At 30.5% G+C, this 72,089-nt stretch overlaps 3 protein-coding genes across 3 annotated transcripts; 2 read left to right on the top strand and 1 right to left on the bottom strand.

Annotated features, from left to right (window-relative positions):
* The first annotated feature begins 26,243 nt into the window (after positions 1-26,243).
* LOC102626505 (aspartic proteinase 36) lies at positions 26,244-36,320 on the top strand. Its single transcript, XM_006480376.4, has 10 exons — positions 26,244-26,792; positions 28,278-28,407; positions 28,568-28,815; positions 31,041-31,268; positions 31,669-31,831; positions 31,940-32,013; positions 33,486-33,576; positions 34,259-34,334; positions 34,696-34,767; positions 36,060-36,320. Exons 1-10 carry the CDS (start codon positions 26,551-26,553, stop codon positions 36,215-36,217), a joined length of 1,482 nt encoding a protein of 493 aa, XP_006480439.1. The 5' UTR covers positions 26,244-26,550; the 3' UTR covers positions 36,218-36,320.
* Positions 36,321-37,163: 843 nt separating this feature from the next.
* Positions 37,164-40,219, bottom strand: LOC102626210 (uncharacterized). Its single transcript, XM_015531018.3, is given in 5 exon segments — positions 37,164-37,375; positions 38,047-38,397; positions 39,126-39,206; positions 39,578-39,801; positions 39,959-40,219. Coding segments are annotated over 5 exon segments (948 nt in total). The 5' UTR covers positions 40,149-40,219; the 3' UTR covers positions 37,164-37,273.
* An 18,320-nt stretch (positions 40,220-58,539) lies between these two features.
* On the top strand, positions 58,540-63,454 carry LOC102625631 (serine carboxypeptidase-like 20). Its single transcript, XM_006480452.3, has 13 exons — positions 58,540-58,740; positions 59,166-59,317; positions 59,815-59,891; positions 60,224-60,346; positions 60,511-60,613; positions 60,698-60,735; positions 61,079-61,180; positions 61,574-61,660; positions 61,794-62,114; positions 62,579-62,644; positions 62,778-62,899; positions 63,008-63,167; positions 63,299-63,454. The coding sequence occupies exons 1-13, from the start codon at positions 58,589-58,591 to the stop codon at positions 63,380-63,382; spliced, it is 1,587 nt and encodes a 528-aa protein (XP_006480515.1). The 5' UTR covers positions 58,540-58,588; the 3' UTR covers positions 63,383-63,454.
* Positions 63,455-72,089: the final 8,635 nt, after the last annotated feature.

Raw genomic sequence — 72,089 nt, forward strand, 5'->3', positions numbered from 1 at the left:
CTCATTCAATCTATATATAAAATAAATAAATTAAATTCAACAACACAATAAATTTAAATAACATCCAACATATCATAAATTCATAATTATATATTTATATATAATATATATTTTTAAAAAAAATTTATTAAAAAATCGGGTCCGGTCCGGGTTTCGGGTTTTTTGTGTTGAACCCAGACCCGGGCCTGGAAATGTCCGAGTTTGAGAATTTCAAACCCGGGTCCGGTTTTTATAAAACCCGGACCGGATTGGCCGAGTCCGGTCCGGGCGGACTTTTTTGACACCCCTAAATGACATAAAATTTGCATGTAGGCTAAAGTTCTAATTCAAGTATATTCACATATATCTTTATGATAAAACTATCAAACCATATTCCAATTCTTAATTCTTGTGGGTACATTAAGAAAATAGTTTGATATTTTATCCTAATTAAACATACAAATATAATATAAATTCATGTGGGAAAAATACATTATATTAAATTTGTTTAATCACAATTAATGTCATTATATTATATGTGATCTAAAAATACTTATTATATAATTTTGCATAATTAAGAATGTTGTGGCTACTTCTTAATTGATTAAAATCATATTACATCACTTGACATTTTATTTTATTTTTAAACATCATAATTATTCATTCAAAATATTGCATGCATCAGCAACTAAATCAAAATAATGCATACAAATTTTAGTATCACATTATTACAATGATATTTACATGTGGACAATATTACCAAAAGTCAAATCCAACAAAAACACCCTCAATTTATGTTCTGAAGACTTAAATTCACAAAGTTAAGCAGGCACATATGGCATGTCGTTTAACATTTACACACTCAGATGATATGTCGTACAGAAATAAACCACAGTCGTGTAAAAAACGGATGACATGTCATCTCATAAAACATTCTGACGACACGTAGGCTGTATATTTTAAAATTAAACAACATGACGTATTCATATATATGACTATACGACATGTCGTGTATGTTATCTGTGTTAAACGACATGTCATCCATATTCGTCTTCAACCTCTAACCGGTCTATTACTATTCACATTCCAACCCGAATGACCCGTTTTACAGACCCGACTTTATTTATGATTTACCAATACCAAATTAAATGTTTCAAATCATAGAACCTTTAGGAATCCATTTCCTAATGATTTACAACAGTTATAATCATAATAACATGTAAAAAATGACTCCTTAAATTTATAAAAAAAAATTGGGTATTTAGCATCATATATCACAATGAATAGAACACATCAAGAAATAGGCACACCACTGCTCTAAAACCAACTGTAAGCATACTTAAGTATGATTTCTAAATATAAGTATAACATATCTATAAAAATTAAGTACGGAAGTTTATAACCGAACCTCCAGTCATTCATTGATGTATCCTATGCGACTGTTTGCTTCTAACTTTTGATACTTCGGAAGCCTTTGTAATCAGTAGTAATAGTGTATTATATGTTTTTCTTTAATTACAAACCCTAGGGACCAAACAATCACAATATTTCGCTTTTATTTCGTCTTTCCATCAAAGATTAAGGGTGGAGAAGTTGCCATAACTACTGTCAGCTGTGAAAACATGACAGGACCATATGCTGAAAATATATTAAACAGCTACGTATTGAAGTGTTGAAAATATTGGACTATATGCTGGAAACATATTGATCGGCCACATGTTCAACATGCCTTTGTGTAGGCTCCCAATGAATAGCCCTTCGTTTCCTGCAGATGCAGAAACGAAGATATTCTTTTCAATGGCTGCAAATGTGGTTATACAATGGGATCTTCATACAAAGGCACCCCATCCGTGCCTCGGGCAATCCCTGTGGCATAGCCAAAGTATGAAGCACCTTCAACATAACTTCCAGCTGCTATGGACGAATTGTGAGTCCCATGTCCAACTGGGTCGCCCGCAGAATTCATGGCTATGGTGATATTGGGAAATTTGGCAAGCAGGCGTCTGTTGAAAATCTGAGCTCCAATAAGCTTCTTGTTGCATAATGAGGAGTTGAATTGGGTGCCTATCTCACATTCTCCTTTCCATCTTGATGGAATTTCTGTTGGGAAAATATGTTCTTTAAAAGCATGTGTGTTTATTTAATTGTAATAAATATTTTTTCTGATTAATAAAATTAATGAGGTATTTTATTCAAATATCTTAATTAAATTAATATTTTGATCAAAGTCCATTTAATCATATTATATGTATTTATGTGATCACCATGTGGATTCACAGAAGACATAAATATAAGTTATCTTATAATTAAATAAATTTAGTTCACAGTTAATAAATAAAGTTGGGCACTTTATTAGGTATAGACTGTAATGAATTCATTGAATGATTTGTCTTAATCATGTATGAATTTATTGATGTAGCACGACTACATTGAACAAAGTCACATATGAGATTTAATTAACCTTAAAATGACTGTTAGACTTATTAAATCTCATAGGTATTGATTTTACTGTAATCTTAATCTTGAGTAAGTTATGATTTCATGATTGTAATTGTTATTCCATTTGAGTTACCAATAGGCACAACACACAATTGTGACAAGATTACCCGGTATCTTAGTGGGAGCAATTATGAGTATTGGAGTTATAGATTAACAACATTGAATTTGTACAACACATCTCTTGATAGGTTTTCGGCACTTGATCATAGAATTCTCTTGCCAGAGTGTGTCAACATATTTAGTATGTTGAAAATGATCATTAGAGAAAACCAGTAAGTATCAAGAAACTAGATGTTATTAAATTGATTAGACAATTGAGATATCAATTTAATTAACAATGTGGTACAAAGGATTATGCAGTAAAGAAATCAATGTGGCTTAGAACGAATTATTATTCGAGCATACAATTATGAAAGTCAGTTCCAATCTTTTAGTGGAGTAGATTTGGAATTAAATAATTGAGCTAGTTTAATTACAGACCTAATTATTGTAGCCACTATTGTATGTTCCCAAATGATCCCCGGGTTAGCTCATTTAATTGACTGCACCACTACTGGATTAATAAGCAAGATAACTAGTTATTTGGGTCAAAAGCCTAAATATATCATTTAGTGGGAGACCCCATTTAATATGCTTGTGTGTAAGGGGCTTTATATTATTTTACAATATGGGCACCCTATAGAAAAAGCAAGTAACGTGACTTTTGATTTTCATTATTTGGAGTCTAGGATTTTCACTGAAGGGAGATATAAAAATGCTTATTTTCTCTAAAGAAAATAGAGAGAGCCTCCTTTTTATACAGATCAAAAAAAAATATTTTTCTCTCTATTGTTGAGAAAAAAAATTTCTCGTGCTAGTTGCTTTAGTAGTGATAAAGGCGTCCACACGTCAAGTGCAGATCAAACCTGAGTCATAACCTGTAAGATCATTGGTGACAGTTCGTGATCTAACAGGCGTGGTGGTGACGGATCGTGATCTAACAGGCGTAGTGGTGACGGATTGTGATCTGGGAGCCTAAATCACTTCAGCGGAAAAAGCCAAATCGGATTTCCAAGGTACGATTTCTAAATTACAAATTCTTATATATTGTATAAGAGCGATCCTAAAAATTTTTATAAAATTTTAAAAACTATATTTTTCTCCAACAATTTCATTCATCTCTCTGTCATCATAGCTTTCGCTTTCTGGCCACACCCCTGTATATAACCTGGAGATGAATGTGTGGTGTCTGGTTTGACAGGCAAGTATTCAAGGGAAGAAATATAACCTTGAGAGCTTTTCAAGGACTCAAGCTCTGCAGGAGTGAGACTCGCACTGAAGCCGTTACATGACTATAAGCGTAGGGTAATTTGGAAGAGGAAAATTTGTTAAGGCCAGAGACAGTTTGAAGGGCTGCAGAGCACCAGCGCTGTTGGCCTAGGAATTCTTCCGGCATAGCCGATAAGCCCATGTGGGCAGTGTAGCTATTGTGGTGTGCTGATGTGGCCCTGAAGTGTAAGATAGAGAAGCAGCAGGAAAGCCAACCATATAAGCCAGCAACATGAGATTGAGAAGCCATGTAGGAGAAATTAATTAGAGGTGTAATGATTTCTGAACAAAATTATCAATTAGGCTTATATGAGTTGAGAATTATGGGTACCTTAAGCATTCCACTCCATAATATCTCAACTTGTGCATCAAGTTTTACCATGGGCATATATAATTGTGACTATTTATCTAATAAGGGATGGTTATTGCCCATGTTTATCATCCTAACTTTTGTTTTTATATCAAATTGATTATGCTTCATGCATTAATGGCGACCCCCCCCCCCTAAATATGTGCACAATCTGATTGGTACTAGATGTAATTGGAACGAATATAAAGACTTTAAATGGAAATTAAAACCATTTGGTGAACATTTAATGTGTAAGTTTTTTTTTTCCACTTACGACAACCATGGAGACTTTGGAGTCTAATTATTTGGTTAGAGGTCGTTTTAACCTTTTGTCAAATTCAATTACATTGTTGTTTCAAAGATAGATTTCACTTTCGCAACTGCTAGAAAAAAAACGAAGAACACCAATTATAGCTTCAGGCCATGACATCTCTGAAGATATGATGGGGAAAAACAAAGAAAAAGTCATATGTATTTTGGATCAAATTTTCACATGATCAAACATACTTTATAACTTATGCGTCGTTAGATGGTCATATCTTGTTGATTTTCTTAGCATCTAATAGTACCTAGGCTGTAGAGTACAGTATTCGTGTGATACCTTAGTTGGACCCTATGATCAATAGACAATAATATGTGTGTGTGTGTGTGTGTGTATTAATTCTAAATAGATGAACATTTTGAAATTATACATCATAACCTCCCATTAAAAACAAATTAAAAACCTCAAGAGAAATAAGACCAAATTTTTTTGTAAACTTGTTTGTGGATTACTGGATTATTTAATAAGTAGCATTAATTCAACCTACGCTCACTTATCTCCCAAATTGAACCTAGAATTTATTTTTTAATCTCATATCTCACTTAGAATTCTTAAAATCTAATTTTTAACCCCTAATCCCCCAAATTGACCATAAAATTTAATTTTTAACCTCTTATCTCATTTAGAATTCGAACTGAGGTGGTCACCAAAATAAAATTATTTGAAAACTACTTTGACAAACCTCAAGAGATTAAAGCATGTTGTATGTTGTGAATATTTATTATAAAGAATATATATTTTGAATTCCACAACAATTTTTGACAAATCTAATTAAGTTTTTTTCGCTTTGTCTCTCTTTTTTTATTCAAACAATAATAAAAAAAATAGCGTGTAGGGTGGAATTGAAAACTGAAAAATCACTTTTCAGTTTCCAAAAATAAAAATGAGACATGTTTTTAACCCTCTAAATGGGCCAAAAATAATAGAAATCCATAAATGTTATAATTAGTAAAAAGCTCAATTTCTTTTGTTGGGCTATCCCCAGTTATTTGACTGTAAGTGGGCCTAATACAAGTTTCCATATGGGCTATTGGCTAATGGATAACTAGGCCGGATATCATTTACTTGAGCTACTTTCATTTCTTCCCCTATCCAATAGTGATATTTGATCTCTTAATTTCTTCCATTAACCTTTTTTGTTTTTAATAAAACTTGAAAAGTTCATTAACTAGAAACAGAATACAAAGAATCAGTTAACCAGGAAGGTGGAACATGAGTACATGTCTCCACTCTCCAGGGCTTGACAAAGAACCCCCTACCCTTGTAACAACATGGGCAGCAGTGTTTGCAGACCTTCGAACAAAAGAGAATTTAATATCTCCTATAGAATAAGCTAAAACTCTACAATCATCAAGAATTAGGTCATAACCATTAGGACAAGAATAGTTCTCTGTGAGAGCTTTAAAAACCTTAAAACAATCCATTTCAACAACAACGGAAGACAGCTGCCGCCGCTTAATCTAGCTTAGGATCTCACGCACACCAAGCACTTTAACATCCCTTGCACCAAAACTTACAATCACACATGCACCGCATGCTGCCACAAAAACCCTATCAAAATTTCGAATGACTCCTCTATAGCTGACTTTCCCCTTGACGCTTTTTCAAATAAGATTATCGTTTGTTCATAACACATTCATTGTAGCTCTTCAAAGAAAATTCTTCGCCTTATTAGGCACCTCCAAGTTCCAAAATTTCCTCCAAACACCAGATGTTGGGGCAATAGTACAATGATTAAGCATTTTATAACAGCTACGAACTGTGTATAAGCCATGACAGTCTGCCATCCAATACCACACATCTTTGTCCCTTCGAGTACTAAGAGGTATTTGTAGGATAAGATTCTTGTCTCGAGCATCAAACAAATCTACCATTGCATCATAGTCCCATCTACGTTGCCCAGGGACCATTAAACTACCAATTGGTGTTGTTGCTATCCGCTCATGTAAGTTGGTGGAAATAAAACCATTTTATGTATTTGGAAGCCAAGGATCTGGCCCAATAATAATGTTTTGACCACTGCCAACTTGGATCCAACCTTTACTTTTTAATTAATCATATTTGTAATTTTTTTTAAAATCACCAAGATGTGGGAGGTTAAAGGTTAGGCAGGACCCTACTTGTAATATAAATCAGTAAAGCAGCAAATACATAAAAAGAGGAACATAAACCAAACTACTAAAGTAAATATGAATACACAAGAATTAAAAATAAAGAATAAAATTATTAAAAGGAAGAAGAAAGCCTTTAATACTAGCGTCTCGCGTGAGGAACAACCTATCCACCTTCAATACTAATCATATTTGTGATTAATTTTCAGAATTATACTTTTTAAATAATAAAAAATAATTAAAAAACAAATATAACTCCAGAAAACCCTATCCACCTTCCACCACCATTGTCACAAACTCAGGCACTCAGCCACCATAGCACTAGCACTTGGTCACTGATTAACCGTACTAACAAATTTACCAATAATTTTCAACCAAAACCCCTTATTTATTTGAATTCATTTTAGTGACATTGTTATGGTAGCATCAAAATCAAAGTAATATCAAATGAAAAAAAAAGGCAAAGAATAATTTTCATATAGGAATAAAAAAATTATAAATTAATTAAAAATAATTAAAATGAATGATAAATAATGAAAATAGACTAGCAAAAAAGTGAAATATAAAAAATGATTGCTTGAGGTGGTGACAATGGTGGTGGAAGGTGCCTAGGGCTTCTGGAAACATTTTTATTTTTAATTAAATTGTTATCTTTTAATAAGGATGATTTTAGAAATAAGTGGAGTTAATTGTATAATAGGGGTGGTATGGTGAGAGAAATTGAAGGAGTCAACTATCATTACTCTTTTTTTCTGATTAAAATTTTATTCTAAATTCAAAATAATTTTTAAAATTTGAAATGTTCGCATCTTATTAATTTATGTTAAGTATGATTTTATTGAGATGTAGTTTGATTGGACATTAATGCACTTTGCACCTACAATCATTGGGTTCAAGTAAAATGTATAAGGAAAGACTTCACATCTGGTGAGTGAGATTTCTCGTGCACAATTTAAAGAAAAAAGGGTAATTTTTAAGGACCTCCCTTGAGGTTTGTTATGTTAACATTTAGATAGAATGTATCAATGCAATTACAAATCCCTCCCCTGCCGTTAGTATAAGAATAAGTATAACGTTAGTATAAAAGGGTAAACGTGTAAAAACATTCTTAAATTTCAAAATAATTTAAAGTGAAGCTCCATATCCAAGAAATCTTGATTGTTTCACTCTATTGCCTAGAGTTTGGCAATGACCAAAGGACCAAAGAAACTTAAATTACAACTAAATCAAACATCCACTTTATCTTCCTCTCTCGATAGGCAAAAGTCCAAACACTATTTTCATCTTTTTTTAGTAAAGCTGTGAAGAAACCAAAATTAGAAAAGATTTTAGCTTTACATTTTGGTGTTGGCTCAAGTCTTCCATGAAGGTGCGGCAGAGAAAAAGCTAAAGGTCGGGAAGAAACTTTAGAAGGAAGTCGCCTCTAGCGATAAGAAGAAGAAGTGCGCGTAGAAGAGCATCAAGTCGTACAAGATCTACATCTTCAAAGTCCTAAAACAAGTCCATCCCAATAGCGGAATCTCGAGCACGACCATGGGAATCATGAACAGTTTCGTCAACGATATTTTCAAGAAGCTGGCTTAGGAAGCTTCAAGGCTGGTGAGGTACAAGAAGAAGCCGACGATTACATCTCAGGAAATTCAAACTGTTGTTACACTTGTGCTTCTTGGTGAGCTGGCTAAGCATAGTGTTTTTTAGGGTACTAAGGCTGTTACTAAGTTTACTTCTTCTTTAATGAAGTTTGTTGCATCGATTGGTGGATTTAGGTGTTATGTGACTTGTTTAGTTAGTAGTTTAGCTTTTAGTTTTACTAGATGGAGATTTTTTTTTTCTCTTTTGGGTGGGCCTTTAGGGTTTGTTTGGATGTACTTGAAATTAGGATCTGAAGTAGGTTTTGTGCATGTTAATTATGTTAGAAAATGAAAATGAAATGTGATTTCAAAATTGACTTGTTGGTTCTTTACTGAATTATGATTGGTTATTGTGAAATTCTCTTAAGTGAAATGAACCAGTTTTAGAATTTTTTTTTTTAATATGCAATGTCAATTACTTTACATTAAGGGGTATTTCGGTCTTTTAAATCTTTTGTGATTCCAGCTAATGTCATTACCTATCGGCTATCAAATATTTCTTTAATGATTTATTATTTTGACAAGAAAGGTATTTTAGTAATTTAAATCATCCACTAACGATCAACTTAACTGGGAACTAATAGTAGGGGAGGTGTTTGTAATTACATTGATACATTTTATTTAAATGTTAATATAGCAAACTTTAGGGGAGGTCTTTAAAAATTACTCAAACAAAAAAATGTCATGAAAAAATATAAACAAAAAGTAAAAGCATAATTATGCAATGATCATGCGAAGCCACGTAGTACTAGTATTTCCAAAAATCTATGGGAAATATGTAAGGGCGTGCACTAGCATTTCGGTTGGTCTCAACTTTTACCTTCACAAATAAGTATATTACTGTGGTCAACGCTTAACAAAAATTTATAAATATATCTATGGATCACATATGATAAATAATGTACAAGTGTCAAAATAATCTTAAAAAATTAGGTCAATTCATATTAAAAGAATATTGTAATTTTTATAATGAACTGGTCGTAAGATTATACAAAAACCGTAAAAATCCAAATATCAATCATACAGTTATAATTGAAATTTTTTATGTTTATTATAACAAGTATATGGTGACGATTGGGCTATAGGGATGAAGATAGATTTTCGAGTGAAAAATATGAAGAAAGACATCACCCTTGGTGAGTGCGATTCTCATCCACAATCTTAAAAAAATGTCATAAAAAGATATAAATGAAAAGTAAAATCATAATTATGTAACGATAATGCCATGTTATATAGTACTAGGGATTTCCAAATATCTATGTGAAATATCTAAGGGTATGCACTAGAATTTCGTTGGTCTCAATTATTACCTTAGCAAATAACTAAACTAATGTGGTCAATGCTTAATAAAAATATAAAAATAAATCTATGGATCACATATGATAAATAACGTACAAGTGTCAAAATAATCTTTGAAAAATTAGGTCAATTCATATTAAAAGAATATTGTAATTTTTATAATGAACCGTTCATAAGATTTACAAAAGTTGTAAAAATCTAAATATCAATCATAGAGTTGTAATTGAAATTTTTTATGTTTATGACAACAAGTATATGGTGATGATTGGGCTATAGGGATGTAGATAGATTTTTCGTTTTTTCCCCAAGAGGTGGTGATGCCCCTATCTCCACAATATCAATGACCTAAAAATTAATGCCTCACCACAAGATTTCATGCAAAATAGATTAGACAACTTAATATTTACCATTGATATCATTATTTCATCATTTGATCATTATTAACTACTCTCATCATCAATAAATGAGATGAAAGAAAAAGATTGTCGTTCATTTGCTTCTATTTTGTGTGCAAGTTTCATCCTTTTTAACTAAAGCAGAAGGCTTCAATTGTGTCCTCAAATGAGATATTCCATTCCTCCATTGGGAGTGGGAGATGATGCATAGTTTATAGATTCACGTCATTCGTTTAACAATATATTGTTAGTATTTATTAATCTTTTCTCTAAAATATTTGTGATAAAAAGTGAAGATTGAGGAAAGTAGAGAAAAATTCCCTTCTGGGGTATTCCGAAGGTGTAACCTAGGCAACGAAAAAGGGGCATGACACACCATTTGGGAGGGGTAAAGAGCCTTAACTGTGACTACACCCCGAATCCGAATTAGTCGAGGCCCAATGCGGTCGCCGGAAATCGGGTGGTTTAAACCAAAAAAAAAAAAAAAAAAAAAGGGGCATGACACATGGATAAGAAAAATATATACCTTTCGTGCAAATCTATAACTTTAAGAAATTTTATCTGTCGAATTAGGTAACACCCACGATAACATTGTTTTTTTTTTTTTTTATCATAAAGAATTAGCATGACGTAATTACTAAAATAATTCAATATCATGTCATAAAATAATTATGGGTATCCAGAACTTAAAATTCAAATTAACAAAAATTATTAATTGTTACTGCTGTAATGTTGGATCAAGTAAGATTAACTTGTTAAATTCGGATAGGTAGATGGTAGATGGTAATTTCAATTGCCGCCCTTAATTTATCTTATTATCATTTCGTTTTCAATGAGACGAAGTCCAAAGTCCATGCATGACATATATATACATATATTGATATATACTATGAATTAGTCATTATCTATGTTTATTATTAATTAAATTACTTGGCTAAAGCTTTTGGAGTTTCCAAAACATGCATTCATTATACCACGTAGGAAGTGCTTGTGACGATAAAAATTAAGTGCTTTTGATAGTAAAGATGGCCTTCTTTCCGAAGTGTTTACATGTTTAATACCGTGCTACGTGTTCCATTTGGCGGAAATAAAAATATAAAATAATAATTAAACTTAGATGATTTTCTTAAAAAATTCTATAATACATCTGAGGTATTATGTCAGTCATACAACAAGTAACTGATATTATGACATATGTGCATTATTTTAAAAAATCATTATATAAACAGTAGTTATATTAAATCAAATTACACATATTATATATGTAATAGTTGGTTATTTCAGAGTTGAGATCTCCGGAATAAAAGAAAATAAATATTTCGTGCCTCATAAATAAAGCACTTATTTGGAATAAATTAATTTTAAAAATCATGTGCTTATTTAAAAAGACATGGCATATATAAGCTAAAGGTCAATCTAATAGAAGATTGATTGAATAGGAAGATTAATATCGGCCAACTTAAAGTGATATTTAATATCCTTGCGGTAATTTTATTAATAATTATTTTATAAAAAATAATTTACTAAATTAATCCTAAAATTAAAATAATAATATAAAAATTTGGTTAATTTTTTATGTTATTTTTAAGGCTAATTTGATGAATCACCATCTTTTTCGTTTTATTAATATCCCTAAGAATATCATTACAAGGGTATTATTGTAAAATTAAAGAAAAAAGTAAGGGGTAAGAGTATAATATATTTAGATATAATAATTAAATGTACACTTAACTTAAAATATTTTAACTAAACCAGTATTTACCCTTAATAATAATATGTCAATATCTATACTTGCATGTTAAACGAGCAACTATTTATCACAAATCAATATTCAATATTATGTGTTATGAAAAAAAAAAATCGTTTCCTTGATATCACAAACTATTAATTACGGGTGCTAAATTTTAAATCAATTGCATATGTTTGTGTGAATATGTGTAGATGAAGAAGTGAAAAATTACGTACATAACGTAATGTGACATCAAGAATCTCGCTCAAACCAGTACACATATATTTAATAAAATTAGTTTCTAACACTAATAAAGTACCAAAAGTAATTTTTCATAGACATTTAGGGTCAGTTTAGTAATATCAAACTTTTAAAATAATTGTTGTTAACTGTGCTATAAAAATAATCAGTTGTGAATAAAATCAGTTAAATGTTTGATTAAATTTATTTTTAAAAGTGTCGTGAGTTTAAAAATAATCGTATGCATTTGATAAATCGTATTGTTAAACCACTATAAAAATGTAAATAAATTAACTGGATATGTTGAATTAAATTTATTTACACATTTATAAACATGAGAATAAAATATTTTTATTACATTTATATAATAAATGATAACTAAAATAAGTTTACTTTTAATTTTTTACCTCATTATATATATATATGAAATTGTATTAACTATAAAAATAATTCTTAAAATAAGATTTTAGAAAAATACTCTTTCCCTACTTTTGAAAATATATTGTAAGATGAAGTGATTTTACCAAAAGTGATTTTCAAAAAATTTACCAAATATTGAATTAACTTTTAAGTTTTCAAAATAACTTTTGAGCCTTTTAAAAACAATCTCAAATAGACCTTGATTGTGGGAAATATTTGAGAAAAAATATATACTCTATTCATAAATTAAAATAAAATTTAAGGGATTGTAAAGAATTTGTCTAATGCCCGGTCTAGCTTCCTCCACCTCCTAGTTCTGCCACTATTTAGAGCATCTCTAAAAAGCTTTTTAAATAAAATTTTATTACTTATTTAAAGAGGCACATTAGCATTTAAAACTCTAAAAAAACACTACAATTAAATTCTTTAAATAAGAAATGATTCTCTTTCTTCAATTTTGTAGAGTTACTTTCTTCCTCTTCAATTCATATTTTATTACTTTTTATTAGGGGGAGAGAGAGAAGTGTTTTAATTACCATTTATTTTTCTTTTGAAAAAATATTTATTTGATTAAAATAATGTTAACTTATTTATATTTGAAGAATTTTTTTGGAAAATAACATATTTTTTCACCCTTTTATTTGTCATATAGGTAAACAAATAAATATTTAAAAAGTAAAATTTATAAAAACTTTTGGAGATGTCATTAGATATATATTTTTTGAATAGCTCCCAATTGCTCTCTCTTTCTCTCTCGCATTTAATTCTAAAATTTTGTACTTTCTGGGTTATAGAATAAAGAAAGGATAATATTGACATGTCTCAAAATATCAATTGAAAACATAGCTGATTATTTAAATATAGATAATTTTAGAAACATCCCATGTGAGAGATGATAAAAACTACCAGACAAATATTGGTGGTACCAAAGTTTCATTTGGAGTTGGGTTGTCTAATCTAATACATAAATTTCTATGAGGCTGAAATTTCTAGGTCTATTTCAATTAATTCTGAAGAGTTTTGTCTCTTAAATATTTTGTCTTGTTTTCTACATTCTGTTTTAAAAATGCAATAACTTTATACTTTTAAGATCTGAAAATTATTGATAGCCAATTTTAAAGAGTAGTAATATAACACTATGAGTTAAGTTTACATTGCCAGTATTATTGAATTTAAACGATAATATTTCTGTTGGAACGTACGAGACACTTGTTGCAATTTCCCAATATTTAATTACAAAGTTTTGAAGTAAAAATTTTCATATTCCTCTACAAATTAGTTGATGATTAATGATATGGATATTAAATCATTTAACTTCTTTTATACCTAATCTTAAAAGTAAAAGCCAATTTTTTTTAAAAAAAACATTTATTACTTCATTTTCAGAACCTATGAGAACGAGACAATTTTAGAAAAATTAAGAAGTCAACAACTATGAGGCAGCACTTAAAATATTTTTTAAATAATATGGGTAGTTTGACATTTGAATTATGTCTAGTGAAGTACTGAAAATTATGTGTATTGACATATTAAAAAAAATGCAATTAGTAGAATTTAAACTTACACTTAATAAACTTTAATGCCAATTCTTTATGGCATCTCAGTTCGACCCATGAAATTATAGTTGGTGCCTGTCCAGAAATATAGTTGTAGTATCGCCTTCTCAGGCTTTTGATGGGAAAATATGTTTTACATTAAAGGACTAATAATGATCAATAATATATCATCATGGGAACATAAATGGCTTAAGTATAAAACATAGGATAATACGTAAAACTCAAGTTTATATTAGTGTGACGCTTAATAATAAAAGACAAATACGTACATTAAAAATTTTTAATTATCAGAAGGAGAATAAATGATTTCACACATTAAGATATAATGAAGGACTTAGAGGAATTTTACGAGATTGACTTAGATTACTCATCTTAGCTATTGCAGGTGAAAACCCACTTTGAATATGAAAAGAAAAGAAAAAGTAGTATATAGTAATACAATACAACAAAATACTATCGACCAAACAAAAATAAAGCATAGAAGTTGTATTGCGGGGTACCTTCTCGACAAACCCTCGCCCCTAAACCATCGAAACCTCGACAAATCACTGTTGGTGCCATTCAACGAGTCCAATACGAGCATTACCCTTTCATAATTCTCAAAGTTAATGTTTAAATTTTATATATTTATGAGCTCATGAGGTTATTTATGTAAATTTAATTGGGTTATTTTAATGGATATAACGAGGACTAATTAATAACTCAAAATTTTTTTGTCTCTTTAATATTTTTGTAAAATTATTTTCTCCAACAGAACTTTCCAGGTGAATCCGCCTACCATGGCATATGTGATAACGATCGATGATAGTTGATTGATTTGTTAAATGGGTGGTTATAATGTCACTCGACTAGCACCTATCTAACAATGGCGTCATATTATAATGGTCGGACATTTTTAATACTTACTTTTGTTTGATGAATGAGACATTAATAAGAATATTGATAAAAAAAATTTGGCGACAGGGACTTTGTCACTTTGATGATATTGAGTTTCTATTTCATGTATATATCAATGCTCGACAGGGACAGGCGGTTTGGCGGTCATTGAGGGTAGTTGACGGTTTAGAACTTAGAAGGTTAGTGATCGATGATGACTAGATGGTTGATATTTAATTTTATTAGTTTAATTGAAAATTAAAAAAAAAACTCTATTAAATTACTGTTAAAAAAAAAGAGAGTATTATTAAAATCATGGGTAATGAAGCTGAACAAACTTAACCCTTGGGCACGGGTCAATTTTAAGGATAAGATCCTCCGTATGATCAGGGATGGTAAAATTCGGATCCGGATTAAACTTTTGATATCCGGACTCGCATCTGGATCAGTAACAAAATATGCGTATCTGGATGCGGATAATATCCGCACGGATTGCGGGCGGATATTCCGGATATCCGAATCCGCATAATAATAAATTTAAATATAATTTTAAATTTAATAATTTACATAATAATATTAAATAAAATTCAATTAAAATTTAAGAATTAACAATTCAACATAAATAACATACAACAACACCATAAATTCACAAACAATAATTTCACAAAATAAATAAAACATAAAAAATATTAAAAAAAAATCTAAGGTAAACCGATTTATTACAATATTCTCTAATTATTATTATTATTATTATTATTATTATTATTATTATTATTATTATTAGTTTTTTAACAGATTTTTTAAAGTTAATGAAGATTATAGAGTTAATTATGCTTATACATTTAAATAAATAATTTAATTTATATATTTTTCAACTGAAATTTATTTAATAAATAATTTAATTAAAAAAATCTAAGGTAAACCAATTTATTACAATATTCTCTAATTATCATTATTAGTTTTTAACATATTTTTTAAAGTTAATGAAGATTATAGAGTTAATTATGCTTATACATTTAAATAAAGGCCAACACTACGTTACGTGCAACGTAACATACACTCAAGAAATGAAATTATCTACTGACACCCCTAAATCTTATGGAAACTACGTTAATTGAATTAAAAGAAATACTTTTAAATCTCAAAGAAGAGATAAAGGACATAAAATAAGAAATAGGAAAAATAAAAATAGAACTATCTGTAATTCAGATAAGTCAAAAGAAAAATAAAAAATTAGGAAAATTTGAAATATTAAAGTCAGGAATAATTTGAACAAGTTTTAAGAAACATACACAAAAACCTAAAACGAGAAGTTATGATGATTGGTTTATGAAAACCCAGTACCCGAAAATACTAGAAGAAACAGAAAAATTAAAAGCAGAATTAAAGAGTAATGAGAAAGGCAAAGAAAAACTAGAAATAAAAGAAGCAACTCCAAGTGATTCAGATTAATGGAAGACACCTTGGAAGAATTAACTGAAAAATTTAGTGATATAAACCTCAGTGATTTAGAGGATTTTGAAAAAGAATATCAGATAAAAATGAATACTGCTGGTGGACCAGAAATGAAACCTAATGTTGCTGAACCAAGTCATAGATATGAAAATAAAAAGAGAAATAGACCATTTTTTGAATATTATCCTCCCACTAAAAATACTCCATGGAAAAAAGAATATCAACCCAATAATGATAAACTAGTACCTATAAGTAATATGGGAACATTTTTAGACTTAGACTGCAAATTAGACCCCCGTAAAGCTTTAGTTGAATGGGGAATGCAAATGAGATTATTTTTTACCTATAATGGTTCTAAGGATGACTGGAATCTAGACACAGAGGAAGAGAAAATAAATCTATTTGCTGACATCCTAATAGCAAGTTTCACAGGAGATGTATTCAATTGGTGGAAAGGACTAAGTGAAGATACACAAAGATTAATAAAAGATTCAACTAAAATAGTTTTGACAAGAAGTAAAGCATTAGGAATTCAAAGAATAATCGAATATATTGCCAGCGAATTCTTAGCAGAAGACTGGTTAGAAAATACAGCAATGGAAACAAAAAATGACAAATTAGAAGCTAGAATGAAATTAATAAATTTAACCATTTGTAACATGTGCTTCGTGAAAGAATACACTTGTGAATTTAAAAAATATTACTATACACAATTCTTTAGTAATGAGGATCAGAATGTTTATAAAAATCTGTACTACTCCAAATTACCATACCCTTGGAATGGATATTTCTTGAATGAATATGAAAAATACAACACTATTAATAGATACCCTGACACGTTAGGATCTAGGATAAGATTTTTCAATATGAGGTTAAGTGAAATATGCATCCAAAGAAATTTAAAGAAGAAAAGTAGAAATATAGGAGAAATATGTTGTGAAAAAACAAAAATGCCAACCCAATGGGGTTGTTATACTCCTTATAAAAGAAAAAGAAAATTCTCCAAAAGAGAGAAAAATTACAAAAAATATAAAAAATATAATAACTTTAAAAGAAAATATAAAAAATCAGGAAGAAAGTATTATAAAAGGAAGTACAAAAATCAAAAAGAAAAATTAGATAAGTCCAAATGTAAATGTTGGAATTGTGGAGAAATAGGACATATTAGCCCAAATTGTACAAAAAAGAAAGTTAGACTCCTAAAAGAAGATTTTGAAAAAATTAGAAATAACTTAAAAGAAATAAGTGATTTATCAGACTATGAAGGAAAAGAAGTTTACATGGCAATAGAATCTGAAGATGAATCTGAATAAAGAAGAAGAAAACACTGAAATAGAAAAAATAGAAGAAATTGAAGAAAAAGAAAAGGAAGAAAATAAAACAGGATATAGTCTTATAGCCACTTTTAATAAAGAAAAATATAATAAACTTTTAAAAATAAATATGGAAAAACCAGAATATGGAATAATATATAAACTCAGAGAAATGTTTAAAAGAAGACGAATAGTGTTACATGAATATTATGAACAAGAAAAAGCTGTAACAGTTACACAAGCTGAAGGAAATATTAGATTTAGTCTAATAAATAAAAGATCAATAGACTTAGCCTTAAGAAAAGTAAAAAATGAGTCAACAAAAGAAAAAATTCAATATGTATATCTCGCAGAAATTTAAATCTTAGCAAAATCTCTTTTTAAAGAAGGTATAGACAGTCCCATAGTTTTATCTCTACATGACCAAAGATTTAATGATCCTAGCATAGGACATTTAGGGACGATAGAAGGAAATTTATGTTACACTAAATTATTATTCACATGTCACCCTAGATATTGTGTACACATCGAAGATAAAAACATAGATGAAATATTAAGTTTACACTTTAAATTATTAAAAAAGAATTTAATGAAAGAAGGAAATAGACTAATGACAATACATTACTCTGCCCTATATAGCTTTTGTAATTCTAATTATGGAGAAATATATGGAAATAAACCTTATATAGAAATAAACAAAGAATGTGAAGATATAGCAACGTTTATAGAACCCACAATCCAAGACTACAAAATACCTATAAATTATGAACTTAACATAGATGACAGAAAACAATTTTTAAACAATGATAGCGAAAACTCTATCATTCCTATAAGCTTTACAGGAAGAACCCTAGTAAGAGGAAGTTCATCCAGAAGACTAAGTACTGATAGACAAATAGTTTAATCTATACCAGCTAACAATGTAATAAAAATACTTGGACAATACTTTAATGGAATAGATTATACAACAAAAATACCTATATTAATAGATACTGGTACAAGTCATAATTATATGAACCATACTAAAAATAAAAGACTCTTGATTAAAGAGAAAGAAATTCCGTATGAATATACTGATTTCAACGGTAATAAACATATTTGTAAACAAGAAGTTAAAGTCCCTATAATTATAGAAGGATTGAGAATAATAGTATCTCGTTATATAAACTCTTTCATGACTACAGATCCAGAAAAACATATAGTCTTAGGAAATAGTTTTTTAAATGATTTAGAATACTACAAAATAGAAAAACATAAAATAACCCTACAAATAAAAGGTCGAAAGATAGTAAGTGAAACATGTTAAAACAAGCCTATATAAAATACCCTATGTTCGTCTATATACAAATAAACATAACTGAAAAAGATATAGATACATGTGCCTTAATAGACACTGGTAGTGAAATTACAATTATGAAATCCTTTTTATCAAACCAATGGAAACCAAATGGAAAATTAAAGATCATTGGAATCACAGGAGATAAACAACAAGTCAATCAATCCTTAATAAACTTTGAAATACTACTAGGTAGTAAAATAGTACGTATTAATCAAATATTTCAATATGACAAAATGGATTGTGATATACTTCTCAGAAATGATTTTATCCAACAATTTGAATATTATCAACAAACTACATATATGATTACCCTTAAGACCCCTTGCAATCATATTCTTCGCGTTCCTCGCGAATTTAAACCTTATCGCGTTCAGCCAGCCCAGCGTGGTGATAATACATTTATTTATGAAAAACATTATTTAATCCAAAAAGGACAGAGCTATAATATACAACTAGAAACAATAAAATCACAGCTTGAACAAGTTTATAAAGATAACCCTTTAGCATTATGGAAACCAGACCACCCTAGAGCAAAAATAGAATTAATTGAAAATAGGATTATAAGGCTTAGACCTATGATGTATACAGAAGAAGATAGAGAAGAATTTAAAATCCAAATAAAAGAATTATTAAATTTAAAATTAATTAGAAACAGCAATAGCCCACACAATAGTCCAACCTTTATGGTAAAAAAAAGATCAGAACAAGTAAGAGGTAAAGCAAGAATGGTAATAAATTATAAAGAACTAAATAAATATACGAAATTTGACGGATATTTTCTTCCAAACAAAGAAGTATTAATCAATCTTGTAAAAAATAAAACATATTATTCGAAATTTGATTGTAAATCAGGATTTTGGCAAATAAAGATGGAGGAACACAGTATTCCTTATACAGCCTTTAGCACCCCACAAGGACATTATGAATGGCTAGTAATGCCCTTTAGACTAAAAAATGCCCCTCAAAATTTTCAAAGCCGGATGGATAAAATATTTAAAGATTATAAATATATCATAGTCTACGTTGATGACATATTGATAGCATCAGAAACATTAGAAGATCATAGAAACCATTTAAGAGAATTTGTTAATACGTGCATTCGAGAAGGCATAGTTCTATCAGAAAGGAAAACAGTTATAGAACATAAGAAGATAGAATTTTTAGGAATGATCCTTGATAAAAAAGGAATTAGACTTGAAAGCCATATAGGAAAAAAGATTATAGAATTCCCTGATAAATTGGAAAATAAACAACAAATACAAAAATTCTTAGGTTGTTTGAATTATGTAGAAGGATTTATAGAAAACTTAGCAAAAAAGAGAAATACACTTCAAAAATTGCTTCGAAAAAATAATACTAGAGGATGGAGTGCAGAACATACGGAAACTGTAAAGAATTTAAAAGAGGAATGTAATTCCATCTTTAAGGTTACCAGAAGAAAGTGATAAATTGGTAATACAAACCGATGCATCTGATTTATATTGGGGAGCAATACTTAAAACTGATATAAATGAAATATGTCGATATATTAGTGGAACATTTAATCAAGCACAAGTCAATTATCCAATTCATGAGAAAGAACTCCTTGCAATATATAAAGGGATAAAAAAGTTCTCATTGTTTCTACTCCAGAAATAATTTATTGTAGAAATAAATAATTCCCAGGTAAGTTCACTTATTAGTAAGATTTTATCAAATGAACCCCAATACAGAAGGTTACATAGATGGCAAGCTTATTTATCCTATTACAATTTCAAGATTATACATATAAAAGGAACTAACAATTTTCTTGCAAATTTTCTAAGCCGGAACATAGAATTCAGAGAATGAATACAGAAGTAAATAAAACCTTATCTGTGATAAACACAGAAATACAAAGGCTCAAAGTAGAAGCATCAGACATGCTTGATGCCATAAATTACATGAAAGAAGCCACAGAGGCTCATGAAAAGGGAATACATTTGTTAGAGTCATACATAAACGACCTAACAAAAGGGCTTTCAATAAACACTAGCCCAATAAAAATAGGAAGCAGTAGTGGACCACTCCCACAACAGAAACCAGCTTTTGATCCATCTTTCAGCCGAACCATATCCATAGAAATTGAATCACCAAAAGCAACTTCTTCAAAAAAGTTCATCAAAATAAACAGCACCTCCTCAGAAGAAGAAGTAAAACCTATTCCCCTAAATCCAAAAGAAGAAGAAGATAAGCAGTTTTCCACATGGGTGTATTCTACATGTTCCCACAACAATACTATTTTTAAAGCACCTGGAAAAAATATATATCCCAGAATGATAGCTGTAAAAGGAGCAGATCCTCTTCTTGTTGGAAGAATAGCTCAATATGGGTATCTAGACTTAGTATATCCAGATACAGAAATAAGAGAAATAGCTAGCCTCGATGAATTATTAGTTAAAGAAGTCTCAAAATTCGCCCAAAAAAGGCCAATATACCTAAAGTTTTACACAATAAGTCCAGAATACCACCAAAATGTAGAATATCAAGCATTTTACATGATTTCTGTGGGTCACCTTACAAAAAATTTTCAAATAGAAGTAGGAACCGAATACACAAATGTTCCTCAAATAATCAAATCATGGATTAGAACCCGCAGGGCCCGGGGAATAAAAGCTATATGGAGTATTGCTAAAGATCTTTACAAGAGAAACAATAGAACAATTATCCGATTCCAGAATTATATCCTTGTCATCTCAGAGGATAGCCATACACCCTCAAATATCCTTTTGGAACTCATCAACGAGATAAGCACCATGAGATTTCCTAGCAGTAGTGAAACCATGCAACAAGCTTATCAGCTTATGGAAATAAAGTAGCCTGACAAATAGAAAATGTTCGTGGCAGACAAGAAGATAAAAAGACAGAAGAAAGATGCTCGTGGCAGACAAATAAAAGAAGATGCCCGACAAGATAAAAAGAGGAAGGTCGTGACAAACAAAAAGAAGAGGCTCGAAGTCAAAAAAAGGCACGTGGCATTAAAAGAAAGAATGGTAATAATGTAAGTGTAAGCAGTGATGTAAGAGGCCAATAATGTAAAGGCCAATAATGTAAAAGTCAATAATAGAAGGGCAATAATGTAATAGAAAAGATTAGAAAGAAATAAAAAGAGAAGGAGGAGAAGAAAACCTCAGACGGTTTTCAGAAAACTCAGAAATATTTTTTCATAACTCTCTGGAAATACTTGCGATGATTCTCTAAACACTTCCTTACTCTAAATCCTAAATCAAATCATCATTAATTAAAAACAAAAACCATTAGAGAAAAAGAAGAGGAACCTAAACTCATCAAACACTTCTTTAACAAAACGATCGAAATCCACACAGTAAAGCCATCTGAGTCCACAGATCCCGCTGAGGCAGGAGGCCGTTTAGGGAACAGGACAACCAGGCTGCAGGACACTGGAAGGAGATCAGAAGGAAAAGGAGAAAAGGTGATTTAGGTAATAATACTCAACTATTATCTCTTGGTGGAGGTTGTTGATGGTTATTGATGGAATGATTTATGGAGGAAGAGTAACTTCTTAAACTGAAGCAAATTTTTAAGATGAATTACAAATTTTATTTAGGAGAATCTAAAGAATACATGATAAACCCAACTACTAAAATAACATATAATGAATACATGATGATAATAGACTTCGATTTAGGATCATTTAAACAAAGCTTGTACCTTTTTAGTAAACAAGAACTTGTTAGAACAGAAGACTTGTTAGCAGTAGACTCACTTAAATTATCCCAAGAAATAAAGAGAAAAATTATAAACAACATTGAAATAGATAACCTAAAACATAACATAATTATGTTAACCATAGAAGAAGGAATAGATGTAGCAAAAGCCTATTTAGAACAAAAAAACTTATGAAGCTGAACCTTCATATACCTATAATTCTGAAAATGAAGAATTTGAAATATAACGATGAAAAGTATATAAGCTGGAAACCTCTTCGGGTTGCGGGTTACTGGTCCAAAGAGCTACTTTGATAACTGTACCTAGAGGTAAAACAATGCCACGTACTTTTTCATAAAAGCCTAAAATACATAGAAATGTATTCTAAATGTATTAATCATATACGTCTGTTTGTCACTATTAATAATAGAATTTTGTTTTATAATAACTATGTCCTTATTTCTACATTAAGTATAAAATTTTGATGAATATAATTGATGAGCTATTTTGTAAATTTAATATTTTGGTATTGTAATTTTGTTAATTTTGTTATCATTAGATGTAATTGATGAGCTATTCTGTAAATTTAATATTTTTGTATCGTAATTTTGTTAATTTTGATATCATTAGATGAAATTTTGTGTTAATTGTTATCATTAGATGGTATCAGAGCCATAGTCCCCATGGACCCTATAAGAGCAATAGTCGATAGTTTATATACACTAAAGGTATATAATAAAGAAGAGATAAAAAAATTAATAAAAGCAATTAAAATTGATAAAAATAATATAAGAAATATAGAACTTGAATTAACCGAAGAACTTAGAGAAAGGTTTATAGACACAACAGGTGGTGAAATTTTGATAGAAAAGAAAATGAAATTTATAGATAAATTTATAATATTTATAATATATTGGTATAAAACGGAAACACTATGAATCAAGCTGTTAATACCATACAAGAGTTAACTAATAATATAGATCACATGTTTTTAGGATGAGAAAACGTAGTAAACACCTATATAAACCTAATAAATCAAAAAATATATCTGTTAGAACAAGAAAGAATAGGAATAATAAATCTAGGACCAGAAGTTTATTCTGAATTTGTAGATTTATACGAATTTGATAACCATTTACTATTGCTTAAGAAAATAAATAAAGCTTTGGAAAAAATAAAGAATCGATGCAGAAGGGATGGAAGAAGACAAATAAATCCACAACTATAAAAATTGAAAATAACAAAGATTAAAAGGGCTCATATGAAATTAGCCAAAAGGAAAAAGACAAAAGCTGTAAGTTACTATTAACGCAACTTAGGCGCTCCCTTAAATAAATAATTTAACTTATATATTTTTCAATTAAAATTTAATTATAAAAAAATGCGGATCCGGATATCCAGTTTTCAAGTGCATCCGGATCCGCACTGATTGTGATTTTTAAGATCCGGATCTGGATCCGGATCTTTCGGATCTGGATCCGGATCTTCTGGATCTTTGCGGATTTGGATCCCCCGGATTTGGAGTTTATTGCCAACCCTACACATGATCTGATTATGATATTATCTTAGCGTTAAAAAACCTTTTGATATATACGCATTTTTATTTATTTATGATCAAGATTTACATGATTATTATATTCTCATTTATTAACTATCAATCATATAAGTATGTTTGTCCAAATAAAAGATTAGATCTTAAGTTTAAAGTACTTTTAACACATTATATTGTATTAAGATATATTGCATCAATTATATTGTATTACGTTTTATTTGGATTATATAGCACCGCATTCCATTAAATTATAATACAATACCATGTTCGACGTGAACATATAATATGCGTTGTATTAGTTATAATAATATTTTATATTAATTACTGTTTATATTAAAATTAAAATTTAAGTTTATTTATTTTTTTATTAATCTTATTTATTTATATTTAAGTAAAAGTAAAATTTCTCACTAGTGGCTACCACTAACCACTACAAACCGTTGCCGACAATCAGATTCAGGTATCTATTGATGTCATTTTTTGTACCATTGGGGTCCTTAATTATAACCGAAGCTACTCAATGGTCCATGTATTACGGGCCAATGGATCTTCCATTTGCTTTAAATCAAATATCAAATTTTGGTCAAAATTTTAATTGTACATCTGCGGTGAACTAGAGCTCCATTGATGAAAATACTTTAACAGTTGCATAGATTTGACAATAATAATTCCAACAGTGTCCAAACGGACTTCAACGGACATAAAAACCGACAGTTGGTGGTGACCTTGCCAGTGGTCGGAGGTGGCTTCAATTAACCTTAATTCATAAATTTAATAATTAATAAAAAAATAAAGAAAGTGATGTAATGAAAATTTATTAAAAAAAAGAAATTAATATAATGCTATGCGACCTAAACCTGTGTGGAAGAGGGGTTGGGATTATTTCCATTTGAAAACATAGGATACCATTAACTTAATGTATGCCATGTAGTGTTTCAAACATGGTCTAAAGGGCTTACACTGTGTTATTTGGATTCTTATCTAACATTTGAAGAAATTTCAAGCAGGTACAGTTTTGGAACGTATTAATTACAAAGGTTGAAATTCAAATAAAATCTATGTGATGAGATGCTTCTTACATAATTTTTTAATTAATTGCTTAAATTTAATATTATTGTTAAGTAAGACGTCTGTTTATTAATTCAGTTAAACAAACACGTCGCATTTAGATATATAGTTTTTGATGCGATAATTTGTTTATGACAATCAATTATATTATATTAGCTTAAAAATAGATATGTTTAGGTAGGGCTATAAATTTTCTAGAAAATATAGTAAAAACATATTGAAAATTAGATTTTTATGAAACAATGTTAAAATTTTGTTAAATGGATCACACAATTACGATATTACAATAAACATGTCGGATTTGAGTTGGCGCAAATTTAATACGATAGGACATTACGAGAATGACATGAATACGAACGATTATCTGGCATCTCAAATTGCCAGCTCTAGTATTTTCCAATGGCCAATAAAAAATAATAATGATAATAACAAGAGAGAGAGCTCAACACGTCAACTTGTGCACAAGCAAAAGGCAAAGAATTTTCCGAATTCCGATTTGTAGCGGCGAAAGAAAAGTAAAAGGAAAGAAAAAAAAAAAAAAAAAAGACGAGCACGTTCGTTATTTTCTAAAAATAAGGAACAAACTTAGAATATTTTTCCTTTTAAAAAAAATAATTTAATTTTAAAAAAAAAATATTATCATTTTACAATTAAAATTTTACTGACATATCATATCAATATTAAAAGTTGCTGAAAAATATTTTTTACTACTAAAATTTTACGTCGTTATCAATTCATTATTATTCCGTTAACAATGTTAAAAATTTATTGATGTCATAAGAGTATCAAATATATTTTCAATTGTAAGAGTAAAATTATCTGTTAATTTAATAAATAAATAATTATTTTATTATTAAATTTTTAAAAAAATTATCATTTTACTATTAAATTTTTAAGAGAATTATTATTTTACTACTAAACTTTTAGAGGTAAAATTAATTTTTAACTTAATTTTTATTAAATATTAATTTTTTTAAATGAAATGATAATGAATTGATAAGGACATAAAATTTTGATAATAAAATATATTTTTTAATAAATTTTAATACTCACATAATATGTCATTAAAATTTTAATGCTAAAATGATAATTTTCCTTAAAAAAAAATTCTAAATCTGAACTTTTTAAAAACACAAACGCAAATGCAAACGCAAACGCGAAGTCTCGCAGTGTGCCGTTGAAAACGCGCTGTTGATTCATTCTCTTTCTTTTTTCATTTGGTTTTTTAATTTTCGTTTTTTTTTTGGATGGGATTGGCTTTGTTTATTATCTCTTTCTAAAGCTGGCCGGCCCCCCATCTCTCCATTAATCCCCCAATAACCAAAAAACGAAGAACCCAGAGAAAGAATTTAAAGAAACAAATCTGTCTGGTGGGTGGGATTTGATAAGTTGACGGGGGCGTGACGGCGACTGACGACGACGATGGGTGGGTTGAGATTACTAGCGTTGGTGGTTGTGACGGTGGCGGTGGTTCATCAATGGGCCGTCGGTGGTGGTGGTGTTATGGGAAACTTTGTGTTTGAAGTTGAGAATAAGTTCAAGGCAGGTGGTGAAAGAGAGAGGACGTTGAGTGCTTTGAAACAACATGATACTCGCCGTCACGGTAGAATGATGGCTTCCATTGATCTTGAATTGGGCGGCAATGGCCATCCTTCTGCAACTGGGTATGTTCTTTTTTTTTTTTTTCGTTTTTGATTGTATACTCATCTTATACATTTTATTGTTCATCTACATTTGCGAGAGGTTACATAAGCTGTATTCTCTTTAGAGATGTGATATTATAATATTAATGTTTTAAACCTTTGAGTTAGCTCTGCTGGGATATACTTGTATACCCGTGTGTGGTATTGAGTTATTGGTTTTAGGATTGATTTGACATCTTAGAAGAAAGATATCAACTTAACCATTTTTTTTTAATTTTTCCTTTTCATTCGATGCTCATATACATTTGCAACAATAATGTTTTAAGCATCTCTTTTAGCTCTGTTACGATACTTGAGTTGTGTGAGAAGTAGGTAGAAGTTGAGGGGACAGGTTAAAACACCTGCGTTAGCTCTGATAGGATGTTTGGATACTTGTGTGAGGTATAGAGTTATTGGCGTTTGTTGAAATTTTGTTTGTGTATTTGCTTTTGTTTTATGATTTATTTGACATTTTAGAAGAATCATATAAACTTATTCATTTTATGCATATGCTTTTTTTTTTCCTATTAAATATCTATTCATTTACATTTGCAACAATTATGTTTTGAACATTTGGGTTAGCTTTGTTAGAATACTTGAGTTGTCTGACGTATGTGAACACCTGCATTAGCACTGATAGATTACTTGGGTATCTGTGTGAGGTATTGAGTTTTTTGTAGTTTTTGTTTTCGATTAATGGTTGACTTCACATCTTGAAGAAAGATATCAAAATAAGCCTTTTATGGGTATCTGTATGAATAGACATTATGCTTTTTCTAATGTATTTGGATATGCATATGTATGTATTTTTTTTTTCTTTGGTTTGTAATGTTTTATGATTGATTCAGCTGCATTTGGTTCCTTTAAGAAAGAAACGAGCTTATCAGTTACATATGTGCTAGTAAATACAATCAAATGATTCTAAACACATATCCACTATGTCTCTTTTGGCATTTATATATATGGTTATCTGTTATTTATATTTATATGGATGTATTTTCCAAACGTTGAAAATGATTAATGTTTAAGATATGCCAGATGAAATTGGTTTAGAGAAAAAAAAAAAAAAATCTGGTCTATTTACTTTTGATTTCTTGATGGATATGGTGAATATCAGTTGTTTTTTAATTCTTTTTCGTGTTATAACTATTTGGTTGACTTAAAATGAGTGAAAGCATAGCCAATATGTAAATCTCGTAATTTTTCTGGTATTAATTCAGTGAGAATTGGTTCCTTGGTAGAGTAATGTTTTCAGTTAAAAGTGGCATTATTGATTCTATCTTTTATTGTCTCACTTATATCTGTGTGTGTATATATGTGGTTATTATATGTTAATCCATTGTTTGGTTTGTGAGGGTAATGGAAGAAGATTAAAGAAAGTAAAATTATGAACATTATCCACCACTGTACAAACATGTTTGTACATTGCATTTTTGTTGCTAACAGTTCACTTGGTTTATCGATTAGGCTTTATTTTACTAAGGTTGGTTTGGGAACTCCAACGGATGAGTACTACGTGCAAGTTGATACAGGAAGTGACCTTTTGTGGGTGAATTGTGCTGGCTGTAGCAGGTGTCCCACGAAAAGTGATCTTGGTGTATGCTTTTTCAACTGAAATTTATTTGTTAACCTCTGGTCCATTGTATTATATCAATACATACTTCTTTAAGGGATATAACTGTGATAATTATTTGATCTATTAAACAAAAATCACTGTTCATTTTTCGGATCTTCATTGTTGTGATATTCTACTGCAGATAAAACTGACGTTATTTGATCCATCTAAATCTTCAACTTCTGGCGAGATTGCATGTAGTGATAATTTTTGCCGTACGACATACAACAATCGATATCCTAGTTGCAGTCCTGGTGTGCGTTGTGAATATGTTGTTACTTATGGAGATGGAAGCTCAACTTCTGGATACTTTGTGAGGGATATTATACAGCTGAATCAAGCATCTGGAAATCTTAAAACTGCACCATTGAATTCATCTGTTATATTTGGGTAAGTCACTGTTCAAAACATTATATTTGCAAAGGAAACACCTCTTGTTAACTTGGTCTGTGTGCATTTGATTGTATCCACTGTACTATATATGCAATTATCTTTGAATGACAACCGTGTTAGACCACTTGTTTCATTTGTCTCACTTAATCTGGGTTTTAATTAGCAGCTATATTCTGGCCGCTGTAAAAGGAAGACTCATACATGCATCAATATAAATATAAAGATTCTTGGTCAATGCTGCTTGTGTACCTTGTCGATAAATGACCCATGAAATCTGAAGGGTTGAATAGGCTCATCTAAATGGTTTGACCTAGCTATTTGCAAAGGTTTACCTCTTGTTCACTTGGTCTGTGTGCATTTGATTGTATCCTCTGTACTATATATGCAATTATCTTTTAATGACAACTGTGTTAGACCACTTGTTTCATTAAGCATATTGATGCAAAAGAGGTAATAATCCCAAAACAGGGGTGTCAAAAATACCCGCCCTGGTCCGGAACAGGGTGATGTGGGCTGGGTAATACCTGGCCCGGTTTTGGGCATCACTTGATAAGCCTGGAACCCAGATTTTATTAAAAAATATTATAAAATTATATTATTTTAAATAATTATATTTATTTGACTCATTTATCACATATATGTAAAGTTTTAAATAATTATATTTATTTGACTCATTTATCACATATATGTAAAGTTTTAAATATCTAAAGTTTATATTTTCATGTCCAATATCATTGAAATAAATTTAAAAATAGGGTACAAAACCCAGATTAAGAACCCAGCAGTGCTAGATCCGAGCCGGATCGGCATTGCGATATCTGGACCTGGACTTGGATTTTGCCAACCCTATCCCAATATCTAGGAAATCTTGTATAATATTTACTTGTTTTACAGGTTTTTCTAAACAATATATGTTTTGGAATACTTGTGGCTCTCCTATAGGGTTCCTAGATATCTATTTTATTTATTTATTTTTTCACAAAAAGAAAGAAAGCACAAAATAATCTATTCTAATTTACTGATAGACGACCATCTTGGACCTTTGAAATAGCAAAGCCCTAGCTATTATTCTGGCAATGAGGTTAAACTAAAGCTTTTTCGTCTTTTCTTCATTTGTCTCTATCGCACAAGTCAATTCTTCACAAAGCAACGATTTTTCCATTGTGTATGTTTGATTCTACCAACAATTTTTACCCAATATGGTTTCAGTTTATCCATTATTTAAAAAGTTGAGTTGACACTTGAGTTTTCTTCTACAAATAATAGTATAGATGCATAACTCCTAGCTGCCCAACACAAAGTGGCTTCACACCTGCCTCTATTACTTTGCAGTTGATGCCCATGCATCTTGGAATTAGCTGATGTTATCTTATGACATAGGCTTGAGCTGGGAATGATAACAAATAATAAAGTATTTTTCGGATTAGTATATTTGGATGATATTTTGGGAGGAGTTCCTGTTAGGAGCTCATTGACGTATACTACTATAAGATTTTGGAGTCTCCTTTTTTCACATGACAGCTTTCTTGTATCATTCCATCGCAACGTTATTACGCAATAAAACTACTGTCTTCCCCTAACTGAACTTTTGGAAATTAGATACTTTTTCTTTTATTTTCCCTCTTTTGAGAGCTTTATGAATTCTCTTAGCATTGTTTCTTGGATATGGCATGATGCATAAAGGAAAATGGGATCCAGGAGACAAAAAAACAAATGGAGATCTTTTATAATGTTAAGTTTTTTTTTTTAATTTTTAATTTTTTACTTGGGTTTAAAAAATAAAGTTATTTATTGCTTATAAGTATTGCTTATGGAACTTATGCTATCCCATGTCATGATTTGGGGAATTTTTTGCTGCTTGTCCATTTTGGCTGGATCACATCAGTATGTGCTTCCTATGAGATGCAAAATAAGATCATATTCTCTGTTGATTGTTTTCTAGTGTCTGCTAAGCTGGTATACTTCTGCTTTTTGGCGCCTTTCACTTACTCAGTTATTCTTACTGATTATGGTAATGTTATCTCAGTTTTTCCTTCAATTTTAGACATCTTGCTCTCCTTTTCCCATTGTTAGCAATATATGAGTGTTTATTTTTTAGTTTTTAAATTTGAGAGCTTTGGTCATGTTTTTGTATGTGGTCTAGAATCATGATTCATCAGTTTGCATAAAATTGTCCTGTAATACTCTTCTATGCTTTATAAAAGTTTTCTTTTTCTGGATAGTTGTGGAAATAGACAATCTGGGGACCTAGGTTCATCTACCGACGCTGCAGTTGATGGAATACTTGGATTTGGACAAGCCAATTCATCCCTGCTTTCACAGCTGGCTGCTGCTGGAAACGTCAGAAAAGAGTTTGCACACTGCTTGGATGTTGTAAAAGGAGGCGGAATCTTTGCTATTGGGGATGTGGTGTCACCTAAAGTTAAAACAACTCCAATGGTACCAAATATGTATGTCAAGCTAACTCAAAGTTTTAGTTCGAGCTGTGAGATTTATAGTTTATATGCATGATGAGCTGCTACTATTTTTCAATTTCTACTGGTGTCTTATTGAATATTGCCAACGTTGAGTTTTCTTTTCCTTTTTTTCCCGCTCCTAATTCAAAAAAGCTGAACTTATTTTGTGTCCATTTAGGTATGGATAAGTGATCTGAGGGTTTTCTATATTCATACTTGTTAATGATTGGCAATTTTTTTTCCTCACATACCACAAGATTACTTATATTTTTGTTATTATGCGGAGTTTGCAATAATTATTAAGGAGGTCTTATCTGTAGCTTTGTGTTCTATTCCCTCCATTAGGATGTCTTGACTTATGAATTTTCTTATATTGACCTATTAACTATTGTAGGCCACATTACAATGTTATTCTGGAAGAAGTTGAGGTGGGTGGTAATCCTTTGGATCTTCCAACATCTCTACTTGGCACTGGAGATGAGAGAGGTACAATAATAGACAGTGGTACAACCTTGGCATATCTTCCACCGATGCTTTATGATTTAGTATTGAGTCAGGTACATACTACTTGTAGCTCTCAGATGCTTTCAATAATAATTATGTACAGTATGATTTTCTTCTAGTATTTCTCTGAAAACTTACACAGCATTTTTTCTATAGTTTAGATTTTGGATCGCCAGCCTGGATTGAAAATGCATACTGTTGAGGAACAATTTTCTTGTTTTCAGTTCGGTAAAAAGTAAGCAGTTTGAATTTCTAAGAATTAGTACTATTGCTATTTTGTTTGAAATTCTATGATGTCAAATAATCTAGTATATCTCGCTTATTGTTAGTTTTGTCAATCAAGAATACTGTTTCAAACTGTACATATGGTCTTGGAAACAACTGGCTATGCTTAATCCTTCTGGTGGCTTTTGAATTATAAAATGAGAAGGTACTTCTGGTGGTAAATGCTAGTCTGGACGAATAAATAACTATACTTCGATTTGAAAGTGATTGATCTGACAATATAATTTTCAACTGAACTAGTCCATGATAAAATATATAAAGTGGCTTTGTTTAGATTATGATCTGCTAATCTTTGTGACTTATAGATACTATTGGGTTGGTGCAATTGAACACGGACGAAACTTTTAGAAAGTACTCTGTTTACTTAATTGGTACAAATGATGTGGTTGTGATCCTTTTATTGAAATCCTGCATAGGTTGCAATGAGGTATAAAATAGCAGCATCGAAGATTAGTGGTTTACTACTGTCTTACCTGAAATCTCAATATAGGTAATTGGGATGAGTTGTTGAACATGTATGACGCTCAACCTTAGCTTAAAAAATTAAAGAAGGGAAAAGATAAATGCTCCATCAAAGCTATCCTAGATGTTTTAAGTGCTTGGAGGAGACTTCACTGCTTGATGTATTCTTCTTATTAGGAAGCAGCATTCTAAATCGCAACTCATCTTCTAATTAGTTGTTTTTTTGCCCTGTTGGACCTAATGGTTTGTTTTGGCATCAAACAGACGAACTTGTTTTGCAATAAGAGTAAGGCTATTTGCACCCTAAATAATACTATAACATTCTAGTACTAAACACACTCAATTATCAAATTTAAATTATAATTTTTTACTCTGTACACACAATAGAATTCCAAAACTACCCTGAATAAATCTTTTTGTTTCTAATTCCTTTCCTTTTTCCTTGCACACCATGACATTGATAACACGAAAACATCTCAACCTCTTTAAAGATTTTTTATTAATTTATAAAAACTCTGTTTACCATATAAATAACTCCCTCTCTCTCTTACCAATAATTGGGTTTCTTATATGGCTGGGTTTTATGGTGATTGTTTTACTGTATTTGTTTTTTTTGTTTTTAATTATTTAATTCTAAAAAAATTGAAATCTGTTAGAAACTAGCTTTATTGAATTTCTGGAGTTAATTGCTTTTAATCTCTCCATCTTATTAAGACAAGCGACAGTTCATGTTAAATGGTTGTTAGCTGTTAAGAATTAAACTAAGTTATCCTTTGTGTAAATTACTCTTAAGGATATTTTAGTAATAAAATAAGAGTGTTCAAAGTATTTTTAAGAGTCCAAATAGCCCCACCCTTTGGATAAGCAATTTCTGTGAAGGAATTTAATTCAAGAATTACACAGATTTTCCTCACTTTTGTTTGTTTATTTATTTATTTATTTTTGGCTGTATAATGGCAGTGTTGACGACGCATTTCCAACGGTTACGTTCAAGTTCAAGGGTTCTCTTTCTTTGACAGTTTACCCGCACGAGTATTTGTTTCAAATTCGAGTAAGTACAGCTCTTTGTAAAATTTATTAATAATTGCCATGTGCTATTCATTGGTTTCCAATCAGCCGGAATGTTCATATGCCGAAAATGGTTGCTTAATATTTTGCGTGCACATATTGGACTCTTCATTTAATGCCTATCGACTTCTAAATCAAAAGTTTGTTATGCTGGCAAAAATGCTGTCTGAACTTTCAAATTCTTCATTTAGTTTGAAGTGTTTGAATTACTATTCTTATTATTATTTTTTGTATAGATTTGTCGGTCTGAACTTTTAATTCTTTCTGTCATTTAGATATCTAATTAGAAATCATTTTCTACTACTGCTGTTTCTACTCAGTATGCAGATAGTAAGTGATTTAATGATTTCTTAAAGTTATTTAAACCTCTTTGTGTTTCTTTGAGGTACGTACATAGCACATTTGTAAGAAATGATGCAGTTATATTTCTTATTAATGAAATCAATTATATATAGAGCTTTGAATGTTTCTTCTAAAATTTAAAAAGAAAAAAGGGAAAGGGGTTGTCTTTAAACAAGCTATCACAGTTTGTTCGCCCTTTTGCTCTCTCTCTAAGTGGTATGCACGAAGTTTTATTTCTTATTGAAACACCATAAACAAATTTTGGATTTTATTTCCCATGAGGGATGTTTAATTAATCAGTCATTTTTCATGATCATCCACAGGAAGATGTGTGGTGTATTGGTTGGCAAAATGGTGGTCTACAGAATCATGACGGGAGGCAGATGATTTTATTGGGAGGTACCGTCTAGAGTTGCTTCATGTTAAATTAGTGTTTTTCTCGCTCGATCATGTTGTAGGGGAAGGTACCTAATTAAATTTAATTTGATTCGTGATCGCTGTTACTCCCTAGACCTGATTGCCGGAAACTTACTGATCAGATCAGAACCCCATAAATTGGGATCATAATGCTTAAGATTAAGTCTTCAGTTTGCCATTATAGCACTCGAAATACCGTACTTGTGAGATGAGCTCTGAAACAGTGAAAGATTCCCTTGAATTGGCATTTACTTTTGATAATAAATTGTCGAGCTTGGTGATGGCTTTATTATAAATTATTGGTCATTTTGTTCGTTAACTTGTGATGTTCTTTCTAATTCAGATTTGGTGCTTTCAAATAAGCTAGTTGTATATGATGTACAAAACCAGACCATTGGATGGACTGATTTCAACTGTGAGTACTTTATGTTGTTTGAAGTTTTCTCTCTTTCTTTCCATTTTTTTTCCAATTTATTGCTATTATGCTATTGTCACGCATCCTGAATTTGACTAGGACAGCCTGTTCTTGTGATTTTATTCAGCGGATGATAGGTACTAAGAACTTACAAATTTTATATTATTTCTTTTATTGTATTTTTTTGAAATTAAATTATTTAATAAGTTTTAGTGCTTGTCTAGTAGCTAGTGAGAGGACTACTGAAAGTACTCTATAAAATGATTCAACAGCAGACCTTCAAATAAATATTTTTGACAGACATAAGCAATTGCTCCGTTTTCGTTATATTAACAATCCTATATATGTAGACTGATTGGAAAAGAAATGTAGATGAGACGTTAAAGAATAATAGATGAAGCAGAGTTCTCCCATAGGACTTGTTATGTATGACTTTCATTTGCTCATATGGTGGTGATATATGCTATAAGTAAATGGGTGGTTAAAATTTCAGGCAAGCAAGTCCTTTTTAATGTATAGCATTATTTAATAAGTTTTAGTGCTTGTCTAGTAACTAGTGAGAGGACTACTGAAAGTACTCTATAAAATGATTCAACAGCAGACCTTCAAATAAATATTTTTGACAGACATAAGCAATTGCTCCGTTTTTGTTATACTAACAATCCTATATATGTAGACTGATTGGAAAAGAAATGTAGATGAGACGTTAAAGAATAATAGATGAAGCAGAGTTCTCCCATAGGACTTGTTATGTATGACTTTCATTTGCTCATATGGTGGTGATATATGCTATAAGTAAATGGGTGGTTAAAATTTCAGGCAAGCAAGTCCTTTTTAATGTATAGCATTATTTAATAAGTTTTAGTGCTTGTCTAGTAACTAGTGAGAGGACTACTGAAAGTACTCTATAAAATGATTCAACAGCAGACCTTCAAATAAATATTTTTGACAGACATAAGCAATTGCTCCGTTTTTGTTATACTAACAATCCTATATATGTAGACTGATTGGAAAAGAAATGTAGATGAGACGTTAAAGAATAATAGATGAAGCAGAGTTCTCCCATAGGACTTGTTATGTATGACTTTCATTTGCTCATATGGTGGTGATATATGCTATAAGTAAATGGGTGGTTAAAATTTCAGGCAAGCAAGTCCTTTTTAATGTATAGCATTATTGACCAACTGTAGTTATCTTTCCCAATACATTTTGTTTGTGTGTTCGCTCTGTTACTATTGCCAATCCATTGTGCGAGAATACTGACATTTCTCAAATATTTTCGTTCTTTTTAGGCTCTTCGAGTATCAAATTAAGGGATGAAAAGTCCGGAGCTGAGTATTCTATCGGTGGTCACAATTTGTTATCATCAGCTTTTAATTTGACAGTTGGAAGAATATTTATGTTCTTGCCAGTATTGTTCGCATTGTTGCAGAGTTTTAGTGCATTTTAATTTTTTGCTGCAAACCGGTATGGCATTCTCTTGATTTGTTTGTACCATAGTCTGTAAAATGGTGAACGTGCATTTGATATAATTTATTCTTGAATGCAAATAATGAATTGATTTTTTTTCCCCAAAACAATTGTGTTATTTGTTTTAACAACATTTACTGACTAATGAAAATTCCATTTATGTATAGATACTTATGCTCTAAATTTTTTCCATTCAAGTTCACCGCTGGTTCTAGATACTCTTTAAAGCTCTACTTATGAAAGTGGAAGTGCTTTTGGCATTGTACTAAAGGGTGGGCTGGACACTCTCACAAGTTTGAGAAGTGCTTCTTACAGGAACTTTCTATGAATGGGGGATTTCTTCGTATGGATGATGAATTATCACAATTTTAAATGTTGCCATTTCACATATTAACTGCTTCTGTGAAACGAGCAAAGATTTCGTTAATAGCAGCTAAATCGGTAGTACAATTATTGATGCATGACAAGATCCTCTTCTTTAGGGGTGGGGCGATTATTTTAGTCGGTTCGGTTCTAAATGGAACTAAATTGAACTGAACTGTCAAGTGTTTTTTAAAATAATAATTTAACTTGAATCGAATTGGTTCGATTTCCGGTTCGATATGATTTTAAATCGTAAATTTCTTTGTATTTTTTTTCGGTTTTCAATATTTTCTCATATAAATAAATTATTATTATTATTATTTTAAAATCATCATACCATTCACCCACGCATTCACCCAAGCAATCATATTTTGAGTTATCTGTGTTTTGTTGGTCATTTATAATTAAGATTTATTGCCATGTTGTCTTAGAGACTTGGCCAAGCGGCTACCACTCAAGTTCTAATCCCAGGAGGGAGTTCTACTCTTAGGAGGGATAGGAGGTTCCAAAAAAAAAAAAAATTCCTAAATTCATCAAAATACAAAACAATTTTAGTGATAATATTTTCCAACCAAAAAAGATTTTGATGTGATTATAGGGCAATGTTCACTAATACACAATTACTGAATATGATATTATGATATAATTACAATAACAAATTTGCAGGCGAGTTTCACAAGGTTGTCCTCAAGAACTGTACAACAAAATAGAGGACTGCCAAGAACAGAGCAATTTGGTATAAATCTTTTTGGAATCCGTCGTCCCTTTGGAAGAACTGAATCAAATCAAATGATGCAACAAGTCAATTATTGATATTAATAAGAGAATACAATATTCATATTTACGTAATTCAAAGTTGATGAACAGAAAAATATTCAGAAGGGTTAATTTCAAATTATTTCTACTGCGAATTGACTATCTTCAAATTGCACCCTTACTTTTAAAATCCTCAATTTACCCAAATTTTTACTAAGAAGACTAAAAAAAAAAAAAATCAACAATCCACCCCTATTTTTTCCTTATTTTTTGACCAAATATAGAGGTAATTTGAGGTTTCCAAAAATAAACTAGTGATTTGAAGATAATTAATTCGCGAAAGGAGTAATATCTTTTCAGAATAAATTTAATGGCTAGCTATAGAAAGATGAAAGCAACTTAATTGTATCAATTGTAAATCAATTGGAATAAGAAACTATATGGTGGTAGGTGAACACTTTTAATCCATAGCTTTTGTGAAAATGAATCTAGCTATCAAGTAAAATTGAGCAGATGATTAGTAAATTTCAGCTGTCAAGAAAGAACTAGACGAGTCTCATATAGCAAAAGCAGAAGTTGGTAATGCTTAGAGTGGGTGATTGATAATGTTATAACTGAAGCAAAAGCTATATATATAACATTAGATGTCAAGCAAAAGCAAAAGCAAAAGCATCTTGAATCAGAACTCACCTTTGTTGGATCACCAGAAGGGTCTGGATATATCCCCAAGTTCTCTTGCTCGGTTGAAATCTTGCTTTTGAAGTTGTTGATGAGATCAAGTGAGTCTTTTCCAGCCTCAGTTGTTGCATAAAGACGGTGCGATGCCCAGAAAAATGCCTGAGCAACGGGTGATGAAGCTGACAAATCCCATAACTCTTCATGCTCAATAACTTGGCCGCTAATCTGGTTTAGTGTGAACTTCGAATGAACTTTTACTGTGAGATCTCCGCCAATATTTGCAATAATAGACTTAGGCTTCCCCCTTAATGTCCATTTGATACTCAACACACTTGTCGACAGCATTACCATTTCCTGCACGGTCTGAATCAACAAGAAGAAAAATCAAACAGTAATTCAAATTGTAATCAATAGATCAATACAAAAAAAATGTAGAGTGTAATGTAATATGACATCGCTCAAGAGCTTGAGAAATTAGAAAATCAGTATGAATACATGACCATCAGTATGTACTAAGTAGAAAAATTATTTTGAAATTAAGTTCAAAATATGCGAAAATCGTTCTTGCTAAGTGATCTGCTTCAAAGCAAACGCAAGAAAACAGTCTGTGGATTTCCACAAGCACAAGGACGCACTTATACAAACAAACATTGCAGGAAATATCAAACACTAATTCAAATTTTAATCAATAGATCAATAGAAAGAAAATGTAGAGAGCGTAATTTAATATGACATAGCTCTAGATCTTAAGAAATTAGAAAATCAATATGGATACATGACCATCAATATGTACTAAGTAGAAAAATTACATTGAAGTGATCTACTTCAAAGCAAACACAAGGAAGCAGTCTGCAGATTTCGATTTAGCAGAGAAGCACTAAGCATAACACATGCGGGTTTGCACAAACACAAGGACGTACTTAATTATACAAACAAACATTGCAGGATTCAGGACGGTAAGCCATTAAACTATGAAATGCATCAATTGACATTGTGTTTCCATATGGAATGAGAGTTTGTATTGAGCAAGGCAGCTAAAATGTTGATGCCACTTAAGTAGTAAAACAGAGAGAATCAGATAGAATCCTCACCACGGAAGGGTTATCAAGAGCAGTGGTTGCCCATAGTTGTCACTTGTACTTCTCACGACCAGTAAAACTTCTTGTTGGATTCTGCAATTATGCTACCAGAGCATAAGATTTAACTATAAAAATTCTTTTCACTACGAGCAAATTAGAAACAAGCAACATAAAAAAATCAAATTCAATCATATAGGAAGATTGAAAACTTTTACCCTGAATTTGTGTTGTGAGGGAAAGGTAACACCAAATTTCATAAAACAGGTATCTTAAGCAATTACCTTAACCCCACTTCTATATAAGACAATTTAAAGAGGAAAAATTGAAAGCCATTGATGCCTAACAAAAGGGCTTTCTTAACTGTATCCATTGCCATCACAGCTAAAGTATATTAAGCATTAATTAGTGTACTAATAACTAATTCATGAACTAAATGAGCGTTGAAATGAAAACAAATTAGTCACCTTGTATTTGACAGACACTGCAAAAGTTCCAAGGGCACGATTGCCTTCGCGAAGCTCAAGGATATCGCGAACGAGTTGCCTTGCTGTAGACTCAACTAAGGGGCTGCTAATGCACTCAAATTCGTTACAAAGCTCACCAAAGTCCATACCATCAACTATTTTATCAGCCTCTGACTTCTGGTTTTGTATGGACAACTCAGTACTCGTCGTAGAATCATTAGTGACTGCATCTCGTTGCAACACAGCATAACATAGTATGTATGTATTCACTTTGCTAAGCTAATTTACATCTCAATAAATATTCTCAAGGAAAAAATGAATAAATATATAAACAAAATCATAATTCTGAGTGTAATATATATAACGCTTAATATTCATTACCTCGCAGTGTAAAAGGAGAGTGGTGGTGGTGGTGGTGGTGATGAGATGACGATGATGAGTTGGCAAAAGGGTTGAAGGTGAAAATGCATTTTTTACTGTTGGGGTGGCTCCGGTAAAGAAAGCCGCCGTTGGTCGGAGAAGGCGCGGTGGCGAGAGCGGATGCAACGGAAGCACAAGCACAGGCACTCATATTTTTCACTTTCCATTATGGTAGAAAGTGCATATGGGGCTAGCGTTTGAATAAGAGCCGTTACTTCGTTTTTGTGATTTCTAATTTTTGGATAAGGTGTGTAATGATATCTACCACTTGTTTCATTTCGTCCTCTATTGATATTTAGATTTTATAACGGGTGTGCTTAGAAATGATGACTTTCTTTGTTTTTTTTTTTTTTTTTTGGAGGAGTCCATTAAGTAAGGGATTAATGACTATGACACAATAGGACGTATTTTAACGATCAATTTGGGCCACTTCGGCCTTGGCCGAAGTGGTGGGCTGCTGCCCTCACAATGCTTGTGAGGGCAGCGGTTCTAGCCCCCACAAAAGCATTGTGGGGGCTAAATGTTCTTTATATCCTTCTTCCTTGCGAAATGCAAGTGGAGTATGGACATTCTCTCCTATGAGGGGTTATTTGTATTGGGCATGTACTTCATAGAATTCATTGTAATAATGTAAGTCTCAATCATGTATATCTGATTGTAAATATCAGTGTAATACCTCTGCTACAATAAGCAGTTGTTGTAAATATCTGTGTAATGCAGTAATCTGATGATTAATCAGTCTCAAAAAAAAAAAAAAACGATCAATTTGGTCTGTTTACATTATTACGATAAAATAGTTAATTTTTATTAGGATAACCTTAAAAACGATTATGGAATCTTAAGTGATTAGGCATAGCAAAATTACATGCAAATCACCCAAAACCGCCGATAAAAATCCACCCATTTTACAGGTTGTAGGTAAATTTAGTATTTTAAATTTAAACCTGCTGCTGATTGCAGCTGGATTTAATATTCCCCACCCCGTATTTATTATTTTAATTATTTATATTTTTAATTTTAATCATAAAAATTATATTAAAAAATTTAATCATAAATATATATAAGTTAAAATTCCTAATTTCTAAACCTAACCCATGTCACTATAGTGTTAGTGTGTATATTTTATTTTAATTTGATTGATTTTGTTTGTTTTCCTTTAATAACTTGAACCTAATGATCACTTACTAAAGTTGAATTTTTTTATTTGTTTAATTAATTAGTAATGATACTTTTGTAAAATTTACTTGTTAATATTATTGATAATATTTGTATATTAATTAAAAGATGGAGCAACCATTGATATTAGTGATGATTATTTGCCTAAAATATAAATATCTTGTGTACTTATTTTAATGTTAAAACTTTAATTTCTTATTTAAATTGATAAAATCTAGAATTGAGAATTGTATACTGATTTTTTTGGCTATCGTTATAAATTTATAATTTGAATTATATAATTTAAGTTTTTATGTATTGTTAAAAGTATTTTTTAATATTTGTGATTTTAAATGAGAAAACCGCAAAAACTTCATTGCAGGTTGCGGGTGAGTTCAGTAATATATTGTTAAAACTCATCACGGTAGATTTTAAAAAAAATAAAAAGCCATTGCAGGTTACTAGCGGGTTTAGTAATTTATAATTTTTGCAGGTGTGAGTTTGATAATAGTAAACCTGCAGCGTGACCATTGCCATCCTATAACTGACCTAAATAATTAAGAAAAGTGATACAAATTCTTACTAACCACTTGAAAAGTAAAAGCAATTAGAGGTGTTTTATGAAATGTATCAAAGACCCATGTCATAGAATTCTTCCCGAAAAGGGCAATTGCCACCCTAGCAGCCTGCTAACTTGCTAGGGGATGCTCTAAGTTGATCATCAGGATCAAATTACTTATAAAATGTGTTGTATTTGCCCACGCTTGTGCTAAGTTAACTTAAGGTATCTGAGCTAATCAATATATCTTAAAAATTTTATAATCTGTGTCATGGAAAATGATTAATTATATATGTAATTGTAACCTAATTTCCTGTAAAACTTCTTTGACCTGGTATTTGGTAATGACACTTTCTTAGATTTTATTTATTTATTTTACCACCGGGGTCCACACTGTGCAACTTGTTCTAAAAGCATATAAACAATTTCACAAGTTATCTATCCCGTGATGCAAAATAGGAAAAATCACAAGGACACCTCATGTTTGCCAAAATGGTCACAATGACTTAGGGATGGCAATGGGGCAGATATGAATTGAATATAATTTACTCCATCCATAATAAAAATTGAGATTCATATTTGCTCCATACCCATCATAGACCCATATTTTTTGCTCCATATTTAGATCTAAAAAAAAAATACATATCTATATCTATTCTAAATCTGGAAAAAAAATTAAAATTCAAGTCTGTTCTAAATCCATCATGAATTCTAAAACTTTACAATAAAAGAGCAATAATTTTTTAAAATAAAAATTAAAGACAAAAATGTATTGATAACGATTAAATTATATATTTGTCTAAAAAGTCTAATAAATATTGTAGTTTATGCTTTTACATTAAAACAAGTAAATAAGAAAGGTAATAAAAAAATGCAAGAATAAAATCAATCAATATTCTACTGTCTCCATCATCTTGATATCACAGCACAACCACCATAATTCCTACAACATTAGATAATGCCATATAAGTTAACTATGATTGATATTTAATGTTTTATTATTATTATTATGACTATATTTAACTAAATATATGAACGATATAGTTAATTGTACCTCATCCATGTCCACATCTTTTGAATATATCAATTTGGTATGTGTTGAAGAACATGAATATGATTTTGAGCACAAAAATTAAATAAAAATTAAATTAGTTAGACAAAAAATAGTTAATATAAAATAAAGAATTCAATTATAAAAATTTGTACTAGCATCTTCAGCCAACAACCAATCTTGACAACACATTAAAGCCTCTAATGTATTTGGACGGAATCTACTGTGATGTATGTTAGCATATATGTTTCCATAATGTTAATTTTGATGATAACAAATAAGTTTAAGAATAATTAATCTTTTAAGCTCAAATTATTTACTTTTTAAATAAATCATTATTTTCACATTATAAAGGTTTCATATTTAATGGAAAAATGATGTTATGGAATTAAAGTGTTTTGGACTAAAATGAAAGTATTTTAAAACCTTTGATATTGTTTTTAAAATTTCAGATTTGGACCTATTTGAAATTATTTGAATATTTTGGGTCATTCTATAATTTCACATAGTTTAGATGAAATCATAATTTCAGAAAGTTTTGGGATTGGCAAAGCATTATTTAAAAATTCTAAAATTGGACCTATTTGAAAGCTTTCATAATGTTTTGGGCCATAATATAGTTTTATAAAGTTTTGGGGTCAAACTATAAATTTAGAAAATATTTCATTGTATCAGTTACTGTAGCAACCGGCTAACCGGATCCTGAAAAACAGTAGACCGGATTCGGGCAGAATGTTTCTGGAACTTAAACGGCTAACCGGATTTCACAAGCAGCATACCAGATGTTCAGAAATTCAAAATTGTGGCTGTAATGGTAACATTAAGCGGCTAACCGGATGTCCATAAACGGTAAGCCGGTTATGACCAAAATGTACATAACGCCTAGTTTTTTACCTCAAACTATATAAACTCAAAACCAATTCATTTTTTGTAATCTTGGCAAGCAAAAACAAGTGCACACAATATATATTGAGCTTCAATTTCGTAAATCATCACTTATTAAATCATCTTTGTTCTTCAATTTGTATATCCACTCTTAAAGAGAGTTTCATTGTTGTAATTTTTATTTCTCATTAAATTGTGAGTGTACAAGTGTGAGAAACACTTGAGGTGAACAGATTGAAGAGATAATCTCTTGTTGTAAAGGTTCATTGACACCTTGAAGTCAATTGTAAACGTTTGAAGCCTTGGAAAGGCTCGGATAGTGAAATCCTCAAGCCCAGTGTGCTTGGAGGAGTGGACGTAGGCGGAGATTGCCGAACCATGTAAAAATCCTTGAGTTTGCTTTCTCTTCCCTTGCTCATTTATTATTGTGCTTTCATTGAATTTATTGTTTTCGAATTTATTAAGGCATTAAATTGGATTGTTGTGTGGTTTGCTTAACTTAATTTTTAAAATCTCAATTCACCCCCCCTCTTGGGTTGCTTAGTTAGTATTTCATTTGGTATCAGAGCGAGGTGCTCTTGTGTAGACTTAACCGTCTAGAATTAAAGATCAATAGCAACCCAAATTAGTTCAACTTTCATGGAAGGCCAATCGACCACTAGACCTCCATTCTTTGATGGTAATGACTATCCTTATTGGAAAACTAGGATGAGAGTGTTTTTACAAGCCTTAGATTATGAAATATGGGAAATAGTTTGTGATGGTTCATTCATTCATTCCTAGGAAGAATGTTTTAAGTGAGTTGGATAAGAAAAATATGTCTTTAAATTCTAAGGCTATGAATGTTTTATTTTGTGCCTTAGATAAAAAGGAATTTCATAGAGTTTCAAATTATTCTAATGCTTATGAAATTTGGAGAAAACTTGAAATTGTGTATGAGGAGACTATAAACGAGGAGGAATTTCATAAAGTGTCGAATTTGACACTTATGGCAATTGGAGATCAATCGGATGATGAACTTAATGAGGTAAATGATCTTCTTACTTATGATGAATTACATGATGCTTTTAAAGAATTGCATGATGAGTGGATGAAACTTGGTAAAAAGAATGCATGCTTTAAGAAGAAAATGCTAGAACTTGCAAATGAAAATGATACCATGCAAAAATGCATTGATTCATTGAATGAGAAGATAAAGGAATTAGAATTAGAGAATAAAACATTGCATGATGAAGTTGCATTATCAAATGAGAAATTTAGCACTTCACACAAGCATCTAGAATCACATGTAGATAACTTGAAAATTGAAAATGATACTTTACAAAAATGTAATGATACATTAAATGAAAAGATTAAAGAACTAGAGTTAGATAATAAAATGTTGCATGATAGAATTGCATCATTAAAGTTAAACAAAATATTTCGTATGAGCATGAAAAATCACATGTTGATAAATTGATGAAAGAAAATGATGTGCTTCAGAAAAAGAGTAACGAGCTCAATGAAATTGTGTTAAAATTCGCAAATGGTCAAAAGAATTTAGAAAAATTACTAAGCACTCAAAAATGTGTGTTTGATAAAGGAGGACTTGGGTATAAGCCTTACTTGAAACAAAAATATTATAAGAATTATTTTGTTAAGGCTACCTCCACAAGTGATCATAAGATTGTTTGTCATTATTGTAATAGAAATGGTCATATGAGTTTTAGATGTCCAGTTAAGAAAAATGTATATTATGGAGTCAAATGTATTTGGGTTCCAAAAGGAACTAAATCTAACATTCAAGGACCCAAGAGTATTTGGGTACCCAAACACACAACTTGAATATTTTTTTTGTAGGTACCACAAACAAGGAATGGTGGAGAGTTCCTTGATGAAGCTTATGAGGATAATCACTTGATCATGGTCTGAGCAAAAATAATGAGGCAAGATGATTTAATTGTTTTGGTAACTATTATTGCCTTATTGATTATAAGTGATAGTCTTTTAATCTTAGTAAATATTTAACATTTCATTTGGTATCATAACATTAAGTGCATTAACATGAAGTGAGTAAGTTTATCTTGCCTATTTATTATGTTGAGTGGATCATGATAAATGGATAATAGCTTGAATTTGTGAAAGTATACTTGTATGTTTACATGATTGAATTATCATTGTGTTTAACATTGAGTGCTTTATCATGATGCACAGTTATATATTTATGATGATAGCTTGTCAACTCATCATGATAGATTTGTTTGATTTTGATGATTATGTAATGCCTAAGCTTGATAAATGAGTGATATGCTTGAATTATTAATCTTTGAATGCTTATATGTTTCATGATTGTGTAAAATATATACATGATGAATGAATTATATGTGTGAATTCTTGTGCCGTTAATTGTGTTATATCATCATTCATTTATAAAATTGACATCATTGTTTGATATGATTTCATATGTTTGGTCTTGTATGTATATATGTTTCATGCACTAATTGGCTTATTGAAAAGTTAAATGATTTTTAAAATTGATCAATTTTTAAGCCAAAAATAAAATGGTGTGTATAATACAAGTTTAAGAGCTTATCAAAATTCAATAAGAGTTGAAATGATTTCTAAGTATTAACCCGTATACCGCTTCCTATCAACCAGAAAATTGTTTCTCTTATTGATTATTCTCTGGATTAAATCTGGATAACTAGATTTAGCAAACCGGCAAGCCGTTTCTCTTATTGTTGCTCACTGAACTCAAACCGGATAACCAAAAAAATGAAAAATCGATAAGCCGCTTTTAATATCTCACTTGCTGGAAACAACCAGTCAACTGGTTATAAAATCCAGAAAAGCCGGATTCGATTTGCTTTTTGCTGGATTCAACCAGATAACTGGTTATAAAATTCAGAAAACCGGATTTGTGCTACACACTCATTGGTACACAACCGGATAACCGGTTAGGCACATCCGGATAGCCGGATTAGGACTATTCATCTATTTTTCTTCATTCGGCAATCCGATTCTCTCTCTCTGTAAAATCCACTATTTTTTATCTAATCAACACCATACATCACCTTAAATCATCTCTACGATCATTTTAATTGATTTAAAATTACCCATTTTACTCAATTTCTTGAAAATATGAATTTGTGCATTTTGAGTATTTTAAATTACCATTTCCATAGTGTGCTCTCCTTATGGATTTTACCATAGTTTTCTATTATATTATGCACTTACATTTTCATATGCATTGTTGCTTTCATTGTGGATTGATGATGATTATTGTTTGATATTTGGATGTTTTATATTTTGATAATGTGGAACTAATGTGCTTATCTTGACTTTTTGATGATCAAGAGGGAGATATGAGATGTAAGGGAGAAATACATCTACTTTGAGATTCTTAAGCATATGAGATTTTTTAAGTTATATTGAAATGTCACATTAAATCTTTGAAAGTTTAGTTATCTTGATTTCTAAAATGTGATTAATAATTATGGAGCTTGGATAGTTGATAATATGTTCTTATAACTTTTGCATGCCAATTTGGTAAACAAATCAAAACCTCTTTGCGAAGAATAATTTTCAAAAATTAGGCATGAATTTGGAATGATGAAATTTATTAACATCTCTAATCATGTTATTAATACTATTAAAATTGATTTCTTGATGATTTTGATGATTGATGATTATATGTGTGTTGCTTGATGAATTGGTAAAGTTGTTAGTTTGTTATAATTGTTGAAGCTTATATCTTTTTAACCATGCTGTGTATTTGAGAATTTGTTTATTTTTAAGGGGAGACTTTGCCGAAATTTTTTTTTCTCGCACAAAATGGGTAATATCTTAATCAAATTAGTTTTGATGATCTTGTTTCGATTGCATCTATCTATCTTTTCTTTTTAACGATGAAAGGGGAGATAAATATGATATGTTTTTTTTTTTGGATAAAATCATTTTGGTTAAAATTTTAAATTGACCATATATTTAGGGGTAGCATATAATATGATTTTAGATAATATGCATTTTGAATTTTTTTTTATTGTCCAAAGGGGGAGATAAAGTAATATATCATTTCGATTAGAGCTGGCAAAACGGGTCATCGGGTCGTGTTCGTGTCGTGTCAGCTTCGTGTCGTGTCAAATTTAGGTCGACCCAAACCCGACCCATTTAATAATCGTGTCAAAATATTGAGACCCAAACCCGACACGGAAAAATAATCGGGTTACCCAATAACCCATTTAATATCTATATATTGAACAAAAGTTACATCAAATATTTACACACTATCATACATACGTATGTACATAACTACATACATACATACATAATTTATCGATATTATAAAATATACATATCTACCAATATATTACACATTTACACTATTGAGGTTTTAATTATATATATATAATATTATATATCAATATTATAAAATATACATGTCTATCAATTTTTACACATTTACACTATTGAAGCTCTAAATATATGTAAAATTTTATAAATAAAACACTGTGCTTATATTCAAACTTTTAAAGAATAAAAAAAAGAAAACCATCTCTAATATTTGAGTTTTAATTATAAGAATATGTAAATTATTTTAAAATAGAAAATATAATCGGGTCATTGATCGGGTAAATGGGTCAAGAATTTTAACCCAAACCCGATACGGAAAAAAATCATGTTGACCCGGACCCGACCCATTTAATAATCGTGTTAAATTTGACTACCCATACCCATTTATTTATGTCATGTTCGTGTCGGGTAATCGGGTCGTGTCAAATTTTGCCAGCTCTAATTTCGATGTTGTTAAAAGGAAGAGAATAATATGCACTTTGAATATTCTTTTGATGATTAATATGTGCTTATGGTGATGATTTTGAGATATGATAGTGATTTGATTACATAATTGTTTCATATGATAATTTTATGTTATGAGTTGTTGATTTGGCAATTAATGGAATAATGGTTCATGATATTTTGGTGTGATGATTTGTGTATGGAGTTGGCTTGTATCATGATTTATAATAATTTGGGAGTAATATTACTAAACTTATATTTGAGGTAATGCTTGTTGTTAGGGGGAGAATGTGTTGAAATTTCTACTCGGACAAACATGAGTAATAAATTTGCTACTCTTATTCTTTTTCTTTAAGTTTTCTTTTTTATGATGAAGGGGGGGAAGAATACATGTTTTTAAATTTATAAAAATTTACTATTTTTTTTCTTTACTAATTAAGTTTTCTTTTTGATGATGAAGGGGGAGAAAAATCCATGTATTTAAATCTGTTGATTTAGCTAATTGGCAAATTGTAAGAGAAGATTATATTTAGGGGGAGCAATTTGTGGAATCATTCTTTAAATACATGAAATGTTTGTCATCATCAAAAAGGGGGAGATTGTTAACATATATGTTTCTATAATGTTGATTTTGATGATAATAAACAAGATTAAAAATGATTAATCTTTTAAGCTCAAATTATTTTCTTTTTAAATAAATCATTATTTTCACATTATAAATGTTTCATATTTAATGGAAAAATGATGTTATGGAATTAAAGTGTTTTGGACTAAAATGAAAGTATTTTAAAACCTTTGATATTGTTTTTAAAATTTCGGATTTAGACCTATTTGAAACTATTTAAATATTTTGGGTTATTCTATAATTTCACATAATTTGGGTGAAATTATAATTTCAAAAAGTTTTGGGATTGACAAAGCATTATTTAAAAATTCTGAAATTGGACCTATTTGAAAGCTTTCATAACATTTTAGGCCATAATATAGTTTTATAAAGTTTTGGGGTCAAACTATAAATTTAGAAAAATTTTCACTGTAGCAGTACTGTAGCAAGCGGCTAATCGGATCCTGACAAACGGTAGACCGAATTCGGGCAGAATGTTTCTGGAACTTAAACGGCTAACCGGATTTCACAAGCGGCATACGGGATGTTAAAAAATTTAAAATTGTGGCTGTAACGGTAACATTAAGCGGCTAACTGGATGTCCATAAACAGTAAGCCAGTTATGACCAAAATGTGCATAACGGCTAGTTTTTTACCTCAAACTATATAAACTCAAAACCAATTCATTTTTTGTAATCTTGGCAAGCAAAAACAAGTGCACACAACATATATTGAGCTTCAATTTCGTAAATCATCACTTATTAAATCATCTTTGTTTTTCAATTTGTATATCCACTCTTAAAGAGAGTTTCATTGTTGTAATTTTTATTTCTCATCAAATTGTGAGTGTACAAGTGTGAGAAACACTTGAGGTAAAGAGATTGGAGAGATAATCTCTTGTTGTAAAGGTTCATTGACACCTTGAAGTCAATTGTAAACGTTTGAAGCCTTGGAAAGGCTCAGATAGTGAAATCCTCAAGCCCAGTGTGCTTGGAGGCGTGAACGTAAGCGGGGATTGCCGAACCATGTAAAAATCATTGAGTTTGCTTTCTCTTCCCTTGCTCATTTATTATTGTGCTTTCATTGAATTTATTGTTTTCGAATTTATTAAGGCATTAGATTGGATTGTTGTGTGGTTTGCTTAACTTAATTTTTAAAATTCCAATTCACCCCCCCTCTTGGGTTGCCTAGTTAGTATTTCAATGTGGTGTCACAAATCTACCACTGGTACTAAATGCAGATTCAGATGCAACTGTGGATAGATGAATAGCCAAAATATCTCTAGCAACATTGCACAAAGTAAGATATTTAGATCCATTCATCTTCCACCAACCCAATATGTCAAAGGTATCAATTTGAGACATGACAAATTCCTCCAAATAATAGTCTAGCTCAGACTTCACATGGTCAGTACTAGTACTTTGACTAATAAATATCTCAAAACTAGCTTGACGTTGTTCCCTTCCTAAATGAGATGCCTCCATTAGAGATTGAGTAATTAAAGGCTCATTAGATTGATAAGCATGTCCATATGATTTTGACTCTAACTAATATTCTTTCACTAAATCATAACAATATTTACGGACACTCACAATTTTATATTCACAATCAACTCCATAAAGCATAGGGAAATAGTGTTCCACTAGTTTGATCTTATATCTAGGGTCCAAAACAGTTGCCACTGACATTAACTCATTAACCACACTCCAATATTTATCATATTTTTCAAACATTTTCTTTGCCATTATCCTTATCTTATCATTGTTAAAACCTAGCCACTCAGAAAATAGATATTCTAATCTCACAAATATAATAAAAATACAAATTCATTGTGGGATATTTTGTGCCGAAAAACAACTTTGTAACTTCATCAAATAATTCAAGCCTACAACAAATTTCTTTTGCAAACTCTCAATCTTCTTCACTAGGCAATGATTTATATTGTAGTTCTCGTGGTTTTAAACGAGAGAACACATCTTTAGAAACTAAAGCAGTGTCAAGCATATAATAGGTAAAGTTCCACCTTGTTTTGCAATCAAGAATCAATTGCTTCACTAGGCAATGATTTATATTGTAGTTCTCGTGGTTTTAAATGAGAGAACACAACTTTATAAACTAAAGCAGTGTCAAGCATATAATAGGTAGAGTTCCACCTTGTTTTGCAATCAAGAATCAATTGCTTGGTGCTTGAAATTTTTAATTCACGAACAACCTTCATAAATTTTTCATGCCTTTTGGGTGTCATTTTCCAATAAGAAACACTACTACGAATTCTCTCAATACTTTCACTAATGACATGTAGCCCATCCTTCACTATCAAATTCAAGATGTGTGCACAACAACGCATATGAAACAACCTCTCGTTTAATAACAATGAATTAGAAAATTTGTCTAAGAGGATGTCAACAATAACATTGTTAGCAATGGCATTGTTGACTGTTAAAGGACACAATTTTCTATCAATATTCCAATCTAATAAGCACTCCATTAAATTATCATAAAATACCTCAGCAGTGTGTGGACACATCACATGTATAAGCCTAAATAAAAATTACAAATAGTAGAACAAAAATATTATTATATGAATTGAGTATTTATTAATTTTAATGGAAAGGAAATGACAAAGATATAAATAAATAATGCTATAGAAAGTACCTTATAAGGTGACTTTGCAGCCTCCAGGAATTATCTATAAAATGTGTATTGACAACCATGTAACTTATATTCTGATTAGAAGTCCATAAATCAGTAGTAATAGAAATTCTACTTTGATTGCTCGCTAGCAATGTCATTATTTTAGACTTTTCATATTCATATCGCTTAAAGATATCTTTCTTTAGCATATTTCGAGAAATGACCTTAAATATGGGTTGTAAATAACCAACAAACTTTCTGAATCCAGCATGTTCAACCATACTAAGAGGGTATTCATGCTTGATAATCATATTTGCAAGCTCTCTTGTTGAAGTGTCATGATCAAAAGAAAATGCCCCAACTTGGACTTTCCCTTTATTTACAGTAGCATTCAACATAACATTCTTGATTGTTGGTTGCTTACGTCATGGGCATCTAAGCAAGTGCTTATGTAAATGGTTCGTTCCACCTCCTGCAACTAACTTTCCATTGCATTGGTTACAAACAACTTTCAATTTTCCATTAATCTTTTGCCTCGAAAATTGATTCCACACAACAGACTTCAATTTTTTACTAACAACAAGTTCATCACTAGGAATTGGTGAGGTCGAATTCAACTCCATCCCATTTGATGGTTCAATTACTTCAACAGCATCATGCCCGTCATTATCATCATTTTATGACTATGGTAAATTAGGACAAAAATCCATATTTCACCTAATTGAAGAAATAACCAAAAATATTAAGCGTCTATGTCACTGAAAAAAAATATTATTACACATCAATATTAGACAAGTAAATAATAAAATTATTTGTAAATGAATATATAAAATTAGGAGCATAAATTAAATAAATAATCGAATTCTTCTCATTTAATCTTCATTCACATGGATCCTTTATTAATGAAATCAAGTGTCAGAATTTAAGATATATTCAAATAAAAGCTAATCCACATGGAAAACTAATCGTAATTTGATGATTTCCATATGCCTAATTCAATATTATTTAATTAAATTATGTGGATAGTCACCACTGATTAGTGATTACACAACATGAATAAGGTTATGAGAAAATAATAGAAAAAAATGAACTTTAAAGACTTCCCTGGCAATTAAAGGACTAATCCAAGCATTCAAACAGAGTAAAGAAGCGAGAGTAGAATAAAGAGAAAGAAAGAGGCTGTCATTGAATTCTTTTTTTATTGGAGCAAGGCTGACGTTAAGTTGACCTAAAAAATTAATAATTGAAAGAAATTAGGGCAAACTGAAGTGTCGACTTCAATATATATATATAAGGGTCGACGAAGTTGACTTCAGCCGGTTCAGATTGAGAGGGAAAGCGCAGCCCTAGGCTCCGCTTCTGAGGATGATGCCTGTGCTATGTATGATCCATCGGATTCTTCTTATTCTCAGTGCGGTGCGTTTTTCAGCGAATGAAAGTCATCAGATTTTGATATATATATGCTTCCTTTAATTGTTTTCAGATGCCTCCTTTCAAGGACAATTTGGAAAGTCAATTTTGAGATGATACGTGCTAGTGTATGGGAGAAATTAAAATATTTCTCAAAAGTTATTTGGTCAATATAATAAAATAAATTGACAATTATCCTATTATTATTTAAATTTTTATTTTATTATTATTATTTAAATTTACAAAATTAATATTTAAGTTTTAAGATATTTAAATACATGATAAATACCACTAATATGTTATAAATGAAATTTATTATCATTTATAATTACATAATTGTTAAAGAAAATTTTAAAATAAAATAAAATTGAAAGATAGGTAGATATGGATATGGATCTAGATATTAAGATAGATCCAGATCTACTCCAAATCCGTTGTAGATCCGCACATCGATATCCAAATCTAATCTAGATCTATTTTAGACTAACCCAAATCAGATCTGATTGGATTTGGATCAAATGGATCTTGGGTCAGATCCGATCCATTGCCATCCCTACAATGACCTCCTCCTCGTCCTCCTCATTATTTGAAATCTCAAGTAACTTCCTTCGAGAGCTTGTGTTGTTTCTTCAAAAAATCTTCTGTTCGTCGATCAAATATTCTACTTTTTCTTAAGTATTCTGACTCATGGGGGCATAAAAGGGGGATCCTATCAACTTATTCTGACCTAAGATAATAAGTTCATGGACTTGGTCTCACTTCACCGTTGTGTGAAGGAATCAATGTCTCGACATAAGCCAAAAGGTAGATCTTGTGCCACTCCACTTGGTCGCCTCTTGGCCATTTACTAATGGAAATGAGTCTTATGAAATACAAGTGTTCAACCCAAGAGGGGGGGTGAATTGGATTTTTAAAAATTATCCTAGTCAAACCACACAGCAATTCAATCTAATGCCTTAATCAAATTGAAAACAATAAATTCAATCATACACAATATTAAAAGAGTAAGGGAAGAGAAAACAAACACAAAGATTTTTACGTGGTTCGGCAATCCCCGCCTACGTCCACGCCTCCAAGCTCACCGGGCTTGAGGATTTCACTAAGCTAGCCTTCCAAGGCTTCAAACGCTTACAATTGACTTCCAAGGTGTCAATGGACCTTTACAACAAGAGATTATCCTCAATCTCTTAACCCAAGTGTATCCCAACACTTACAATCACTCAAAGTAGAAGATTACAAATTGTTTTTCTCTCACACAATATTTAAGATTACAAATCAATGCCCAATGTGTGAATAGATGAAGAGAGAATGTGTTTAAAGCTCAATGAAGATTGTATTCTCGAATATAAGCTCAATGATTGTGTTGTGATCCAATATTCTTTGAATTTGAATGAGCTTATTTATATTTGGAGCTGAAAATCTAGCCATTACAAACTGTCGGACAGAAAACGGTTCGCCGTTAACCATAAACGGTTAACCGTTTCGTTTGGTCAAAGTTACCGTTGGGCCAAATTTCAAATAAACGGTTAGCCGTTTAGGCTTACCCTTTCGCCGTTAATTTCCAGAAACCTGCAAAACAAATTTGGTTTAACCGTTCTTACTAAACGGTTCAAGGTTAGCAATCTGGAAATAATCGGTTAACCGTTTTCAGTAAACGGTTCACCGTAAGTTTCCAGAATCATTATTTTAACAATACTTTGCAGAACATGCTTTCTGGAAATTATTGGTTAGCCTTTTTTTTTAAATAAACGGTTAGCCGTTTTTAAATAAATGGTTAGTCGTTTGCTACAGTGATTGCTACAGTAACCTGCACAGTGCACTTTTTTCTGAAATTATAGTTTGACCCCAAAATTTTACAAAACTGTACTATAACCCAAAACGTTATGAAACTTTACAAATAAGTCCAATTTCAGAATTTCTAAATAATGCTTTATTAATCCCAAAACTTTTTGAAATTATGTTATAGCCCAAAATGCTATGACACTTTTCAAATAAGTCCTTCACCAAAATTTCAAGCAATACTTGTTTATTTCAAAGTTTTCAAAATGTTTCAATTAAACCATAAACTTTGAAAAACAACCAATTTCATAAAATCATTTTTCCATTAAATATGAAACATTTATAATGTGAAAATAATGATTTATTTAAAAAGAATAAAAACAATCAATTTCATAAAATCATTTTTCCATTAAATACAAAACATTTATAATGTGAAAATAATGATTTATTTAAAAAGAATATTAAATAATTTGAGCTTAAAAGATTAATCATTCTTAATCTTGTTTGTTATCATCAAAATCAATATTATGGAAACATATATGTTAACATCTTAGTCTTGGTCTAACCATGTGAAATGGTCAGGGTTCCACTGGCCCAAAAGCTTTTCAAGCTCAAGCATTACTTTTTTGGTTATAGACTAACATCTTAGGGCTAATGTGGGATCCGCTTGAGGGCTTACTGGTTTAGGTGGACGAACTGCTTTGATTGGATTCGATTTAGTAGACAGAGACGGAGACAAGGATGAATAATTTGTTTTGCGATATTCGAGAATCACTGTCAATACCTCGGTGTAGGTTCGGATAATCCTTTGTTCCATAGTCCTGGGGTTATTTACAATTAGCCAATTAAGAATTCTTAGATTGCTTCATCACTTGGAAGAATGGAAAGCTTTACCGAAGGAATAATTGACCGGACATTTGGCAAACATAGGAGACTATTCTTTGGATTTCCTAGGGATTCTTGATTACTGTTGAGTTAACTCTTGTGCAAAGTCGTATCTCTTTGGTTAATAAGATCCAAAAGAAAAGGTTTATCTGTGTAAACAACAGTTCTAAATAAGAGCAACGACTAGACTATATTAGTAACAAGTAAATCCTTTGGGCGCAAAAAAGAAAAATCTCAGCTCGATCTTTTTTTTTTGGGTTTTTGGATAAGGGTGAATAAATAAGGGCTGAGACGACCCAGAAAGCTCTTGCTGCTTGTTTCCTTGTGTTTGTTCTGCTTATTCATGAGTAGATAAATAAAAAAGATAGTGCTCATTGCGCACTCCCCTAATGAAGAGGACTGATCTGTTTCTTAAAAGTCTAATGCCACTAGGAACCTGCCTTCTGAGTAAGGATGGCAAAAAAATTTGGGTCCCACAGATCTAAAAAGATTTAAAAGATGTAAAACTTGAAAAAATTCAGATCCTCACATTAAAAAATGCGGATCTAGATGCTAAAATTTAGAATCTGTGCAGGTTTGAATTTGGATTTGGATGCAAATATATGCGAATCCGCATTGTTTTTTAATTAAATTATTTATTAAATTAAAATTAAATGAAGAATATATAAGTTAAATGAAAAAACACAATAGGATTAATTAAAAGATATATAAGTTAAATTAAATTAAAAAAATATATCGGAATCAACATTATTTTATGTGAATTTGTAGCGTTTTTATCATTTTATTTGTGATTGTGGTGGTGTTAGACTTGTATTTATGTTATTTTTTATGTTTGATTTATATTGCTGTATTTTTATTCATGAATATATGGTGTTGTATGTTATTTTAGGTATTAAATTGTTAATTGTGGAATTATCATTGGAATTTATTTGAATATTATTAGGTAAATTATTGAATTTTAAATTATATTTTAAATTGTTGAATTTTAATTTACGCAGATTTGAATATCTAGAATATCCGTCCGCAATCCATGCGGATATTACCCTCATCCAGATCCTTTTTTTTTTTTTTGTGGATTTGGATGCAAATTTGGATACGAAAATATCAATGCGGATCCGAGTCTAGATGCACATACATCCGGATCCGAATTTGGATTTTGCCATCTCTACTTCTGAGCATGAAATTATACAATTTTTTTTTATAATTAGTCGTTTTTCAATGGTCAATGGTCAAACTTTTTTTTTTTTTTGGGAGACACACAAACCCTTAATTTTATGTCTAGAGATGGTCAAATAGATCCAAAATTTGGAAAAGGATCCTCTCCTGATCTAATCTCTTCTAAGTTTTTTAAGATCTTTTGTCATGTGTCTTTTAGTAGTAGTGTATGGGTAAGATTCAACTTCTTTTATTTTTTTATTTATTAACTACCAATCAGCAATTGAGTTATTTACTCAGGACATGATCAGATCAGGAGAGAATCCTAATCCCCAAAATTTGTTTAAAGATGAGGCTTGTGTAACTATTTTTAATAGTATTAGGGTCTCTCCATGATTATTTCACCAAATCATTATAATATCACTGTTCTTTTTCATGTGAAAAATTTATTGATTGTCTATTAAACTACTAGAGGGAAATAACAAGTACAATTCACAAAATAAAAAATCTAAAAAGTAAATGAAAGATTCGATCGATATTAGAGAATTTACTAAATCAGAGAAAAAAATAATTTCTTTGGCGATCTTTAAGAAAATGTTAAAGTTACCCAACTTTGGCAACTTCGCTTTCAAGATACATAAATCACTCAAAATTGGTTCAAAGGGAAACTCTTCATATCTCATCTACTTAAAAAACTTAAAGCAAATAACTAATTGTAAGAATTATTAGCCGACTGGTGTTGTGCTGTCGATACTTTTCATTTTATGTGTGTTGGTTTTAGGCCATATTACAACTTAGTGTTTAATTATTTGATTTCTAAAGTGTTGACCATTTCCATATTTTGAATGTACGTATCCAAAGGAAATTCCTTTTTTCTTTAATTCGCATGCATACACAAAAATAACTCACTAAATATTATTAATTACAATTATAGTATTATACATAATATGGAAATAATAATGGATAATATTTTTGTACTTACTATACTAATGAAAGAGATAAGAAAAGATAAAAATGACAATTTGGCAACTCAATCTACTTAGTCAGAAACCCTTGAATATTAATTTGTACCTTTCCTGAATTCTCTTTTACGATTCAATTCATGAACATTCATTGGTGTTTTTTTTGCCTTTTTCTTTTTCTTTTTAAAGTAACGTACACATCATCTTTGGTTATCACGCCCTCATAATTTTTTCTCTTTCCTAATTCTTATTTTATTTTTAAAGCAAAAAACACCTGAGAAAATACAGCGGTTCTACTATAATTTTACACTTCTATTTCCCTAAAAAGTCAAATTATTTTTTCTCTTTTTTCAATATTTAGCTTTTCTTTGGTTTTTTTTTTTGGGTTTAATACAATTACTATAGATGGACTACCATATGTGTTTGAGACTAAATTAAATATATAATTAAGTTGTGTGCATGTTACTTTTACCTTTTCATGCCACAACAATGCCAACTTTTTCTCTCGTCCTTCCGTTTGTTACTCAAAATTTGAGTGCATGGATTTTGTATTTTGTAAATAGCTAGTACTATTTAAGCAAATTAAATAAAATCTTTCCTTTTAATCTCTCTCTTAAATAATATCTCACGTCCCCACAAAATTACAAATATAAAAGCTCCACATCGCCAGGTTTCTGTTTCACAAAACATTTGTTTCTCTTTGTTATTGTTCTCTGTAGTTAATTTAATTTCCAAAATGGCCATGGCTGCCATTGATAAAATCTTCTTCTTTGTTGCATCAATTTGTTTGCTTGTGAATGTTGCGCTCATCGGAGCAGCTCCTGAAAGTGCTTTGGTCTCTCAACTTCCCGGATTCCATGGCTCTCTCCCTTCGAAACACTACTCTGGGTGAGTAATTTTTTTAATAATATCCTGAAAAATATAATTTTTTTTTTCCTTTAATGATAAGAGGTGTTAACAAAGTCGAAATTGAACTTTTAGCCACAGCCTTATCTCCCAAATTCCGAACATAAGTGGTTAGTCCAAGAAAGTTTCCTGGGTTATTTACGACACAGCAAGCCCCTGGGATTAATTATTGTTCCTTAAAAATATAATTAATTATATAAAACTATTAATTTGACAAGGATGATCTCATTTTCTTTACCAAAATTTAAAATTCTCATTATTCAAATTCAAAATTCTCATTATTCAAAAACATCTTAGTAATTTGTTAAATATTTTGTGGGGCTTTTTTTACTAAAAAGTATTATATGGTTACAAGTTGAGTATTTTATGGGATTTCTTTTGATTTTTTGTTTTTTTACTTTCTGTAGGTATGTAACAATAGTAGACAGTGCAAAAACTGAAAAGAATCTTTTTTACTACTTCGTTGTTTCTGAGAGAAACCCGTCAAAAGATCCTGTCGTTTTATGGCTTAATGGTGGACCTGGTTGCTCTAGCCTTGATGGTTTGATCTATGAACATGGTAACGCATACAGACTGTCTCTTTCTACACACGCACACACACATATCACATCAATAATTATGCATAATTGTGCTCTCTAATCTGTAGCTCTTATCCTTTTTGTTTAAAATAATAATAAAATAAAAAGATTGTTGTAGTTTAGAAATATTACCATGATGGTCGATCTATAATTTATTAATAAAATAATTGCGATTATAGAGCTTACCTAATTATTAAATAAAAATATGTACATATGGCAGTTAATATTATGATATGCACGAGGATTAGAACTCCGTCATGCATATGGTAATAACCCTAGTTCAGGAAATTTGCTTCTCGTCTTCAATCATCACCAATAGGAAAAAACAAATAATAATAATTACATGCTTACATCTAATTCTATAAAACTTAGAAATTATTTATTAATTTGTAATTTTTTAATTTGGAATTAAATTTTTTTCTTTTGAAGGGAGAAATTAATTAACAAGAGATAATTTCTCATCTGATGATTCCAACAGGTCCATTCAATTTCGAAGCAGGAAAGTCAAAAGGTCGTATGCCGATTTTGCATCTCAATCCTTATAGCTGGTCTAAGGTGATGAAACAATATAATGTTGGCGATCATTGAAGTTTATTTATGTCCTATTTTTCAGCTCATCGTTGAATTAAAATGAATCATAAATAATAAACTATACGTCTAATATAATATAAAGACTTTCGGACCATAGTCAGACGTTCGGACTAGTCATATTTACCAAAATTTTATATATTTTTATTCCATAATTAGAGCTTGTTTTCCCAATAGTTGTGGCTAAAAAAAAGTACAACACTAAACATACTAGACTGCACAAATATATATTCTATAGTAGCATTTATAGCGACATTTGTATTTAACATATTTGTTAAAATGTTTACTTGGTCTTTCAGGTTTCTAACGTATTATACTTGGACTCTCCTGCTGGCGTTGGATTCTCTTATTCTAAAAACACAAGTTTATATATAACCGGTGACAAACAGACAGCCTCTGACACACAAAAATTTCTCCTCAAGGTAATTCGAATTCTTAATTAGTTCGGAGATCAGAATTCTTAATTCGTAAACAAATTAATTAAACTATTAAAATTCAATTAATACATGTATAATTAATCTTCTTTTTTTTTGTTTTTGATTTTTTTCCTTGACAATTAATCTTCTTTCTGTGAAAAAACATGCAGTGGTTCCAAGAATTCCCAGAGTTTGTTTCGAATCCATTTTTCGTTTCCGGGGAATCGTATGCTGGAGTTTATGTTCCAACTCTTTCTGCTCAAATAGTCAATGGTAATTAATGTGATATGTAATACCATACGATATCAGTGAATTGACATTTTGAAAATGTGGTAGTAACTCTAGGGTTTCCTGTAGGAATTAAATCTGGTGAAAAGCCTGTCATCAATTTCAAGGTACGTTGTATATAAGTGTGTAACAATCACTATGGTACGACAAATCTATTATCCACTTCGTATTAATGTGACAATTATGGATAAGAATCCTCTTCAAATATTTACTCTAATAAAAACTTAGATTAAGAGAGAATCTTAATCCATTATCTTAAATAAAATCATCAAAGGTTGTTAATATGCATTTATCTATTAATGTGTGTGTATGTGCTCGAGGCAACAATTGCCATACCCTCGACTACTGCTAATTTTTTTTATATTAATATTGACATTTCGAGAATGAAAAATGTATGTGTGGAAGCACATGAATTAAATTTATTAGAATCAATGAATGTGTTTGATGCAGGGTTACATGGTTGGAAATGGAGTTACAGACGAAGAATTTGATGGCAATGCTCTCGTCCCATTTACGCATGGCATGAGCCTTATTTCAGATAAAATTTTTGAGGTCATTTTTGATATATAACTTTTTTGCTATTTGAATTTCTGTTTTTGTCTTGTTCCCCCCCCCCCCCCCCCCCCGCGGCGCTTAAGTTGTGTTTTAGAAACGTTTTGTTAAATAAAAACGGTAAATTGTAGGTATTAATGAAAGTCTCTTAGGACTGCTTTTTTATTTTTCAAAATAATTTCTGTAATTTCAATTTATTATATGCAATTGCCTCAACGATTTGGCCAAGTAGTTTTAGTTAGCAGACCATTCGAGTTCAAATCTTATGGGAGGTAAGGGGATAAAAATTAATATAGGCTTTACCCACCCTTCTACTCTTTAAAAAATTGATATATACTTTTTTTTTTTCCCGAAAACAAGAAAAACTAACGTACAGCTGTTTTTTGCATGCAGGAAACAAAAGCTGCTTGTAAAGGCAAGTTTTATCAAATAGACGAAAACAATGGAAGCTGTTCCACGATGTTATCAAAGATTGATCTAGTGAGCAAACATTTTATCTTTTTTTTCCCCCAAATTATTACTCTTCATAAGATTTTTAAAATTCATCAATTATGGACATGAATATTGCTTCATTAATTGATAACATATCTATTTTTTTTATCTATATTTACAGCTTGTCAATGATATTAACATTTATGACATCCTCGAGCCATGCTTTCATAGCCCAAATGAGAAGAATGGAAATGGAATCAACGAGAGAAAAAAGAATGGTAACAGTAATGTTCCAAAGAGTTTTCAAGAATTAGGTCAAACAGAGAAGCCAATGCCAGTGAGAAAAAGAATATTTGGACGTGCATGGCCTTTTAGAGCGCCAGTGAGAGAAGGTCATGTTCCTACTTGGCCTGAGATTTTGAGAGATTATCAAGCCAATGTGCTCAATAATGCCAATGCCGATTCTGATTCCAATGCCCTCCATGGTTATGTTCCATGCACTGTAAGTTAAATTTTCTGAATATATATTTCCTCTTTAATTTTGAAGAAAATGAAAAAATAAAAAAATAGTCTCTATTGTTTGTCAGTATATAAATCATTTCTCGATCTTTTTTCATGTTCCAAAATCTATCAAAACTCCCATGCCGTTAAAAGAATCGTTAACTTTTAACTATTTTTTTTTCTTTTTCGTCTTTTACCGTTTTATCTCTTGAAATTTTATTGATCAATAGTGGTTTCAACATCTCAGGCAAATTTTTATTCATCCGTGGTGGGTTTCACCACATCAGGGGTAAAATCGTAAAAGACAAAAAATTTGAAATTAACAGTCATTATTGTTGAAAGGCATGAGAGTTTTGATCACTTTTAAAACATAAAAAAGGAGATAATTAGTTTATTAAACAACATGGAAGTTTTTATAATTATTTAGTTAATTGTTAAAGGCTTGATATTTCCCATTAATTGCAGGATGATGAAGTCGCAAGAACATGGCTGAACAATGCAGAAGTGAGGAAAGCAATCCATGCAGCACCGGTATTATTATTATTATATTATTATAGCATAAATAATAGCTAATTACTCTATCTCTCTATATGTTTACATAAAGAAGGAAATTAATAGATAGAATATTTCATGATATTTATTATTATTAATTAATTACATGCAGGAGAGTGCGACTGGTGCATGGGAGTTATGCTCAGACAACCTCGATTATAGTCATGATACTGGAAGTATGATCCCTTACCACAAGAATTTAACCATGCAAGGTTTTCGAGCCCTTATTTACAGGTGTGCATATAAGTAACTTTAAATTCACGCATTTTAAAATATGTAGATAGATATCTGCGTTTCATAATCTTTAGTGAAATTATTGATTAATTGAATTTAATTTGGCAGTGGTGATCATGATATGTGTGTTCCTTACACTGGAAGCCAAGCATGGACAAGTTCACTTGGATATAAAACTCTGGATGAATGGAGACCCTGGACTTCAAATGATCAAGTTGCTGGATATTTACAAGGATATGATCATAACCTCACTTTTCTCACCATCAAGGTAATTATATCAATTAATATTTTTTTTATTACAAAAATGGTATTATTTTGTTCAGATTGATCATAGTTTTGATTTTGAGTTTATTTATTAAATAAATAAATAATATAAATATGAAAATTGGGTGCATTCAGGGAGCAGGACACACAGTACCGGAATACAAGCCGAGAGAATCTTTGGATTTCTACAGCCGTTGGTTGGAAGGAAAACCAATCTGATACTCTCTTTGTAGTTAATCTTCAAAAATCTTTTGCTTCCAAGAATAATAAAAGAAAATTATGATCCTGAAATTTGCGGCCCCCCCCCCCCCCCCAAAGTTCAAAATCGTGAAAGTTTATGAGCATAATATTCAACCCAGATCGGCTAAACATAGAATTTAAGTTCAATCCAAGCTTAGCTTACTCTCAAGCAGTTTTAGTTAGCTGGCCCCCTGTATTGAAATCCTAAATGAAGTAGGGAAAAAAATTAATTTGAAATTTACCTATCCTTAATTCTTTTTTTTCCCCAAAAAAGTTGCCTTTCCCTAGTCAGAGAAGAAAATTTAATCCAATTAATAATCAATTAAACTAGAATTTAATTTGTTTTTAAGTTAAAAGGATTCAAATCCAAACTCTCTAGCCATATATACCACTAGCCAACTCAATAGCCAACATAACCTGCAGAGAAAGCAGAGAATAGAAAATTAATTAAGAGCATTGCTATTTAAACAGACAAAATAAAACAAAAGCAAGATAGCTACTACACCGTACGGTGTAAGACGAAAAAGACAATAATTTATTAGTACTACGATGTTATAATTCATTCTGTCTTCCTTTTGTATCTTTAACATTTCCATTAATTAATTCAACTTCGAGAGCAATAATAAGAGTTCTGATGGGAAATTCTTAAACCAAACAACATGGTCTGGAAATTTAATGGCAAATGATTGCAGCAAACAACTTCCAGTCCACAATTCCTAAAACTGAAAGTGCTAAGGAATTTATGAATTTTGTTGGAGAGCGTTCTTAGTCTCAATTAGCTGATAAGTCTCTTGTTGGGACATTAATGGTACTTTGACCATTATGAAGTTTGATGGTTCACGTACTATTGCATTAGCATCTCACTGAGATGATACATATAGTAGCAAAACTAAAGTCCATGGGAATGAAAGTGAGTGTAAGTTTCCTTGTGCAATTTATCATTAATTCCTTGCCTACTGAATATAGTCCATTCCAAATTAATTAAAATACTATTAAAGATAAGTGGATTGTAAACGAACTGTAAAGTATACTCAGTTAGGAGGAAGTAAGGCATAAGAAATAAGGAATTCACTCAGTTAATCCTATGGGCTAGAAAGGAGCCAGAAAGAAACCTACAAAAAGAATTGTGGAAAAAGTATGCATGGAGCATCAAAGATAAATAAGGAATTTGCTCAAATCTAGAACCGGGATTTAAGAATGTAAAGTGCCATTTTTGTAAAAAATCTGGACACTTTAAGAAAGATTGGCTGAAATGTAAGGCATCGTTTGAAAGGAAAAGTAAGCCTGGTACTTTAGTATGTTTCGAATCAAATTTGGCTAAACTTCCTTATAATACCTGGCGGATTAATTTTGGTTGTACCACTCATGTTTCAAGTACGATGCAGGGATTCCTTAAGATCCAAACCACAAGTACAAATGAAAAGTTTGCCTTCATAGGAAACCAACTCAAAACTCCAGTTGAAGCTATTGGAACCTATTATTTGATTTTAGATATTGGACATCATTTTGATCTTTTTCAAACTCTTTTATGTTCTTGAAATTTAGTTTTTTTTTTAAACTTAATTTGGCGGGATATACTTTTCAATTTGGAAATGGACGTTTCATTTTGTTTAGACATATCATTTAAGTAGTTCTGGTATTCTTTGTGATGTTTTATACAAATTCAAGCTTGATGACCTTTTTGTTGAATCTTTATTAACCTTGCATCATAATGTTGGCATATAAACGTGGTTTAGTAAATAAAAATTCAGTTTACTTGTAGCATAGACATTTAGGTCATATATCCAAATAAAAAAAAAATAGAAAGATTGGTAAAAAATGAAATCCTTCAAAACTTAGGTTTTATCGATCTCGACATTTGTGTAGAATGTATTAAAGGAAAACAAACTAAACACACAAATGAAAAAGGAGCCGCTAGAAGCACACAACTTTTTGAGCTTATATACACAAATATATCAGGGCTATATGATGTCACATCTTGCGGTGGAGAAATGTATTTCATTACCTTTATTGATGACTTTTCAGGTATGGCTATATTTATTTGCTACAAGAAAAATCTCAATCAGTGAACACTTTAGAGGTACTTATTAATGAGGTTGAAAGGTAATTAGATAGAAAGATGAAAATTATGAGGTTTGTTTAACAAAGATGGTGAATATTATAGGAAATTTACTGAAAAGGGACAATGCCCTGGTCTATTTGCTAAATTCCTTGAAACACATAACATATGTGCTCAATTCACAATGTTCGGTACACCAAAACAAAATAATGTTGCAGAAAGGCGTAACTATACCTTAATGTTTAGTTATTCGTCTTTTAACCTTATCATTGTGGATGGAAGCTTTAAAGATGGTTATGTACCTATAAAATATGGTTCCTAGCAAGACTCCTTTTTGATTTAGACAGGAAAGAAACCTAGTTTAAGGTACTTGTATGTTTGGGTAGCCTGGCGGAAGTAAGGATTTATAATTCACGTGAAAAGAAAGTGGATTCAAGAAACTAGATTCAAGAACAACCACTGGGTTTTCCATTGGTTATTTAAAAAAAATGTAAATGATATAGATTTTATTGTCTTAACCATATAGTACAAGAATTGTTGAATCTAGAAATGGTAGGTTTATTGAAAATGGAAAAGCTAGTGGAAGTATGGAACCATGCAACGTGAAAATTCAAGAAGTTAGAGTGTAAATTGCTTTGCATTTAGCTGTTTCTAAGATTGTTGTTCTTAAAGTTATTAAATGATTTAATAACTTTCAAGAACAACAAGTAAATAACCACACACCCTATAATAAAGCTGTCGATAATGAATTAGCTATAGTAGATTAACTGCATGAAGTAGCATAAAGAAGATCTCAAAGATAAAGAATGTTAGCTATTTCTAATGATTATGTGCTTTACCTACGAGAGCCATAATTTGACTTAGAAATTGATAAAGATCCATTTTCGTTTTCACAAGCCATGAAAGTGTTAATTCTAGTAAATAGTTCGATGCCATGAAAGAAAAATTGAAATCAATAGATCATAATGAAGTATAGGATCTTGTTAAATTGCCTAAAGGTTGTAAAAAGAATTATGTGTAAATGGGTCTTTAAGATCAAGCACAACTCAAATGGCAATATCGAACAATTCAAGGCCCGACTTGTTGCCAAAGTTTTACTCAGAAAGATGGTGTTGATTATAAAGGGATCTTTTCGCCAGTTTTTAAAAAGGATTCATTTAGAATTATCATGGCACTAGTAGCTTATTATGATTTAGAGTTACACCAAGTGCGTATGAAAACTACTTCTTTGAATGGGAATTTAAAGGAAGAAGTTTACATGGCCAAACCTAAAAGTTTTAGGAAAAAAGCACATGGTGTGTAAATTAAAAAAGTCAATATACAGACTTAAACAAGCTTCTCGACTATGGTATCTTATAAGTTCAATGATACCATCATTTCCTTTAGATTTAGGGAGAACATTGTTGATCGATGTATATATCAAAAAGTAAATGGGAGCAAGTTTATATTTTTTATTCTATACGTTGATGATATTTTACTTGTTGCTAATGATCTTGACTTATTGCATAAAACCAAGTATTCTCTTTAAGAACTTTGAAATGAAGGATATGGGAGAGGCATCGTATGTGATTGTAATTAAAATATTCCATGATAGATCACATAGATTTTTAGACTTGTCTTAGAAAGTATACATTAATAAGGTTTTAGAGAGATTCGAAATAAAGAAATATTCTGTAAATATTGTTCCAATTCAAAAAAGAGATACGTCCAGCCTTATGCAATGCCTAAAGAGTGAATTGAAGCTTAAACAAATAGAGAATATTCCTTATGCATTCACTGTTGGAAGCTTGCTGATGTATACTCAGATTTGTACAAGACCAAATATCAACTTTGTTGTTTGAATGTTGAACAGATATTTAAATAATTCAGGATTAGATCATTGGAGAGCTACAAAAAATATATTGAGATACTTGCAAAGAACAAAAGGTCACGTGCTCACTTATACGAGATCCGATCATCTTGAGGAAATAGGATATTCAAATTTAGATTTTGTTGGATGTGTTTATATGAGAAAATCTACATTTGCCTATTTGTTCGTTTTGACTAAAGAGGCAATCTCATGGAAAAGTGTAAAACAATCCATCATTGCTGCATTGACTATAGAGGCTGAGTTTGTGGCATGCTTTGAGGCATTCTTCATGGATTAAAGCTACATAACTTTGTTTCAGGACTTGGCATTGTTGACAGTATTGCCAAGCCACTGAAAATTTATTGTGACAACTCTATAGTAGTCTTCTTTTCTAAAAACAACAAGTGTCCTAAGGGTGCTAAACACACGGAATTGAAATGCTTTACCATTAAAGAAGAAGTTTAAAACAAAGGGTGTTAATTGAGTGCATAGTTATGGATTCGATAACAAAAGGGTCATCACTAGAGATTTTCAGTGAATGTGTAGAGAGGATAGGTATTGTTGGCTATCATTATTGATATTGTGTTGAAGTTTTATGCTCTTTATGTATTTGACACACTGAGCTTATTTTAAGTATTATTTATAGTTTGTTTATATCCTATTTTATTTTATTAGTATATACATGAATGAATTATTTTAGTGTTAGTAGGATAAGAGTAGTGTTATGTTGAAAATGGTCCTCTCTCTACTGAAAAAAAGGACGATATTTTTCTCTCCATAAACAATGGTGTATTAAAAACTAAGGGGTTAAGAAAGAGAAACATGATTTTTCATCATCTTTGATTTTTTGCAGTCAATTTCATTCAAGAGATTGCTTATGGATCAAGGTAATGTTTTCTCTTCATTACATGTTGGGAAAATCTTATTATTCCAAGTTTCATGGTTCATGGTTGATGCAGCAGAAGTTTAACGTTTTAAAATTCCATTGATTCTTGAGAATATTAGAATAAGGGAATAATCTAAATTTAGATAGATTCGAAAGAACACTGTGAACCTAGTGTTTAAGACTTATGGATTTCATAGAATGCCAAGAATTAGCTAAACTCAAAAACTCACATAGAGCTTTGAAAACGGAAGAATATCATTGAACTCAAATTTTCCTTCAAAGGCTACATGACAGGGCTATGTATACTATTACTAATTATCTTAAATCACGAAGAAAAAGGAAAATAAATGCCTAAAAAAAAGGATCTATAATCTACATCATTCCCCCTAATATGGAGAGAATTTGCCCTTGGTGCACGATTTCTATTGCTATAGGTGTCAATGTACAAGTGTACACAATAAGGAATATATTGATGAGTATTCAGATCGTCTCCACAGGGGTTGATGTTATAATACTTGTTACAACAATCTTAATAGTGAAGTTTTGTTCTAAATTAAATAAGACAGTTTATGAAGCTAATAAAATAATTAAAATAAAATGCAATAAATAAAGATGCAATAAAGAAACTGTTTTGTATTAAAGTGAGTATATTCAAACTATAAAAAAAGTTCGATAGATTTTATCATGTTTGAAAAGTTAATTATTTTCTATTGTTTTTGAAGTAAGTAAGCTATGAAATTTTTACCTATAAATTTTTAATATATCAACATGTGCTTTATAAAATTTTAGATTTTTTTAATTGGGGAATAATTTTCTAGAAATCGAAGAATATAGGCTGTTTTGTTTTTAGAACATATAAGAGATGTTTAAAATGAGAAATTTGAGGATGATAGAGTTTATATTATATGATGGGGGAAAACTCACATCTCCACACCTTCTTTTCTCTTCTTTCCCCTCAAATTCTTCTTCTCATTTCTCTTTGGAATATATTTTTAATAAATAAAATTAGTTTTATTTCAATTTTCAAATACCTTTTTTTTAATTATTTGTTTTTCAATTTTAATAATTTTGTTTATTTCAAATATATTTAGCTAAATATTAGTAGTTAGGGTGAGGTGAAACTCTTAGTAGAAAAATATGATTTAATCAAATTCTATTTTTAATTGTACGAGTTGAATTATTTTTTATTTAATTTTATTCATATTTTAAATTTTAAAATTTTGATTTATTGTAGACAAAAATGGGAGTTTGGCACAATGAATTCTTAATATCTTAGTATAAAATATGGTAAAATGGTATTTTGACTTATTGTAGACAAGTTGAGTTTTGGCACATTAAGTTGTTAATCCATAATAAAATTAATGGAAAAATTATTTTAATTTATACTATCAATCTCTTGGAAAATAAAATAAAGAGAAAAAGAATTTGTTAAATTGTATTTATTATTAGGAGTGGATCCATAACCCTAACTAATTCAATTTTATAGTTTTTTGTTAAACTAAATTGCATATTTTTAGACTTTATTTTTATTTTTTATAAACTTAAATAAACAAATTAGATCTTTTCTCTATGGATTGACCTCGGACTCACCGAGTTATAATATAACAAGACACTTTTATACTTGGGAGTTAGAAATTACTTTTAAATTGTGTCAAGTTTTTGGCGTTGTTGCCGGGGAGAGATATTTATTTTGTTTAATTTTTCATTTTCTTTAACTTTTGTGTAAATTTTCGATAATCCCCTTTTTCTTTTCATAAATTCTCTATTATCCCCATATATTTCATAATTTCAATTTTACACCAAAAACTCTCGTTTTTGGCTCATTCTTCTCATAATTATAGTTTGATCACAATATCATAGAAAATTGTGAATAGGTCCCTAGCAAATATTTCCCATAAACCTCAAATTCGGATCTACAACTTAAACTTCTTTAGACCATAATTGGATATTTTTTGGATATGATTTGGACTCAATAAAAAGAATATTGACTTTAAAAATTACAAGGCCCATTAATTTGAATTAATTACTTACACTACAAGAAAACATGCAATAAATGACGGAAAATAATTGTCATAAAAGGGGGTGCATGACAGACAATTTATATGTCATTTATGTCACTGTCATTAATTTATGACATAATATTTTTCGTTGTTAATTTATGATGGCTTTTCACAGTCATATATCTGTCACACAATATTTTAATATAAAAAATAATTAAATAAAATTTAAAATTATTTACGCACCTTTTTTAAAATTTTTGGCGAAAAATTGAATAATCATTTGTAAATTTATTATTCAATTTTGGCAATAAATTATTTATGACAGAATGTACGATGCCTATTTCCCGTCATAAAGTTTTGATTTTTAAAAAAAATATATATATTACAATTATAATTTATTGATGAATTCCTATTTAATATAATAAAAAAAACCAATAAAATTTAATATTAATTAACATCTATTCAATCCAACAAACTAATTTTAAAATAAATACATCTAATATTCAATGAGATCACATTAATAAATAATAAAATATCTTAAATTGAAAAAACCATCCCAAAGTATTAAAAAACAGTTAAATTCTAATCAATCTCCACGAAAAGCAATTAAAATTCCAGTCACCAAGTCAAGTTACTTAACAAAACTTCCAAAAATTAATTCAAGTATTCCAACAATAAGACTTGGATTAATTCAAGTATTCCAACAAGGCTTGTAGTAAAACTTCTAGTAGCAATCCAAATTAACTTTCAGCAGCAATCCAATCTTCCAAGAGCATTCTAATTCCAGCCACATGCTCTGCAACACTCCAACTATCAGTCCAACTCATATGCAACAACCCGGCATCTTCCAGCAGCACTTTAATTCCAGCCGCACTACACATTATGAATCCAAACAAGTGGAAATTTGGTTCACCCTACAGCTACGTACGAGAGAGGAAAATCAAAGGTCCTTTGAGTAGAAACACTCGAAACTTTCTGCAATTGCACTACACCATCTAATGGGAAACTCTGTGTATCAAAAAGGTCCATGCAACACTATATCTAAAAAGCAGAGTTGTATTGCTATTCTTCTCAGCTCTAAATTCTAAAAACTGAGCTGAGCACAAAGCAATTGTCTTTTCCTTAGAAAGCTATAATAAAATAAGGTTACTCAATAAGAAAAATAAATTGGATATTTGGAAGCTATAATAAAATGTAATTCGATTTTATACAAATGAAATAATTGACCATTAATTGGTTTTGATGAAAAAAATGAGTGAAAAAAGCATCTAATTATATATATATATATATAATAATTTAAAATTATCAAACAAAAAAACAGAGGAATGGAAGAGAGCTCCTGTTTCTCCTCTGTTTTCTTTTATTATTTTTAAATAAGGAATGGAAAGATCAGATCTTGTTGCAATTGCAAATTTTGTTTCTATTCTAAATGCTACATGGATTAAAATTAAACCTTACATATGCTACCACTATGAAGCACAACACTTAAAAAAAAAAAGCTTTTTTATAATGTTGTGAAAAAAATACTGTATCAATTATATCCGCGGAATATCAGCCTGGCAGAATAATTTGTTTTAATAATATTCAACATAAATTTAATCTTCTCGTAAATAAATTAAGCATCTATCTAATTATTCCATAAAAGCATTATGAGCACTGTCCTGTAGTATTTTATTTGAATAAAGATATTTTATCAAAATAGGCTAAAAACCAAATGCTTATAACACCAGTTGAACAAATAATGCAGAAGTTAAAACATAGGATCTAATTGTATTTTGCGTGCATAATGATAAATCAATCTTTGTCTGTCTCCTAGCACATAATGCATCCAAAAAATCCAAAGTGTTTTACAAGTCTGTAGCATCACAAATTAATTGTAAAATAAGCATGTT

The sequence above is a fragment of the Citrus sinensis genome, chromosome 6 (genome assembly GCF_022201045.2).
Source record: "Citrus sinensis cultivar Valencia sweet orange chromosome 6, DVS_A1.0, whole genome shotgun sequence".
NCBI classification, from domain to species: Eukaryota; Viridiplantae; Streptophyta; class Magnoliopsida; order Sapindales; family Rutaceae; genus Citrus; species Citrus sinensis.

Bases quoted from the DNA above. Each gene is read 5' to 3' on its own strand.
- LOC102626505 (XM_006480376.4), top strand. From the start codon at position 26,551: ATGGGTGGGTTGAGATTACTAGCGTTGGTGGTTGTGACGGTGGCGGTG. The intron at 26,793-28,277 runs GTATGTTCTTTT...TTTATCGATTAG, and splicing joins GGCCATCCTTCTGCAACTGG to GCTTTATTTTACTAAGGTTG. The intron at 33,577-34,258 runs GTAAGTACAGCT...GATCATCCACAG, and splicing joins AGTATTTGTTTCAAATTCGA to GAAGATGTGTGGTGTATTGG.
- LOC102625631 (XM_006480452.3), top strand. From the start codon at position 58,589: ATGGCCATGGCTGCCATTGATAAAATCTTCTTCTTTGTTGCATCAATT. The intron at 61,181-61,573 runs GTCATTTTTGAT...TTTTGCATGCAG, and splicing joins TTTCAGATAAAATTTTTGAG to GAAACAAAAGCTGCTTGTAA. The intron at 62,115-62,578 runs GTAAGTTAAATT...CATTAATTGCAG, and splicing joins ATGGTTATGTTCCATGCACT to GATGATGAAGTCGCAAGAAC.